The sequence below is a fragment of the Ictalurus furcatus genome, chromosome 7 (assembly GCF_023375685.1).
Source record: "Ictalurus furcatus strain D&B chromosome 7, Billie_1.0, whole genome shotgun sequence".
Classification (NCBI taxonomy): domain Eukaryota; kingdom Metazoa; phylum Chordata; class Actinopteri; order Siluriformes; family Ictaluridae; genus Ictalurus; species Ictalurus furcatus.
Window position 1 is genome coordinate 27364772 of NC_071261.1, and position 72089 is coordinate 27436860.

The 72089-nt window shown below is 37.4% G+C and overlaps 2 protein-coding genes across 2 annotated transcripts; both read left to right on the forward strand.

The window, feature by feature from the left end:
• Nucleotides 1–1351: 1351 nt before the first annotated feature.
• LOC128610338 (carcinoembryonic antigen-related cell adhesion molecule 5-like) lies at nucleotides 1352–43803 on the forward strand. Its single transcript, XM_053629585.1, has 20 exons — nucleotides 1352–1645; nucleotides 2960–2992; nucleotides 22466–22753; nucleotides 23623–23886; nucleotides 24557–24826; nucleotides 25002–25268; nucleotides 31943–32218; nucleotides 33813–34088; nucleotides 34192–34530; nucleotides 35130–35396; nucleotides 36668–36916; nucleotides 37017–37124; nucleotides 37249–37302; nucleotides 37394–37435; nucleotides 37523–37591; nucleotides 38533–38610; nucleotides 38860–38919; nucleotides 40554–40631; nucleotides 40885–40944; nucleotides 41638–43803. Exons 1-20 carry the CDS (start codon nucleotides 1615–1617, stop codon nucleotides 41643–41645), a joined length of 3117 nt encoding a protein of 1038 aa, XP_053485560.1. The 5' UTR covers nucleotides 1352–1614; the 3' UTR covers nucleotides 41646–43803.
• A 9359-nt stretch (nucleotides 43804–53162) lies between these two features.
• LOC128610358 (carcinoembryonic antigen-related cell adhesion molecule 5-like) lies at nucleotides 53163–63716 on the forward strand (the record flags this gene model as incomplete). Its single annotated transcript, XM_053629620.1, has 3 exons — nucleotides 53163–53442; nucleotides 61085–61363; nucleotides 63221–63716. Coding segments are annotated over 3 exons (861 nt in total), but the record flags the coding sequence as incomplete, so codon positions are not given.
• Between the last annotated feature and the right edge of the window lie 8373 nt (nucleotides 63717–72089).

The following is a 72089-nucleotide window of genomic DNA, read 5'->3' on the forward strand; positions in this document are numbered from 1 at the left end:
AGATCTATTTCCAACTTTAATGTTATACAGAAAGCAACAATATTAAAAAGAAAGTTGGATTTATAATAAAACTTGCGAGTGTTGTCACTGTTTGCAGGACTGCCAGACTGATAAAATGTAAAACTTTTTGGCTATCTAACACAAAACTAAGTTATTTTGGTGTCGCTAGACAAGCGGAGGCACAACTAAGCTGTCACCGTATGGGTTTAGCTGCTACAGAGCCATGCAAAGTACGTTATCTGTCCGTATGCTCTGCTCATATCATATTCACGTAACTTGGAACTCATATAGAGATTTACACACCTTGTTTTCCTTCTCAGCATGGGAGGATGTTAGTGTTTCAGTTTCAACCCCTTTACTGTTTAAAAAATAATCTGCGATATCCATTTTTCTCCTTCCAATAACTGAAACCTGGGCTGTAGCCCCGAAGATTTTTTCTTTAGCCTTGAAGAATTCTTCACATGGAGCAGTTTGTCACTACATCAAGACGGCAGTACTGTAATCTTCATTGAATGGAGGCAAGACCAATCAGTTTACAGGGAAATACATGGAAATACTTGTGTTTTATTTCCTGAAAGGCCTCAATAATTGCCAAATGCTAGCTCATACAGTCAGTGTGAGGGGAAAAACGGATATACACAGATTTATTTATTTATGCTTTGGGCCATTATCATACTGGAAGGTAATTTTTTTTCTTCATCTTCAGCTGTCTAACAGAGGCCTGCAAGTTTTGTGCCAAAATAGAGTTGGAGCTATCCATGATTCCCTCTATCTTAACTAGAGCCCCAGTCCCAGCTGATAGCATGATGCTGCCACCACCATGCTTCACCATGGGTATGGTGCTCTTTGGGTGATAGGCTGTCTTGTTTATGTGCCAAACATATCTTTTATGCCACAAAATTTCTACCTTGATCTTTCTCATCTGACCATAATACATTTTGCCCCATGGTTTGGGGTGTTTATTGCAGGACTTCCATCTGATTGGCCTTTCAGCAGTGAGATCCTGTACATGCTTTGTAAGCTCTTTGTGGACAATGGCATTAGCAATCAGATAAAACCAAGAACATGTCAAGAAAATTAAACAGAAACAGCTGATCTTTATTTGGGGTTAATCAGAATCACTTGATTGATGACAGGTGTATGATAATTACTTTTCAACATGAGCTTGACTGTGATTGGTTCATTCTGTGCACAGTCACATGCCCCATTATATAAGAGTGAGCACTGGTGTGTATCCAGGTTATTGTAAGCTGTGTGATTCCCCCCCCCCCCCCATAATATTTTAAATGTTTTTTTTTTCACTTTTATTGGTTGATAATTCATATTAAATACTGAAAAAGAACTGACTGGTGTGTAGATGTTTTATATCCATTGTATATTCAGTCATGTAGGGAGATACTTTTTACACCACAATTATAATGTGAAATGTGGAAAATGGTGAAAACACTTTTTGCTGGTTGTAATGAATTGTAATAAAAGGGTAATGTATGAATTTCCACCTGCATCACCACTTGCTCTCTCTCTCTCTCAAGTGTGATTGGTCTTTAGAAACACAGGAAGTGTTGAGGCTTTAACACAGACAATGCTCATTCAGTCAGACATCAGTGTGACAGGATGGAGCTCCGTCCACTCTGTGTGTTTCTCTGTGAGTAAATGTTCTCTGTTTATCTTCATTAAAGTGATTGGTAGTGAATAAAGTTTCTAATTAACAGGCTAAGAGTCCTGTCATCAGGTTCTGTGTGATTATTTATCTGTAGTTCAGGATGCTCAATTTAGTGTGAAAATTGAATTCTGCATTTTTGTGGTATGTTTACATTCCACCCATTTTATTTTATGAGTAAAATATTAAATAGTCACGGTATTAAATCACCAACTGCATGTTTATCCATTAGTACTCAGTATGCATTTAGAATTTTACAGTTTATAGTTTATTTAACATTTGTTTGGTGATATTCTCGGCGCTCTAACATTTGTAAAGTGAAGAAAGTTGCTCTTGCAGATATACTATAAAACTCTGCAGGTCTTAGCGTCTGGCGGGAGACTGTGCCAAGCAGACAGGAAATCCAGCGACATTTATATTGATCGAGACATGACACTGTGTTCATCAGATCAGAGCAGATGCTGCTTTGAATAAATTTATTTTAGATTAATATAGCATATAGAGTGTGATACCAGCTAACAGTTCATATTATACCACCATGCTGTTGAGTGCTGGTTGCAAGACAAAGCACATGTTTATATTAATGTTGTCACACTTTATCATGTCTTTATAAAGTGACTTGTACAGGGACTTGTACAGCGGACATAACCATGTCGTTTAACAGACAATTTCATAATGGTTGATATGGTGATGTTTTCTGTAAGGAGATGATTATTTAACATTGATGGAGTGTTTATGTATCGTTTATGGAACATTTATGGAGTCTTGAGTGTCACTGCTTTGTAATATTCAGTTTTCCATCATGGGAAAGCCTTTATTCCACGAGAAAGAAATGTAGAGTAATATAGATTGTCCTTTGAAGTTTCAATGTAACATGACAACAATGATTGAATGTATATTTTTGTAACCACAAGTGTGGAAAAACAGATCCTGATGAAGGGGAACAACTGCTATTAGTTGCCATAATGTTAGTGACAACAAGAAATGACTTGTGGTTTGTGCCTTGTGGCTGTCACACAATATTAAACATGACTATAAATGGTAAAAAGCATGGAATGTTCATTACTAAGATAAACATTGTAACTGTTGCCATATTGCTGTGGTATAAGAGGAATAAAACACTTCAGGACATGCTGTTATTGTAAAATAATCAACTTTGGAATGGTAACAGTAAATCCACTTCACATTGTGCCACATCACACCACCCTGTTGTTGGCTTATTTTCTTACAACAGCAAGCCACCCAAGCTTTATTGTATACTTCATCTGTCATTTCTTCTGTTTCTCTCCCCACGTTTAGTGCTGATGGGACTCATCCACTGCACAACAACAGGTGATTCTTGTAATTTATTTATTTATTAAATATTTCCTTAAATATACTGATATATATATTTTTCCATACAATATATGGCTGTAAAAAGTCTACAGACCCCTGCAGGTTTTTGTGATGTAAAAAAACATGAAACCATGATAAATCATGATGTCAGAACCTTTCTCCACATTTAGTGTGAAATTATGATGTTTAAGAATTAAGTGAAAAACAATCAGAAACATATTAGGGGGGAAAAGTAACCATAAAAAACTTGCAATAAACTAGCTGCATAAGTGTGCACACCCCTAAACTAATACATTGTTGAAGCACCTTTTGATTTTATTACACCACTCAGTCTTTTTGGCTAAGAGTCTATCAGCATGACACGTCTCCACTTACTTGACTTATATTTCCTCACTCTTTCTTGCAAAAACATTCTATATCCATCAAATTGTAAAGGCATCTCTGGTGCACAGCCTGCTTCAGGTCACCCCACAGATTTTTAGTTGGATTCAGATCTGGGTTCTGACTACATCATTCAAAAACTTTGATCTTCATTTGGTAAAGACATTCCTTTGTTGATTTGGATGTATGGATGTATGGTCATTGTCCTGCTGAAAGATGAAATTTCATTTCATCTTCAGTTTATTAGCAGACACCTGAACATTTTGCACTTAAATCGACTGGTATTTGCAGCTATTCATGATTTCCTCTGCCTTGATAAAAGCCCCAGTTCTGACTGAAGAAAAGCAGCCCTAAAGCATGATGCTGCCATCATCATGCTTCACTCTGTGTATGGTGTTGTTTTGGTGATGTGCTTTGTTTTTTTTCACCAGACATACCTTTTGGAATTGTCAGGTCTGGTCTGATTGGTCTCATCAGACACACATTTTTCCACATAGTTGGGCGTGATTTAGTCCAGCTTTGATGTTTTTTTTTGTGAAAAAGGGCATCCGTCTAGCCGCCCTACCCCATAGCTCAGACATGTGAAGAATATGAGAGATTGTCACATGCAGAGAGTAATCAGAACTGTTAAGAGGGATCTCCTGTTCATGGTAATGACAGCTGTATGATAATTACATTTGAACATGAGATTGAATGTGATTGGATCATTCTGAACATAGCCACATTCCCAATTATAAAAGGGTGTGTACACTTATGCCAGGTTATTGTAACTCTTTTATTTTTCATAGTTTTCCCTCAAATGTTTCTGATTGCTTTTCATTTATTTATTTTTTATATGTTGCAGTTTCACATTGAGGTTGGAAAAAGTACTGACATGATTTATCTTGGTTTAATTTTTATTTACATCACAAAAACCTATTTTAACAGGGGTGTGTAGATTTTTTATATCCACTGTATATGTAAATCTTGGTCTGTTCCATTAACGGATGTGAAGACAAGTGGCTCAAATTAGTAAAATCATATGAATAAATACATGTATTGTAAATTAGATAACTTTATGAATCTTTCTGCCTTAAGAACATTAAACTTTACTCAGTGTTTAGATCATCTTTACACATATAGCTTCAGTGAGAACTTAGACTATAAGAGCTTTTAATATAAATGCATACACACACAGGCAGGATCTGTAACACGTGGATTGTCTGTTGTGCTTCTTTGTCTCTAGCATTTTTACACATGTACATGGTTTCTTTGAAGAGATGTTGTAATAGGACTGGGTCTCCTTTACACTTTATGGCAGTGAACACAGAGTTCTGGTTCATGTCATGCATACAGCGATGTGCGTGTGTGTGTGTGTGTGTGGGTGTGCGCGTGCGTGTCCATGTGCATGCGTGTAACTGAGGTTTGTTTGGAAGTGTGCCCCCTGTGGTCAAAAGTGGAAAAGATGTGTGTAGTTTTTATTGGAGCGGGCATTATTTGCATATTTGCATATTCATATTCATATGCCATATGTTTTACAGATTTTATTGTTTATGTTACGGTCTTGTTATAAATATTCGTATTTGCAATGTTAATCATTTGGAAAGGCACAAAACACATATGAGCATAAAATATTTTATTATTATTATTTAAAATATTTTCAATATTTTAAAGTAATAAATACATGACTAAATAAGAACAGGGGATTAAAGTTGCTCCATATTTATTTATTTATTATTAATCTGATTTTGGCTACTAGTTTGTAATTTGTATGATTTACAAAGTTTGATATAATGCTGGTGCATCATGATAGAAAGACCACTTCCTTATTAGAAAGGACCATTTGGCTCAAAGAAAAAAAACAAACAAACATAGGAATTAAGACTTATAGCATATTTTAGCAATAAATCTATGTATATACTTCTTAAAAAGTCATGAATATGAAAATCATGAATACATCAAGAAACTTGACTGTATTATTTTTAAAGACTAATTAGACTTTGCCTATTTAGAAGATGTTATGTTGGTTAAATCCATTCCATTCTTGCTACCCACCAATTTATAGCAATATGCCTCTAGAGTTATAGATTTTCTCAGATTAGCATAAGAATATACATGCTCTGTTTGCCTACATAATTAAGAAGGAAGAAGTACGGAATAAAACATGCCCAAACAAAAAAGTCACAACCAGAATAGCTACAAGAACAGAGATAAAGGCAATGCATGCACTGAACGTTACATCGCAGTGAGTGAGTGTTTGAAGTCCTGTGACCATGTGACCACACAAACATACACACACACACACACACACACACACACACAAACACACACTAAAGCTCTCACTGCTTGGCTTATGTGCCACTCAGCACACTGGTGGTCTTTCTCTGATACGCTGTGAATAAAGTTACTAGCATGTGGTATAAGCATGTATAAGCCTGTGAAACCCAGCCCCCACTCTGACCACTCCTCCACCAACACCATTTTGTCTAACTGCGTGGGCTGTCTGTATCTAGGTAAAAGGGCAATAGCCACACTGTACAGCTATCTTCATGCTTAAAAGCAAAAAAGTGCACATGCATAACCAGAGATTCTATGAGTAGAGACAAGCCACTGCTTGAAATATGAATGGAACAGCACATAACATTAAACATGGTGGCTGTATTATGTAAGCACCACAGGAAATTGCTTTAAGAATACACAGAAAGCCCAGCTTCTCCTAAAATTTCATTAAAATTCAGCACAGAAATGTTTACCAAAATGTTTACATTATTCAATAATCTTGTTGGAATTCAATATTTTAGTGAATCAAATGATCAAATATCTCACTGCAATATTGTGTTTGTTCATTTAATTGTTTGTTTTTTCTGGTGGACAGTGCAGCATGTGTAAAAAAATCTCCTTTGAAGCCTGTGACACAGAGATAACAGACACTCAGTGAAACTCGTGCATCTCTTGATGTTTATTACAGATTTGTATACGAAAAATTTACATTTAACATATTTCTCTTCACTGTATATTAACAGGAAATAGAGATCTTTTGTAAAATGAATGGTTATAGAATGGGCTACACCTGGCTTTGACAGATCTGTAATGTAAATATAATGCGTCTTGCTGATCAGGGTTATCACATCATCACAATCTATGAACTCCATTTCCCAGAACTCAGCACAGCCTACAAACGTGACCGCTGTGACCTACAACATCCAGAACTTCTCACACTCTCCTGATTACTGATTACACACCTGGATTCAATCACCTGCACCACCACACTTACATTATATAAGGACTATCAGCACTCACATTCATTGTGAAGTATATAAACAGTTGTGTCCTAATACACCTGATGGGCCCAAGTGGTTTTCTAGTGTTTGCTAGTTTGGTTTTTGACCCAGTTTGTGTGGTATTGTTTTCTTGTCTCTGCCTTGCCTCTTACAGTCTGTTTGCACATTGCATGATCTTTGATTCTGCTACTGCCTATTGATTTGGATTTGTTTGCCTGTGTGATAAACTGCTTTATCTGCATTCGTGCTCGCCTCCATTACATGACAAGGGTAATTTAGGCTATACAGTGGCAAGAAATAGTATGTGCACCTTTTGGAATTTCATGGTTTTCTGCATAAATTTGTCATAAAATGTGATCTGATCTTCATCTAAGTCAGGGGTATTGGCAAATTTGCCTAAAAGAATAACACAAAAAAAAATTCTTATCTTTCATGTCTTTATTGAACACACCCATTCAACATTCAAAATGGCAGTGGAAAAAGTAAGTGAACCCTTAGAATTAATAACTGGTTGACCCCCCCTTGGCAACAATAACCTCAACCAGGCACTTCCTGTAGCTGTGGATCAGACCTACACATCGTTCAGGAGGAATTTTAGCCCATTCTTCCTGGCAGAACTGCTTTAGCTCGGTCATATTCTTTGGACGTCTCCTGTTTATGGCTTTCTTCAAGTCATTCCATAGCATCTCTATTGGGTTGAGGTCTGGGATCTGACTTGGCCACTCCAAAAGGTGGATTTTGCTTTTCTGAAGCCATTCTGTTGTGGACTTGCTCTGGTGTTTTGGGTCATTGTCCTGTTGCATCACCCAACTTCTACACAGTTTCAGCAGACGTACAGACATTCTCACATTATCCTGAAGAATTGTCTGATATACTTGGGAATTCATCTTCCCCTCAATGATTGCAAGCTGGCCAGGCCCTGATGCAGCAAAGCAGGCCCAAATCATGATGTTTCCTCCACCATACTGTACAGTTGGGACGATGTTTTCATGATGATATGCCGTGCCCTTTCTATGCCAGATGTAGTGCTGTGTGGTTTTTCCAAATAGTTCAATCTTAGTTTCATCAGTCCACAAAACATTTTGCCAATACCGCCGTGGAGTGTCAATGTGCTCTTTTGCAAACTTCAGGCGTGCAGCAATGTGGCTTCCTTGGCTTCCTTCGTGGTGTCCTGCCGTAGATACCCCTGCTTGTTCAATGTTTTGCGTATTGTAGACTCATGAACAGAGATGTTAGCCAGTTCCAATGATGCCTTCAAATCTTTGGCTGTCAGTCGGGGTTGTTTCTTTACCTCATTGATGAGTCTTCGATGTGCTCTTGGTGTCATTTTGACTAGGTGCCCACTTGGTAGAGTAGCAACAGTCCCAAAGTGTCTCCATTTGTAGAATGTTTGCCTAACTGTAGACTGGTGAATTTCTAAAGTCTTTGAAATCACTTTGTGACCCTTACCAGCTTTATGTAAATCAACAATTCTTGATCGTAGAGCCTCTGAAAGCTCTTTTTGGCAAGGCATGGCTCACATAAGCGTGTGTTTCTTGTGCAGTGCAAACTCCAAAAATTTGAGGGGTTTTTATCAGTCAAAGTAGCTGTAGTCCACACCTCCAAACTCATTTTCTTAACGAGACTCCAGGTGTGCAAAAAAAAAGCTTTTTTGAGGTCATTAACTCAAGGGTCCATCCATCCATCCATCTTCAACCGCTTACTCCTTTTCAGGGTCACAGGGAACCTGGAGCCTCTCCCAGGGAGCATCAGGCACAAGGCGGGTACACCCTGGACAGGGTGCCAGTACTAACTCAAGGGTTTACATACTTTTTCTACAAGCACTATGAGGTTTTTTTGGTTGTTCTCAATAAAGACATGAGGAATCAGAACTTTTTTTTTGTGTTATTATTTTAGACACATTATATTTGTCAATACCCTTGACGTAGATGAAGATCAGATCACATTTTATGACAAATTTATTCAGAAAACTATGAAATTCCAAAAGTTTCACATACTTTTTCTTGCCACTGTATAAGATCATTATATTTAATTCATTTGCAAGAAATATCAAAGTGACATTTTAACACTTTAAATTAGATTCTTGTACAGCTAGTAACACAAAAATATTTTATTTATTTATTTATTTATTTATTTATTTACTTATTATAACTGTGGTTGAACCTGGTGTGTGTCTGGGTGTGAAAGAGGACTCAGGAAGGAGACAAGTGAAGCTCCCAGCTCCCTTTATTCTCTCGGCCACACTTTGAGCACAATTCACAAAACCAGAACAACCAAAAATCCATTTTTATATTTCACGGCTTCTCCACTTCATTCAAGTTCAACTTAAACCAAATAATGTGCAGATGGGTGGTTGGGAACAAACTCTGGTAGCTGTAATGTTCCTCTATTACTGATGTTATTTTAACAGTGGAACTATCATAAAGGTAATTTATGGCAACATTATTAACATGGCAAGGTCATTTGAAGGTAGATTGTGCCTTAAAAGGATAAGACGATCATGATTTTATTTTGTATGCGTCCTCATGACACGGAAAGCAATTACTGTGTATGCCTCTGCATATCCAACATGTTTCTAAATTGTTTTATATGCATGTATGACTTGAATCAAACGCAGCAACCAGGCACTGATTTTAAGCAGTGTTATAGCACAGAGATGATCATGTGCTGTACAGTGATATTTGCAAACTATGGTGAGAATTCTAGATGATATACTGCGGGCCTCTTCAACATAATTTTTAAGTTCATGCGGGCCAAAGAAATGGAGGCAGCAGGTTTTATCTAGCTTGCAGACCTTGATACACCCTTAATTTCAAGATGTGGGGATCTATAAACTATTGACAGATATGTATTTGTTCCAGTTTCGGCCTGACACTAAATATTTAAAGGAGACAATCGACACACCACAGGAGCACAATGTAGATTAAGCTGGGATGCATAATATTTCACAGTACATAACACTTTAAAATGCAGCACTCTCAGCACCTCTAATGGCCCACACTACCCCGTAAAAATCAACTCTATGGTCAAGTGACAATGCAGTTGTATACTGGTCTGGAGGACCATGCTATTTGAGTTAGTGCAGGGTTTCTCAACCAGGGATCTGCTGACCCCTTGTGGTCCTTGGAATACATAACAGGGGGTCTGTTGGATTGTTTCTAAAATTATTGAAAATATGTGGTATGTTTGTTAAATATTTCAGAGTACATGCAGATTCAATACATATTTAGGCCCATTACATTTAAGAAAAGCCGCGGACTTACTGTTTTTTTAATCAAACCTTTGCTTGCTCATTCTTTAGTACCCTCGATCAATTTTCAGCATGTCATTATTAGTGCAAGGTTTATAATGAAAATCAAATGAAGCATAATGTTAGCAATTAAATGTGTGAATGTTTTATTATTCTATTCACCCCAAGCTGCAAAAACTTTTTGTTTTGAGTTAAGGAGTCCTAGACAAATCAGGTTGTGAAAAGTTTTGCAGGTTCTTGCAAGTTTGGAAGTGGTGTCCTTATGTATTTCGGTCTGAGCAACTCTGAGAGGCCCCTTAGAGGTTATAATTGAACTGTTGTATGTACTTTCTTTTTGGATTTCTCCATATTAATGCTCATGGTTTTGGAATGGGATGTCCTAAAGGCTCATATAGATGTGATGGTCAATGCTGGTAAATGTGCATGTTCTATGAGCATACATTCATAAACACTTTTGTCACTGGAGAAAGTGTACTGCATAGTTGCTGGCACACACCATCATAGTGTTTTGGATCATTGGTAGGACTATAGAACTGCGTCACATTCATATCGGCATATAAAGTTTATTGCTTTTATTCCTTTTATTCAAGGAATAAAGCTTTTTATGTATTACACTCTTTGTTTACCACAAATAACCATTTTTGTAATCTTTGGAGGTGACAAGAATCATGGGGTAGTAATGTGCAGTGCAGTATTCCCATGGTTCCACAGACCCCCTCCAAAACCTTGAGCATCTCTGTGCTTTCCGGTTTTCAAATATGCTTCCGAATATACTCAAATTTCTGATTGGCTAGGAGAAGATAAGGATTCTAGGTATTGTAATATTCATAATTGCAGCATAGAAGATTATTATCATTCTCCACCAAACTTTACTTTTGGACAATACATTCTGGTAGGTTGCATTTTCCTGGCATTCACCAAACCCAAATTCATCCATCAGACTTGAATATAATGAAGCATGATTCATCACTCGGGAGAATATGTCCAGTGGCAGTGCTTTACACCACTCCAGCTGACACCTGGCACTGAGCACAGTGACTTTAAGCTTGTGCGCCACTGCTCAGCCATGAAAGCCCATTTTATGAAGCTCCTGATGCACAGTTCTTGTGCTGATGTTCCAGAGTCATCATAGAACTCTGTAGTGAAGGATGAAACAGAAGATAGGCAATTTTTACACTCTACACACTTCTGTGAATTTGTGTGGTCTACCGCTTCATAGCTGAAATGTTGTTGCTCCTATATGCTACTATTTTACAACAATACCACTTACAGTTGACATTTCCACTGAGAAATTTCAGCTGACTTGTGGAAAAGGTGGCATCCTATGACAGTGCCATGTTTAAAGTCACTGAACTCTTCAGGATGAAGACTTCTCCCATTGTTTGTCTATGGAGTTTGCATGTCTGTTAGCATCTGTGTGCACCTGTTAGCAATGTGTGTGGCTAGAATTCCGAAATGCATTCATTAGAAGGGATATCCAAATACTTTTGGCCATAGTGTACATGCAGTTAATCATGCAGGATTAATATTTATAAAACATTATGTGGAAAAACATGAATTTCATCATGAAGTCACATGTTGCGAACAAACTGTGTAGGAAAAGGCATATAACTGTAGGTTATGCAATATGTGTTGAATGTAAATGCTTACTTAAACCCAACGTTCACAGAATTTCTGTGTGATAGTTTCTAATAAAGGAGAGACAGAGTACTTCTGTATAGCACCCACAGGAAACCATGACTCAGAGTTCAGTGATCCAGACACAGTTACAGTAGGAGGTGTGTTATGCTTTCTACTTTTGAACTACGTCTTTAAAGTTGAAGAAATTTTGATGTTTAGACATACTACATATATGTTGAGATAATCTGCATAAGCATTTTTATCTTTATTAGTGAGACAAACATCTGCGGTGAATGGCGCACAGTCATCAAAATACTCACAGAATAATGATGCTGTTACACCGACTATAGCAGGTTAGTGTATTTTAATCACATGGTGTCTATTCCATTAACAGTTAAAAGTGTAGACATGTATTTTGACTTTGTGACAGTGGACTCAGCTTAATGGTGAAACACATTGATGTCACTAGAGATTTATGAATATGGGGTTAAGCCTCTTTTAGTGGGGTCTGGGCATCCACCCCCAAATCTTTTTAAGCCACCAAACATCTTTCTAGTGATGTATATTATAGAGTAACAATGGGTTTAAAATCTATAGAAATAAAGTTATCTTTGGTCATGGTGTACCTGTTTCATAATTTGTGTTAGAGACTGATCTAATATGACTTACTTAAATTATATCAAAATAAAGAAATTAAAATCCACTTTGTCCCCATCTATCCAACACCAACAAAAGGCAAGAATGGCTGTACTATGTATCCAAAATACTTTTTGGATTTTATTTATTTATTTGTTTATTTATTTAGAGAGTGAGTGAGACGGCAATCAACACTACACTACTGCACAATGCTTTTCTTTCATATCAGTTTGTGTAGGGTTGAAATGCGTGTTAAAATGATGAGGTACCAACATATATTTTTATTTTCATTGCAAGATTATCCTAGCAGAGGCCGGTAAAATTTGCAAATAAATATCAATTTACCCTGTGTTTACTTTCTTTACTGATACAGACAAAAATGAAAAGACTGTGAGAGAAAAAAAAAAAGAAGAAGATGATGATGATGAGAGAGGAAGAGCAGGTACTACCCACTGTGCACAGAATATGATTAGCATTATATTACTGTGCTGTTTAACAAAAATCTGACCTGGACTCATTCAAACAATGTAGGCCTAATAACCACAGAGATATATGTATATTATATGTATAATACAGTATAGTACTATAGATATCACTTTGTATAAAACACATTTTCCTACGTTAATGTACTGCTTGAGACACATTTTTATAATTAAAATCCAAAATGATGCAAACTCAAACAGAAAGATTAAATACAGTGTTTTAATTTTACTAAATTATTTTTATTACACTTTGGCAGGAGACACAAATGAGGAGTCACAAAAAAGGGACAGGCAGTGAATTCAGAGGGAGAGAGAGAAGAAAGAGTAGCAGAAGATGGTGAGAGAAATGAACAGAAAGGTTGTAATGTTGAAGGCAGAGAGACAAGAAGAGATCAGAAACATGGAGCAGGTTATGGGGAGCAGAGAGATACAGAAAAAGAGGCTGAGAGAAAGAGCGCAGGAGACACAAAAGGAAACGACTCAGACAGACCACACATGCAGAGCAATCGTGGCGTAGACCAGGCTGAGATGAGAGGTGATAGAGCTGATGTCAGTCGAAGAGACACATTTCTACACTGACATGCCCACTGACATGGTTTTAAAGCTATTATTATCCAACGTCTTAAAATGCACATATGTTGATCAGGGAATTCAGTATTTTTTGCCCCCAACCCTTCTAGCAAACTTAGTTTTTGGACCTCTATTTTTAAACCCTGTATACGGCCATGCTAACGACGTCCCTGATGAAACATTTCATTACCCCACATACACTAAACCATACACAATTTGGGAGTCTACGAGCTGACTTTTAACCCTGAGGGATGCTGGAATGTACCAAATTATAATGTGTGAATTTTATGTGAATAGACTTTTAGAAAGAAGTGATTCAATATTGTGTTTTAATAAGCAATAATGTTATTACATTGTCATACTATTAATGTTAATTAATGGAGCATTGCTGAGGAAAAAACCTGATCAGGAAGTGTTGTTAAAACAATGTATTTGCACTTTTACTGACAAACCGTCACTTACAACACAAGAACACACTGTGTGGGTAGAACTGCTAGAGCAGTGAACAATATATGAATATAAATATGAATATTTGCTCGTGATATGAGTCAGGGAGCAGGACTTTGAGTAGTTAAGGTGTCTTTATGTGGAGTCTAACCTTGACCCCAGGGACGTCAGGTGTGGCTGTTGCAAATTTAGTTTTTTAAATTAAACTTTTTAAAGGTTTTTGTAAATTATACTGGGAACACCTTTTTGAACACCAGCTCTAATGCTGTCAGTCAGCTCCACTCATAAGCACTGGCTACATGACCTAAACAGTCCAGGATTTTGCAGGTTTGTTTGTGATTGTTGCAGCCAAAAATGCTCGTTTTTTTACTACAGCTTTTTTTTTTCTTTTCTTCAAAATTTATGATGCAATTTTGAGGTTTTTATTCTTTTATTTACTTGAATTGGTGAAATTGCAATTGCATGAAATTATTTTGTCTTTCACAGTGATGTTTGTTGGTAACAAACAAGTCTGGTAAAATAACTTATTGTAAGAAAGGAGTAAACCTTTTCTCTTGGTAACCTGATGTGATAGAGCTCTTTTTTAATAACTTTCTGAGACTGTAGATGTAATGCAGGACTCAGGGAGACAGAATAAAGGTCCATATTATAATAAAGGTTTATTAACACAAAACTTAGAGTCAGAACAGGCAGAATCATTACCAGAAAAAAAAAAAAAACCAAAACACTAGAAATGCAGACAAATCCAAAATGATATTAGTTTAGTTTCAAGGCTAGGCAGTAGTGATGTCACCATTGATACTGAAGTTCAGAAGCATGTGTCAAAAACATACAACACTTTGTTCTGCCAAAAACATGTGATCAATGACATCCGGAGCCTTGCTTCGGCACCAAACCAAAATAGTGCGTTGGAAAGTGATTCAGAAGAAGCGCAAACCCTGGTACATGTTTCAAAAGTGATTCAAGGAAATAGTGTTTAGAGTTATTTATAGTGATTAGTGATACAGAGATACAGTTATGCAAACTGCAAAGAAACAAGGGCATTCTGAAGTTCAGGGAAAAAAAATAACTCATATCAACAAATATGGGTGTATCTTTGTAAAAAGTTGTATTAATAATGTAAGAGCTTATGAATTAAAAAGACCCCCCCCCCCCATATACCCCATAAGGGATTTGTGTTTTGTTTATTAGGCCTAAATAATACACAGTATTACTTAATTTTACCACTTGACTTCATTTTGTGAAAAACAAAAATAATAAATAAATAAATAAGTAAACAAATAATTTCAAAGTATTGAAAATCCCAGATCCCAGCGACTCCTCTGAAGTGGTCATGTCTTTGGATGCAGAAAAGGCAGTTGATAGGATAGAATGGGAATATCTTTTTATAGTGCTAAAGAGGTTCAGCTTTGGGGATGGACTGATATCATGGATCTGTTTATTATATGTGGAACCGCAAGCTTCCATATATACCAACGATGCTAAATCTGACTATTTTACTTTGTCACGGGGTACACAGCAGGGATGTCCTCTGTCTCCCTTACTTTTTGCCATAGCGATTGAGCCTCTCTCGATAACGCTTAGAACTCTTCCTGTATTTCAGGGTATAATTCGCAAAGGAATTGAACATAAACTAGCCCTGTATGCTGACGATTACTACTTTATGTTACAGATCTGATTGCATCTATTCCAGAGATAATACGGGTATTAAATGACTTTGGGAAGTTTTCAGGGTATAAACTGAACCTACAAAAGAGTGAATGCTTACCCATAAACCAATCTGGCCAAAAGATAAAACAGCCTGAAATACCTTCTCATTTGGAGGATTCAAAATTCAAATATCTCGGAGTTAATGTCACCCGTTCTTATTCTGCATTAATGGCGGCGAATTTTACACCTTTAATTTCATACATGAAGTCAGTCTTTCAAAGATGGGCAGCTCTACCATTATCCCCTCTTGATAGAATAAACACGGTAAAAATAAAAATTCTTCCAAAATTCCTCTACCTTTTCCAGTCCATCCTTTTGTTTTTACCCAAATCTTTCTTCAAGAATATAGACCAATTAATCTCCACTTTCATATGGGCAGGAAAAACTCCCAGGGTTTCCAAATTTTCGCTTCAAAAGACTCGACTAAGTGGTGGCCTCTCCTTGCCCAATTTCGTGTATTATTATTGGGCGGCTAATATTCAGAAACTGGAGCTCTGGGTGCAGGCCCCCTCTCTTCCATGGTGCCACTTAGAAGCGAAGTCTTGTACTTCAACCTCCCTCCCTGCTATGTTGTTCTCCTCCCTTCCTATAGCCCTTTCACAACACATAGATGATCCAATAGTATGTACCTTTCTAAAAATTTTCTATCAGTTTCGCCGTCATTTTAAATTTTAAATCTATCTCGGCCTCAACCATGACACCAATATGTAATAACCACCTCTTTCCCCCCTCCTTTATAGATTCCACATTCTCTTTGTGGGAAAAGAAGGGTCTGAAATGCTTTGAGGATCTTTTCATTAATAATGTGTTTGCAAACTTTTCTGAGTTGTCCTCGTCATTCAGCCTGCCTCCGTCTCACCTATTCCGTTTCTTTCAAATTAGGCACTGTGTCTCCTCCCTATTCGCTGGTTTTCCCTCCTTACCTACAAAGTCTGCATGGGAAGAGGTGTTCAAGCTGAATCCTCATAAGGGTGGCATTATCTCACGGATATATGCAACGATCTGGTCACTTTTTTGATATATTTGGGAGGAAAGCTTTATTTTGCTATCATTACAAGGCAGGGTCAAAAATCAGATGTACATCAAAACAAAGGGGTGTGGCAAATGCAAAAAAAAGGGGTAAAAAACAAAAAACAAAAGTAAGGCATGGTCACACACTAATAATGTAGCTAAGAAAGAAGAACAGCATTTTACAATTTAAATATATGTTAAATGACAGGAAGAGTTTGCCTTGCTTTTAATGGATTAAAAAAAAAAAAAACATTATTCCACTTTCTTTTGTTATTTTGAATGATGTCCATGACTTTTCCATGAGCTGTAAGCCATAGTCATCAAGAATATAAAAAAATATATATAATAACAGATGTATAGGCCTAGTTATTGTTTAACAGAGGCACAGGTTTAAGGGTCAAAGGTACATGCAAAGTAAATAATAAAAAAAAATAATAAAAAAAATCTACAACCTTCACCACGTTTTATTCAAGCTGGAGAGAGACCGTGTGTAAGACTTAGCAGGACTGGGGTGAGCTGAGACAAAAGACAAAGAGGCTTGATACTAGCCATGATTAGGTGAAATTAAAGTATATACACCTCCTTTAACAAGCTGCTCAGGAGCTGTGAAAGGGGCTTGTGCATTTACCAGCAATGTCCCTTCCTGAGATGTTACATCACCTTAATACCCCTTGCTCTGCCATCCTGTACTTACCTCTTTTCCCACCTCACATCCATGTACAGTTTCAAGAAAACATTTGTGGTCCTTTAAAACTTACCTCGATTACTGCTGTGAAATATTAATGAAAGACTTAAACTAAGAGCTATTTGTATTATTAGTTTAGACAGAATGAGTGTATTATTATGATTTCAATAAAGATTTGAATAAAGATCTGATCACATTATATGAGAATCAAACTCATATAGAGTGGGATGGATATCAAACCATTTTGAAGTGGATGAAGGCTGTTGATTTAGTGAGGATGTAGTACATACACGTTTTCAAACATTTATTTCTTGTATTATTCCCAAAACAATGGCCACAAATATTACTAAGATGAGAAAATGAGTAAACATCCGTTTTACTGATATATGATGTGTGCATTTCAGAGCACTCTTGTTCCTGAATGTTTGGCAAATATGAAATGGTGAGCAACCTTACTGTGGTCACAAACTCTTCTTCTTGCTGACCAACCTCACTAATACTCCTGTGATCCAAAATACAGTATAATATTGAATTCAAAGCGATCAAAACATTTTGCAAATGTATGCCCCCATGACTATTTAAGTTAATAGACAGTTGTAGGCTTTCCTGCTCTAGTGGCCAGTGTGCTATTCTTTACAGGCAACAATATGTTTATTTTAATTTATGATATAGAAGTAAACTTTAGTGTCCAGTATGTTCTGCCAGACAAAAGTTTTGAAAAGGTCAGAGGCCACATTTATAAAGAGTGCTTACACTCAAAAATGGGTCTGGAATTTGTGGTTGAGGAATACATAAGCTCCCCTGCAAAAATCCAGATATATAATGAAATACTTGGCAGGAAATTGGGTGTATATTTATGGAAGCTTTGACTTATATGCAACAATTTAGAGACTGTGAAAACGGATGAGATCCTGTGGATATGTACGGATATTACACAGCTAAATGTGCAAATCACAGCTCTCAGGCGTAACACTACATATCAAATGATGCAGCTCATTCATAACTGCATACAGGCTACTTGGTCATAAGAAGCATTAAATCCTAACAATATTTGTTTGTTTGTTTGTTTGTTTGTTTATTTAGACTAGATAATTAGCTTGTGTAGACTGATGAATCAGCCTGTTTCTATGTATTGACATTTATTGTTCCAAATAACTATTTGCTGTTTACCGTTTGTATAATCCCCTCCCTAAATAAAATAGTAACTCATTATTTACATTTATTTACATTTATTCATTTAGCAGAAGCTTTTATCCAAAGCAACTTACAAATGAGGAAATACAAGCAAAGCGATATATCAAGAGCTGAACAATACAAGGAGTGCCACCATACAAGATTTATTAATTAAGTTCTAGAATCACAAAGTGCGCAGAGTCAAGGTGTAAGAGCCAGAATAAGTTTTTTTAAACAAAGAAAGGATAATGTGGGGTTGGTGTTTTAGGGGTTAGTTGCGTGCTCATGGAAGAGGTGGGTCTTTAGCAGTTTTTTGAAGATGGTGACAGATTCTGTGGTCCGGATTGAGGTTGGAAGTTCATTCCACCACTAAGGGACAGTTAGTGTAAAGGTTCTGGAAAGGGACCTTGAGCCATGCCGAGTAGGCACTACTAGGAGTCGGTCATTAACAGGTTGCAGATTGCGAGAGGGAACGTAAGCCTTCAGGAGAGAGTTGAGGTAGGATGGTGCTGCTCCAGACAAGGTCGTGAATGTGAGCATCAAGGCCTTGAATTTGATGTGGGCGGCATCAGGAAACCAGTGGAGGGAGATGAAGAGGGGTGTGGCATGGGTCCTTTTGGGCTGTTTGAAGATGAGGCATGCTGCTTCGTTCTGAATCATCTGAAGGGGTTTGATGGAGCTGGCTGGGAGCCCTGAGAGTAGTGCATTGCAGTAGTCCAGTTTTGATATGACAAGACCCTGTACTATCGATCAATTATTGATCGGTATTAATCATGGGTAATTACAGGCTGCAAACAGCTGTGAAGTAATTTCACACATTCACAGCTCCATTAATAGTCTACACATAATGATGTGCTTGTTATACCAAAATGGTTTAGTTGCCATTATTAGAAGACCACGACATCTAACGAGATCCAAAAAAAGATGAGAAAACAGATGAGTTTTTAGAGAACAGAAAGAAGATGTCCTTGCCAACCATGACTGACTAATGAGTTGATATAGATTTCCAAGAGTCATTCTCTTGCCATTCATTGTCTTGCCATAGGCATAATTAAATTGACAAGTCAAGATTTCTTTACACGTTGGGTCAACAGGCCAACATCAAAGTGCAATTTGCAGCAATATGCAGTTTCCTCAACTGTAATTGGTGCAATTGACTTGCATTCATGTTGCTATAAGGGCGCCTAGTGAGAATGAATCTGCTATTGTCACTGAAAATAAATTTTATTTTAACAGTAATTTTAATTCCCTAACCCACACAGCACAGAGGAGGGATGCTACAGTGAGGCTCTCACAGTCAGTTATGGAGCACACCTTTGGCTTTCTTAAACAGCAATGTTTTTCAATGACCTACACTGTAACTGAGTCTTATTACTAAAAAATTAACTAAAATGTGCACTCTAGCAAGAAAATCACAGTCTGAACCAAAAAGGAAGTTTTACTTATTGTTTAATCATTATTTAATCAAGTAAAGTAACATTGAGATTAAAAATCTCTTTTTCAAGAGAGACCTGGGAAAGAAGGCCGCATGCACAGCTTCAACATGCAAAACATACAAGCAATTACACAGCAGAGTTAGCATAGCATCATAGCATCCGAAAAACTGTTGACCTAAAAGTTTCTTGAGGTAGAAAATTACACACATTGTATAGTTTTTTTTAAAAAAAATAAGATTCTAAAATTGTTATTTAAGATGCATATCCACATGATAAACTGTAACAAAATAAGCATAGAGTTAGTGCAATTCATGTACAGATATTTATAATTTGATTATTTCCAAGGTTTTTGAACATGTGTAGGGATCTACAAGTATTTTTAAAGACTTTTATTTTGACACCGCATCTGCGCGTTCCCACAAGTGTAGTTGGTGTGTGATATGAGAGGAAGCTAAACTAAATAAAAAGCTGAGTATTACGAACACATGGGGTTGTGATAAAGTTATAAAAGTTAAGTTACACCTGTGGTCTACTCAAGAGGTACACTGTGTTACTGTGATTCAAAGTTGATGTTCTCCAGTACAGCCGAGACCCTGAGTGACAAACACAGTTATCTGCACATCATTGTGTTGGACTGACTGACGATCCTGAGAGCAGTTAGTGAGCGAGAGTATGACTGAAAAGTGTTAGCCAGTAGAGTGGCTTGGTTTGTTTTATTGCCAGAATTTATTTTACTCTTTCAATGATCAGTATGTGTTATTGGTGAATCAGGGAGACACAGCTGATGCGTTATTAATCACAGTGGAAGATTTTATTTTTGGATAATATGGGTTTTGTCAGCATTAAACATCATAGGCCTGTACTAGAATTGTAAACATGTCGGATCCCACCATAGCTGTCTGGGCTTCTCCAGGACAATTGCCAAAGGTGTTCATGCCTCAGTGAAGAGACATTACCCCGCCATCCTCTAGACCTCCTCCAGGGTCTCATCCCCACGTATCAGACGAGTAATATTAACTCTTGTTTTCTCAGCGTGTCTGCGTAGACATAGCGATGCGTGTCTGTGTAGATAACTCTGTTCTCTTTTTCCTTTTAAAGGAAGATCCAGGGTTCTGTTTAGAAGAACCAGGATTGATGGGTTTGGATCATACATCTAGAAATCAGGGATATCAAAATCTGAAAATGCATATAAAATATACTTAGAGCTGGACAGAACGCCACAGGGAGGATAGATAAGGAAAAGTTTGTACTTACCTATGGCTCATGGGGGGGTGGGGGCGGTGGGGGTTGGGGGGGGTGTACACGCTGGTGGGAGATAAGAGGAGGCCTCCCAAGTGTAATAAATAATAAAGAAAACAGATATTGGCTTTTTATTACTATGACGCTGTTAATGACGTCCGCTTGAATGAGAAGAGCAGATGCAGGCAAAAGTTTTCACTAAAAAAACTCAAGGGCCCGTCAGAAAAGACATAAAAGAAAAAGTGCGAGCTAAGATAAGGGCACATTCCTAAAGGTACATGGATGCTTTAATTGTATACAAGACACATTGTAAACGATTGTTTCTTGTTGCATGTTTCACTTTGAGTGAGGCGTGTAACCCTGGGCCCAGCTGGGTTCATTTTGCTGTCTTGCTGACTGCTGAATAAACCTGCTTCTTCTGAATCCAGTCTCCATGAGTTCTGCTATGTTATTTCTCTAAAAATACAAGTCAGATTAAGTTCATAGTTTAAATTTGTGAGCTAGCAGGGCCAGTGCAGGCTGAAGGGGCCCAAAATTTCCTGTATGGGAACTACAGAATGTTACTTAGACCTCCTACTGAGTATGCAGAGATTTCTACTTAGTGTACTGTGTTCATAGATGAGGTAGTGAGGGTGTGGTTAGTGTCTCTTTGTGCCTTCAGGAGTACCATAACCTGCGAGAGAGAAAAGTGAGTGTGAGACAGCTAGCAGAGCTTGCGAGACATACACAACACACACCCTGACATACACACAGGATGAATATAAACTTGACTGAGTGAAAGCTGTGAGTCCAGTACAGACCAGTTTCTGCTGAGTGTTTTAATTTTGTTGAAAGTGTTGAAAGTGTTTTGAAAAGTACAGACTGAATAAACACGAGCCTGGAGCTCCGGTTTCGGCACCACTGTAGAACCCCAGTGTGGGAGAGTGTAGAGGAAGACCCGGAAGACAGGCACAAAGAAACACACATAAGTAAACTTGGGCTAATCAGACACAGGTGAGAATCATCAACGTCAGTAAGCGTTACTTGCTGATTTGACCTGACTCCTCTCCGTCCACAGCCCAAGCTTAACCACGCCCCTGCTGACACAATATTATTTTAGCAATGTACATTTGTTTGTTTGTTTGTTTGTTGTGAGATGGCAACAATATCCACTTGTATTGATGTTTAGGCAAAACACAAAGTGTTAAAAAACAGGACCATTTCTAAACCTTCACAATGTGTCTTCCAGTAAAGATTTAATGTGTAGTTTGCATTTTGTGTACCACATTTATCAAAATAATCTTTACTCTATTCACCCATAAAAATAAATCGATGTAGAGTACAGAGAGATTAGAGACCTGCATCATCACACAGCAGTTATTTTCTGACCCTCACTTCAATCTCAGTGAAGCTTTACATTTAATATCCCTATTTTCATTCTCATCATTTTACTAACTGAAAATTGTAAAATAATTTGAAAGTAGTCATAAGATGTTTAGTGTCATCACAGAGAGAGTAATACTGTTTTACTGTAGAAGTGATTAGTGTAGTAAAGACTTCACATCCTGAACTTGTGTTTCATTTCTAACAGAAAAACCTAAACCTGAACTCACATCAAGCCTTAAAGGAGCTGCACTTACAGGAAACTCAGTGACTCTGTACTGTACACTGAAGCTGCAGTCTGATGGATGGAAGTTTTACTGGAGCAATCACACACAGAGCACTGAGACTGAGACTGAAGCTGAAACAGACTTCTACACTACTACTACATACAGCTCAGTTAGAGTCTCTGATGGAGGTCAGTACAAGTGCAGAGCTGGAAGAGGAAACCCAGTCTACTACACAGACTACAGTGATGCACTCTGGGTAAATGTTATTGGTGAGTAAGAGACTTTCTGTTAAGTGATTCTGCACAACACTGAACATATAAACAACATGTGAGCAGAGTCACAATATAGCAACATTTACACAGCTACATACAGAGAACTCTTTCAGCTAAATCATGTTATTAAAGTTAGAGAGAGACAGTGTGAGCACGGCTGAGCAGGGCTGGTGTGAGGTGAGCTGGAAAGCAAGTGGAACAACACTAGTTTAGCTTTGGTAGAAAATGTCACCAAAACCTGTAAAACTCTTTTAACAAGCTGCTCAGAGGCTGTAAAAGGGGCTTCATAAAGTTCCTGCTTCAGAAACATCAACATGCTCGAGTGGAGACCTGCCTGAGTGTGAATGAGTGAAGAGGACGAGGGTCGAACTTTTATACTGAACCACTGAGTGTAAGAGGCTGTAGAATCTGACAGAATGAGAGAGATTAGAGACTGAGTGTGTATGAGGAGTTATGAACTGATAATGGGTATGTGTGTGTGTGTGTGTGTGTGTGTGTGTGTGTGTGTGTGTGGGTGGGTGTGTGTGTGTTCCTAAAGATCTTATGAAAAGATAAACAGGATCGCCGACACACTGTAATTCAGACATGAATAAATAGTGTAGATGTTAATTGTCAGTACAGTGACCTGATTATTTTTAGGGCTGAGTCTGTATTTAAAATTGTGATCTACATTTACTTCATCAGTAGTGATTGTTGTCTGTCAGAGCTTAATCATTTACATGTGAGCAGATATACTGTATCTACACTCTAAAAATTTAATACAGAATGTAGGTAACTATTCAGAGTGTTAATACTTGTGTAAATAATAGTGATGGAAATGAATTCATTTATAGAAACAGTAGTGATTTTGTTTTTGTTTATTACAGAGAGTCCTAAACCTGTGGTGATTATAAAGCCTGATACACAGGTGTTCAGAGGAGAGAGAGTGACTTTCAGGTGTGAAATACAGGGAGGAGACACGGATTGGACGTACGACTGGTATAGGGACGATAACACATTCTACACATACCACACAACACTGGAGTTCATCATCAGTGATTATTACAGTGGTAAATACACCTGCAGAGGGAGGAGGAGAAGTGACTCTCAGATCTCAAAGACGAGTGATCCTGTTACACTCACTGTATCAGGTGTGTGTGTGTGTGTGTGTGTGTGTGTGTGTGTGTGTGTGTGTGAATGTATGCTATTACTTATATATGTAAAAGTTATCACTAGTGTCAGATTTTGTTCCAGATTTTATCATATGAATAACACTGTCTCATTATAATGATTTTAAAGCTCCCTTTTCTCTTTACTTTTGATTTTCACTTTCCTATTTTAAAGTAACTGATTCATTTGATTTGTAAAGAATCACTACAACTTATTAGTTATTCTGATTGGTGTGACATTTTTCCTCAGCTATTATTTAAATTGTTAGAAATAATTGATATTTAAGAGAAACACATTCTTCTTCACCTAATAGTCAAGCTGATTCTACTGCCAAAGTTTCACTGCTGTGCATTTACAGTAAAGAGTTAAATGATTTAATGACATTAAAAAAGACACTAATGTGTGCAGTGTGGTTCAGAATTTGAGAAACGATTTATAAAACATCATGTGGAAAAGCAAAGGGGCAATAAGAGTGTTTGCCAAATGCAATACAGTGATCTTTACACTTCAGTTCAAAAGAATGTACTGGATATAAACTTACTGTAAACTTTACAATAAACACTGTATATAATTGCTTAATTAGACACAAAGATAAAACTACTGCTTATGTTGTAAAGGTAAAAGTGGCTCTTCATCATTTCATATCAACAGAAAAACCCAAACCGACTGTGAGAGTAAATCCTCAGAACCCCGTCTACACTGGAGACAGAGTTACTCTGACCTGTAATCTGCTGTCTACTGGATGGACTTTTCTCTGGTACAAAGATTATCAGGAATCAAATCCCCTGTCTCCTGGAACCAGAAACACCAACACACTCAGTGTAACAGTCACTAATGAAGGAGAAACACAGTACTACTGTAAAGCACGCAGGGGAAACTACGACTCAGCGTACAGTGATCCAATCACAATTACAGTGAGAGGTACGTCATGTTTTCTACTTTTTCACTACTGATTTAAAGGAAGATGGTGAAAATGTAATTATTTTATTATTTTAGTAACTGTTTAAAGAAGTATTTTAAGTGTGTAATTATGTAACTATATTATATGTTTAATTGATTCTGTATGTGTTTAAAATGTTTTGCTATCTTTCTATAGCGAGACCAAAGCCTGTAGTGAAAGTACAGCCAGCTGAGCGTGTGTTCATTGGGGAAAACGTCACTCTCACATGTGAGATACAGACTGGAGAATCCTGGCGTTACCTCTGGTATAGAAATAATAAAGAACTCAGTGATGCTGCAGGAAAGAAAACACACACAATCACTGATATTGGAGAGTCTAATAAGGGTGATTATACATGTAAAGGAACACAGTCATCAGACAGATACACACAGACCAGTGATGCTGTTACACTGACTGTATCAGGTGAGTGTGTTTTATCTCACATATTGTTTATTCCATTAACAGTGAAAAGTGTAGAGGTGTATTTTGTATAGAACACAGTATGTCATATGATCTAATGCTGTCAGTGAGCTCGCTTTAATAAACACTGACTGCAAATCACAGTAACTTATTATAATAAAATTTATATTACGTGTGTGTGTGTGTGTGTGTGAGCAGTCTGGCTGTGCTGTTACACACCTACAGTATATAAAAATAATCGTAGGACATTATTTTTAAAGCACACACAGCTGATGATACATTTAATATCCCTATTTTCATTCTCATCATTTTACTAACTGAAAATTGTAAAATAATTAGAAAGTAGTCATAAGATGTTTAGTGTCATCACAGAGAGAGTAATACTGTTTTACTGTAGAAGTGATTAGTGTTTTTCATTTTGGTAAAAGGATCATCCATTTTTAAACCAGTCTGACTGTCTATAAAAAAGTTTGTTGGTGTGTGTTGGGGCAGTGTGAACATGACAGTCGTGTTTCCCAACAATCTAAATCCAACGGCCGACTTTTAAAAGATGGTGATTGTCGGCGTCTGTCTGTGCAGTGTGACCCACGCTTAAGAGGCTGCAGAACCTGAAAGAATGAGAGAGATTATGTGTGTGTGTGTGTGTGCGTGTGTGTGTGTGTGTGTGTGTGTGTGTGTGTGTGTGTGTGTGCAGACATGCTGTGATGAGTAAGGATGTGTACATCAGAATTATTGTTTTCTAGCACTATTTGTTCTTCTTTTTATTAAATAGACCTGTTAAAACTGTGATTAAATTATACTCAGTCAGTTATTTCTAACATTATTGTGTATCTTTTACCTTTAGTTTCTTGTTCCCTTGCTGTCACTCAGTGTTCCTAAAGATGAATATTCAGGAAAACAGGATAGAAAACACACTGTAACTCAGACATGAATCAGTAGTGAAAAAGATCTAAATCAGGGGTCTCAAACTAAATTGCCCTGGGGCCACTTTTGGTACTGTCATCTCATAGGTGGGCCGCAAGAGCATTAAAGTACTCCAAGAAAGTGCAACATTCTCAAAATGTACTTTTTTAAATTACCATTACCAACATATTTTATTAAACAAATTTAGTAGTCATAAACATAACCATAACAATACCATAACAATAACTTGGTACCAATTTCAACATAAATGTAATAGTTCACACACACACACACACACACACACACACACACACACACACACACAGATATTTTTGTTTTGTTTTAATTCTTGCCAGATGCCTGACAGCGCTTCTTCTCACACAATTGAGATACATTCGCCCAGATTGTAGAGGTTGTAGTCGAAACCCTAAGTACAGCTTCAAGATGGGCATCAGTAATCCTGGACCTGTACTTGCATTTATTAAAGTTCATTGTTGAGAAACGTTTTTCACACAGATATGTGCTTCCAAAAAGGCACATTAACCGACTGAACATTTTTAACAGTTCTGGGAAGGATGGAGGTAAGTCTCTCAGAAATTGTCCAATGAGATCTGCTTTTCCCTGTGCCTCCCTGAATTTAGTTTTTAGTCCACTGTTACACTGCAAGTCAATAACTTCCATTCGCAAGACACTTGGGACACTCTCCACATCAACTGAGAACGGGTCTGCAAACATCTGGAATGTGTCACGGTGTGCCTTGAAATCAGCAAAGTGCTCATCGAATTCCTGCAGTAGGTTGTCAATAGCAGATGTATATTTATCACCAGGGAATGATGTGTCCTCCTCCACAAGAGATCTGCATGATGGGAAATGGCTAAGGTTTTTTGCAGATACCTGACATTTCCACAATCTCAGTTTTATGGAGAAGGCTTTCACATTTTCATAAGCTGCTGTGATGAGCTGATCAGGGCCCTGGAGCTTCAGGTTAAGGATGTTTAGCTCATGTGTTATGTCCACTAGGAAGGCAAGATCCATCACCCATCTTGGATCATGAAATTCATGAACATCCATTCAGCCATCTTCCATGAATCTCTTCACCTCTGTTCTTAACTCAAAGAATCTCTTCAGGACATTTCCCCTGCTGAGCCAGCGCACCTCAGTAAAGTAAAGTACATCACCATATGCTGACTCAATTTCTTGCAAAAAGGCCCTGAACTGGCGGTGCTGCAGACCCCTGGATCTGATATAATTAATACATTTCAGGACAACAGACATGACATGTTCATATTTCAGGCACTTGCTGCACAGTGCCTGTTGGTGTATAATGCAGTGTAGAACAACTGCTGGACCTGCTTTTAACTCTTCTAATTATCTTTGTACCAGCGCAACCAGTCTGTTTTTTTCTGCCTGTCATAGATGGGACTCCGTCAGTTGTAATGCCTACCAGTCGGCTCCATGGTAAACGAGCACGCTCAAACGTGTCGCACAGCTCCTGAAAAATATCTTCGGATGTGGTGCGGCCTTGCATTAGACACAAACTTAGCAACTCTCCTGTCACTTCGAACTTCTCATTAATACCCCTTATGAAAATTACGAGCTGAGGATTGTCAGTTTCATCTGTGCTTTCATCAAGAGCCACAGAGTATGCAGAGAAAGCTTTAACTTTATCACATAAGTGATCATAAATGTCACTTGATAACTCGCTGATCCACTCCGCCACCGTGTTAGCCGATAGCGCTATATTGTTGAACAAGCTCTTTATTTCTGGACATAAAATAACCGCAACTTTCATCATGCAGTCCTTCAGAAACGGGCCTTCAGTGAAAGCTTTCCGGCTTTGGCGATTAATTCACTCACCACATAACTTGCCTCTACTGCAGTATCAGCTAGCTTTTTGGCTTTATGAAAAATACTTTGCTGAGATATAAATCCTCTCTGTAGCTGTGGCTCGTGTTGCCCTCTCATCTCCCCCATACTTCTCGTACTGCTCTCCATGTTTAGTCCAATAATGACGCTTGATATTATATTCCTTTAAAACTGCAACTTTTTTGTTGCATATCAGGCAGGCAGCATTTCTATTACACTAAACAAAAAAAAATACTGGGTAGTCCATCTTTCTTGAAACAGTCTGTGTTCATCATCCACCTTACGTTTTGATTTTGACAGGAACATCTTTGTTCTTCAGCACCTTGTGTGCATTTTGGCCAATTTTGACCTTTACCATAACAAATGAAATGCATTTAAAAAGAAAAACAGAATTGTGTTTTTATTTTAATTATTTCAAAAGGGTGGCTTGAATTGGCATGGAAGCGCTATAAAATATCATTAGATTTGGCGGGCCAGATTATATATTTTTTTTTACATCCCGTCACGGGCCGGACTGAGGGGGAAGCGGGCCTGAAGTGGCCCCCGGGCCGGGAGTTTGAGACCCCTGAAAATGATCAGAACAGTAACTTGATTAATTTTAGGTTTGAGTCAGTTTTCCTAACTGCGATCTACATTTACTTCATTAGTAGTGATTGTTAAAATGACTCAGTCCACCTCTGACAGAACTTAATCATTTACATGTGAGCAGATATACTGTATTCCATTTTAAAATCTTACCTATCATTTAAATCATGCTGTTGGGAATTAATCCATACATAAAGAAGTACTGATTTTCTTTCTTTTTTTTTTTAACACAGTGAGACCTAAACCTGTGGTGATTACTTCAAGGTCAAATATGTAAATAAAGTCAAGAGAAAAGCAATATGATCTAAAATACTTTTATTCATAACTTATTTTAGAGTTTAAAATCACGTCCAATGTTTGGATCTGTTTAAATAAAATAAATAAATAAATAAATGCATACATGAATAAATAAAAGATCACTGTCCCTGATGCAGGTAACATTACATCACAAACGTTAGGGTGACCATATTCTGGTTTTCTAAAAAGAGGACACCTTTTGTTTTAATTTTTTTACTACATTCTTTTGAATATCCATGGAATAAAATAAAACATTAGATGCCACGAGTGTACCTTCTGCCATTATTTACAAATTTTACTGGCCATGTATACGATAATGTAATGTTATGTAATATTTATGCAGAAATAGAAAATTCTAAATGGTTTACAAAAGTTCAAGCAGCACTGTAGGTACAAACATACCAGCTGACTAGGGCGTACAGAGGCTGAAAGCACTGTGTGGGGACTCGGGACTTCTACACTTGAAAATACAGGTTCATTTCTTCCACCAGCGTCATCTGCAAATTTAACAAATATATATATTTATATTTTCTTAAAAAGGCAACTGAAGTAAGATTTAGATCAGAACTAGATGAACAATTAAATAAATAAATAAACTTTACTATACAGGCCTTTAATATCATGAAGTCTGTGCACGGCTGTGTCTAGTGATCTGATGTTACAGACAACACCAAAAAAAAAAATCTAAATCTTCTTAAAAATATAAATTAACGTGAAAAGAAGACATGAATTGGATTTTAAAACTTATTTTGTGTATTTTGTCATAAATCTTCTTAATGAAAAATAAAATACACTTAATTGTCTGCAGTTTGGTTCTCAGATTAATTTATTCATTTTTAAAAATGTTTATATATTTATACTGAGCAACGAGACAAATTCACTGATTATAGCTCAAGTGCAGCGTCGTGATATGAAGTGATTTTGATAAAGTGACTCATCAAAAGATCGTCACTGATTAACTTTAGCACTTTGCTCTGTTCCATTCATGTCAGCGTTGAAGTCTCTGTGCACTTCCCAGCTGCCACTTATACGGGACACAACATTAATTTTATTTACAACAGTTAATGACTATGGCTGTGTGGCATGACCAAACATTACAGTTTTATTTGTCAGCCTCTATACTTTACTTCCCTGAACTGTGAACTAATTTTTGAAACCTAACCAATTAGCCAGCTAGCTAGCTACCATCCAACATTGCTTAGCCTAGGTAACTATCTAATAAACTATCTAGTGTGCTGTTGTAGCTAACTAGCTTCCTAATGTTAGACAAAGAGAAGTTAAGTGACAGTGATACTAATGTCCTTTGAGATGTTAGTTAAAGTGTTGAATAGGTATCTACCATCGAAGCTTAAGTGGACGAGGACGGTAAACCGCACTGTCTATACACCTGCCATTTGGAGATAGAAAGAAACGGTTACGCGAGTTGAATTTAAAACAAACCGACTCGGCTGATGGAGCGCTCTGACGTAGATCAGAGATGATTGACAGGATGGGGAACTTCAAGGGGCCAATCAGATTTCATCTGGGGCTGGCCAGTGCTCATCTGGCCCCACCCCTGGATCTGCCAGTGCTTGAAGGAAATGTCAATTTTCTAAACTGATCTAAAAATAACAATTAGAGGATTTTCTGTTTAGGTTCTCTTTAGGTTGTTACAAAAAAACCTGCAACGTTCTGGGAAGGCTAGTTTTTGTTTACATAAAAAATAACCTACAGAAAATGTAGAACATTATTTGGTTTCCAAAAAACGGGAACCATATGCTAATGTGAGGGGAACGTTCTGTGTTTGCTGGGTATAAGCTGGAATATCCAATCAAATCCAATCACATCCAATCACATCAGCCAATTATTCAATCCCATGATATGTTGAGAAAAAGTTACATGAATTTTTGATGCGCATCGAGGAATTTATTCAGTAAATGTGTTTCCATCGTAGTTTATGCGCACGTTTTATCAAATAAAAATATTATCTGCCTCAATTGAACACAATTTTTTTACTGCGCATTTTGGTGATTTTATTTGTATCTGGTGTTTCCATCCAGCATTATGAGATATCCCAAAATTTGCATAAAAATACGTTGAGTGACATATGGTTACTGACTTCGATCTGTGTGTGTGTGTGTGTGTGTGTGTGTGTGAGAGAGAGAGAGAGAGAGAGCGAGAGAGCTGTCTGGCTGCACTGTAACACACCTACAGTATATGTTAATAATCATAGCTCACACAGCTGATGTTATTTTTCATTTACGTAAACAATAAGCTAATATTATGTGACTTACATTTTAGACTCAATATTGTCTGTTTTTGCTCTATTTCACCAGCAAAAATAGTTCCAAACAAATCCACAGCAGGTCCTGCTCCTTTTTTCCTCTTAATTTATTTTGTTCAAATGGGAGATGTCTTATTATTTAATTTATTTTCACAAGGGATTTGTTTTATTTATTTATTTACACATAATGGTTTCAAGTTTCAATTATAATAGTGTTTGTTCAAACAAAACTCTTCTGTTTTTATTCCTTCAAGGGTCACTGTAAATAATAATAATAATAATAATAATAATAATGATAATAATAATAATAATAATACCAGTAGTAGTAGTAGTAGTAATAATAATAATAATGATAATAATAATAATAATAATAATTATTATTATTATTATTATTATTATTATTATTGTGTAATACCGTGAAACGGTGATATTTTCTGAGATGGTTATCGTACCGTTCAAATCTCATACCGCTGCAACCCTACTCTACTCACCCATAAAAATAAATTGATGTAGAGTAGAGAGAGATTAGAGACCTGCATCATCACACAGCAGTTATTTTCTGACCCTCACTTCAATCTTAGTGAAGCTTTACATTTAATATCCCTATTTTCATTCTCATCATTTTACTAACTGAAAATTGTAAAATAATTTGAAAGTAGTCATAAGATGTTTAGTGACATCACAGAGAGAGTAATACTGTTTTACTGTAGAAGTGATTAGTGTAGTAAAGACTTCACATCCTGAACTTGTGTTTCATTTCTAGTAGAAAAACCTAAACCTCAACTCACATCAAGCCTTAAAGGAGCTGCACTGACAGGAAACTCAGTGATTCTGTCCTGTACACTGAAGCCGCAGTCTGCTGGATGGAAGTTTTACTGGATCAAACCCACACAGAGCCGTCAGACTGAGACTGAAACACACTCCTACACCATCAGCTCAGTTAGTGTCTCTGATGGAGGTCAGTACAGGTGCAGAGCTGGAAGAGGAAACCCAGTCTACTACACACACTACAGTAATGAACTCCAACTAAAAGTTATTGGTGAGTAAGAGACTTTCTGTTAAGTGATTCTGCACAACACTGAACATATAAACAACATGTGAGCAGAGTCACAATATAGCAACATTTACACAGCTACATACAGAGAACTCTTTCAGCTAAATCATGTTATTAAAGTTAGAGAGAGACAGTGTGAGCACAGCTGAGCAGGGCACTAGTTTAGCTTTGGTAGAAAATGTTCTGGGTGGTTGCTTGGCTTTCGCTAGGTGGTTGCTAGGGTGTTGCTAATTGGTTGCTATGGTGTTCTGGGTGGTTGATAGGCGGGTGCAAGTGTGTTCTGGGTGGTTGCTATACGGTTGCTAGGGTGATGCTAGGCAGTTGCTAGGGTGTTCTAGGCGGTTATTAGGGTGATGCTAGGCAGTTGCTAGGGTGTTCTAGGCGGTTATTAGGGTGTTGCTAGGCAGTTGCTTGGGTGTTGCTATGCAGATGCTAGGATGTTCTGGATGGTTGCTTGGGTGTTGCTAGGTGGTTGCTAGAGTGTTCTGGGTGGTTGTTAGGCGATTGCTAGCATGATGCTAGGCAATTGCTAGGGTGTTCTGGGTGCTTGCTAGATGGTTGCTAGGGTGTTCTGGGTGGTTGCTATGGTCAATTAGTATTAGTACACTGCTAACATGAATTAGCATGTTGCTAGCATTAATTAGCTTGCTGCTAGCATGACTTAGCATGTTGTTAGCATGTTTTACCATGCTGCTAGCATGAATAAGCATTTTGCTAGCAAGAATGAGCATGCTGCAAGCATGTTAACGTTCCAATACTTTTAGGCTTCAGGCCGTGTGTACTCAGGTGTGTGTGAGTTTTGACAGTTGGAGCCAGGCTCTGAACCTTCCCTCAATGTAAGAGACAGGGTTTTTTGGGGAATTTTCATCGCCCGTAACGGGAATACCGGGAGTCCATTCACTTCGGAAAAATAGAGCCTGACCAGTCTGATCAGCCTGAGGCACTGTGCCTAGTTTCTTGGAAGTAGCTTGAAAGCTCAACGAGTTATAACAGTCAGAATTTTGTAATGCAAGTCAATGGGAATTTTGGTCACTTTGAGCTTCCGTGCTGGGAATACCGGAATTCCGATCACTTTGAAAAGTCGCAGCACACCTCTCCTTAATAAGCCGATCGATTTGTGTGGAAGAATAAATAAATATATAAATAAACTTTTAGTTTAATCTCTTATTTTGCTGACTTCACACTGAAAACTGTCACTTAAAAATATATATATATTTTTATACTTAACAAAAATAAATATTATATTATTATTAACAAAAATGCTAATATGATAATTTAATTATTGAAATACATTGAAATATCATAATTATACTAAAATACTTTATTAGATCTGAATTTTGCAATGACTTTATTTAGTTTAAATAAGAAATTTGAGTATTTTGGAGGAAGTGAAAAAGGTTATTTGCGCATCATTATTTCAGTTGTTCAGTTGTAATTAAATGATGGTTTGATAATGTACAGATGATTTATGTGCACTGAATGTGGTTATCTTCAGAATTCCATCTGCAAATGTTCTTTCTGATTTAATAATACTGCTGAGATCTAATCTGTGTATTATATCAGTGTAATTTTCTTACAGAGAGTCCTAAAGCTGTGGTGACCATAAAGCCTGATAAACATGTGTTCAGAGGAGAGACTGTGACTCTCAGATGTGAAATACAGGGAGGAGGAGACACTGAGTGGACATACAGCTGGTATAAGAAAGATTACACTCTCCACCCATCCCGCACAACACAGGAGTTCAGCTTCAGCTCAGTTATAACTGATAACAGTGGTGAATACACCTGCAGAGGGAGGAGAAGCAGTGACTCTCAGAGATCAGAGATCAGTGATGCTGTTACACTCACTGTATCAGGTGAGTGTGTGAGTTTGTTTTATCTTGTCATTAATTATATGTAACAGGATTATCACTCTGTATGATTTTACTTTATTTTATTTTTACATTTGTTGTAAATCAGATGCAGCAGAGGCAGTAGTGAGTGTGTCTCCACTGCGCTGGCTGACTGAAGGAGACTCAGTGACTCTAAGCTGTGAGGTTAAACACTCCTCTACAGGCTGGACATTCAGCTGGTACACTGCTGTTCCCTACAGAAACGGCTTAATTGAAGTAACAGGCAGTCGTGGCAATGTCTTGTATGGTTTAGAGCTTCTCTCAGACAGCAGCAGAGGATCTGGAGGCTCCTACACTCTCACTAATGTTACTGTGAATCACACAGGAGTTTATATGTGCAGAGCAGAGAGAGGACAAAAAGTCTTTCACACACGGTACATCAACCCACAGCCACTGTGCATCACTGGTGAGTAAATAAATCAACAACAATGGTGTGTGTGTGTGTGTGTGTGTGTGTGTGTGTGTGTGTGTGTGTGTGTAGGGGGGATGGAAGGACAGCAGATAAATAAATTGGGAAACTGAAACTTTTACTGAAACAAACTGAAGCAAAAATCAGAAACTTTTACAGTTGTGTAATCATTATTATCTGATAATGTTTCATGAGCATTTTATAAACTCCAGTAATGACCAGTGAATTACTAAAATCTGATTACTTGATGATTTATAAACATGTCTCAACATAATGTATATTGTTAATAAATAGTGAGCATTAAACTTTAAACTGACAGTTTATTATTCAGTTACTCATCCTACACCGTGTTCAGTAACTACTAGGAAAGGTGTGTAGTTACTAAATCTGAACTCACTGCTGTTTTCTCAGACTTTAAAGGATTAACACTGTATGACACTCGTGTATTTTTTTGTTTTAAATTTTTTTTACATTAAATTTCTTTGAAGATAAGACAAGTACATACTTCCTAAGCATTCTTATATATTGCTTTATTTGCCATGCTCATGTTTAATCTGTTCCGTTCACAACCATAATATATAACGTGTGTGTTTCAGGTGAATCTCCTCCAGTGTCTCTGATCATCACTCCCAGCAGAACTCAACACTTTACTGCTGACTCTCTCTCACTGAGCTGTGAGGACCAGAGTGACTCTACTGGATGGACAGTGAGAGGATACACACACAGTGAGGAACTCTTTGATTGTTCATCAGTTTCAGGATCTACATGTAACATCAGCCCCCTCTCTACATCACACACTGGAGTTTACTGGTGTCAGTCTGAATCTGGAGGACGCAGTAATCCTGTCAACATCACAGTGCACAGTGAGTCTTCAATGTTCTCATCAGTAATATATTAATATACATACCTGGACCTAACATTTACAAAAAATCAAGTATTGTAAAGAAATGAAGTGATATTCTCTCTGCATCACTCTGCCTTGGTTAACATAACTGCATAGTTGTACATTTACATAACCTTAATACATGATGAAAACGTTAATGTATAAACTACATTCATAGTTAGTTCTTAAGTTACTTCCATGTTCTTTAAGATTTATGATGTTACTTGTGTTGCAGGCAGGAGAGCACTATTAGCTACAAAACCTAGACATGTTCTATATATCTAACTGGTTTAATGTGAATGTTACTATTCATAATATTCAATCTATAACTTAACTCCAGTTAATTTATTAATTCAACATGAGCTTTGAGTGACTTATAATTGTAAAATAAATAAATAAATAAATCAGCATTGAACCACAAGCAAAATAGAATAATAGAAAAATGTAGATAAGTGTAGTAGGAGCCTGGGGGTCATATTAATGCTACATTGCATATTAAACAAAAAGTTACATGGATTTGCCAACCATATAACAGGTGATTCCTTACAATGCAGTTTTTTGTAGATTTCTAGGCCTATTGATCAGTTTGTCATGTAAGCTCTTTCTTGTAGCTGCCATAATTATGACCATAATTTATGATCCATACCAAGTCCCAGGGAAAATATATACAGATCTGGAGTCAGAACAGACGTTTCCACATCTACCATTCACAGACATTTACATATATATCTAACACACGGTCCATCTCTGTACACGGGCAAGAGTCTGAGGGCTTTAGTGTACAGAAACCTAGCAGTATGAAGTAAACTGCAGTATCACTTTATCTAGCTTTATAAATTAATAAGCTAAAGCTAGCCAGTGAACTGTGTATCCTAGGTAGATATGTAGATATGGCCAGCAGATATTTATTATTCATAAAACCAAAGAGTAAAGCAACAAACAACAACACTGAACATAAAACCTCTGCACAGCTGTCTCAGACTACTGCTCAGATATTTTATTTAGCTTAGCACATATTGCTACAGCCAACATCTCACCTGATTTAAAGTGTTCATTACAGACAATGGAGTGTTTTGGAATATTATTTTTTCATGCTATTGTCACATCTTCCACAATCTTTTGGTCATAAATATAGCAGTGTGGTCATACAGCAATGCCACATGAAACAGCTAGATAGGGGTCTGAATGTTAGAATTATACCTGTATTTTAGACACTGTGTGTTTTCAGTGTTGTCTTTCTCTTTCCTACAGATGGTGATGTGATCCTGGAGAGTCCTGTCCATCCTGTAACTGAGGGACATCCTCTGACTTTACGCTGTTTACATCGCAACTCAAAGATCTCAGACTCTGGTGTTGATTTCTATAAAAATGATTCAGTTCTCCAGTCCCAGACTACAGGAGAGATGACCATCAGTACTGTCTCAATGTCAGATGAAGGTTTCTACCACTGTAAACACCCAGAGAGTGGAGAGTCACCGAAAAGCTGGATTTCAGTCAGAAGTGAGGAAACCATGTCTTCTTACTTGAATTAGAGTTGTAATAATATAAAATTTCAGTATTCAGTGTTTAAATGAATATTTGGGTTCCCTTCTTTCTCTAGCTTCAGCTTCTGGATCTTCTGGTGTAATTATAGGACTGAGTTTGGCCTTCGCGTTTGTCATCTTAATGATCGTACTGATCCTGCTGCTGCACTTCAAGAAGAAAAAAGGTTTGATGATCAGCTTTTTATGTCCATAGAACAAGGAGGAAAAATTAATTTCATGTTTCACCAAATATACTTATGTGTAAGAGCAATGTTTTAACCTGTATCACTGCTTTACTCTGTTGAGAAGGTGTAGAATATCAGACTCCTTCTACAGTACATCAGGACACCAATCAGCCTGCAGGTCCGTCTGCAGTAACAATAAACACACCAGATTTTGTTTTTGACATTAGTTAACCTTTTCCTCTAAAGTCTTTATTGTTTCTGTTTAAAAGATGGTGATAACATCTACGAAAATGCTGATATCAGGACCACAGGTAAAGTATATCTAAATTTTTGCTCCTAAATGTGAGATAGATTTGGCAACAGTCTGTTTCTGTAACGACTATTTTATTCTCTTCTAGATGATTCTGCAGCTGGAACCAGCAATATGATCCACTCACAGGATGTCCACAGAAACAAGACACAAAATGGTAAGATACTTCATGAAACTAATGTCAGATCTTTTTAATTGCCTTTGTTGTTTGATGAGAATGTAAAATAACTTCTGAATCATTTTCCTCAATAAATAAATGACCAAGTATAATATTTATGTCTCATTTGTTTAATGGGGTTCTCTTTATCTATCTCTTATTTAGGACTTTTGTGAAAATCTGATGATATTTATGCAGAAATATATAAAAAAAAAATTCTAAAGCTTTCACAAACTTTCAATCAACACAGTATATAAACACTTTTACTTTCAAAACAACAATGTCTTTCCCTTGCTCAAGGGCCCAACAGTGGCAGCTTGGCAGTGCTTGAACTCATAATCTTCTGATCAGTAGCCCAGTGAACCACTGAGCTACCACTGCACTAATTGGTTATACATAGTTTATTAATGAGCAGTGCATTTGAAGATGAAAAGTAGAATAAACAATTAATGTATTGCCTCACAATCACACTAAATCAACTGGAAACAGATTTAGTTCATGTGTGTGCGTGTGTGTATGTTTGTGTGTGTGTGTGTGTGTGTGTGTGTGTGTGTGTGTGTGTGTGTGTGTGTGTTTTAAAGGAAAATTCAGTAACTAGTTTAGCAATATTAGATAATCCAGTACCACCAGCATTAGGATTTCTGCAAGGTACAATCTACTGGAATAGAAACCAGAGGTTATGCTTTGCTCAAATGTTTATTAACAAGCCTGCAAAGTTCTGGGAAAAATCTTATTAATAGATAGATTAAAGATTAACACAGAGTGCATCATAGTGAATCATAGAGGTAGTGCCATGGAGAACGCCTGTGTGGTAGCTAGTGGAATTGGATTTTTATTTTATTTTATTGTTATACAGCATCATATATTATAGAGTTTGCTTAGTGATTCTGATACAAACATAAAGAATGGGAAAATAAATCTGTGTTTATAATCTTTTATAGATGCTGCTGCTGGACTGAGTGATGTGACTTATGCTGATATTGAACTGAAAAACATAAAGAAGCCAAAGAGAAAACAAGGTGGGACTAAATTCTTTCAAAATATGTATGACCACTGTTTTAGATTTTATTTTACCCTTACACCCTTTAATTATTTGCCAGTTATTCATCTTAAAGCATCGTATTCAATAACTGCTACGAATCATTCAGTAACTAAAATGAAAATAACAGAAGGTAATAGAGTGTAATGTAGTTATGGAAGTTTAAGGGGTTAATGGAATGGTATGTTTTATCTTAGCGAATGCTAAATCAGTGACTGTTTCCCATTAGGAAAGAGCAGTGAGGGAGCTGACACTGTTTACTCAGAACTGAAGCAGAACACAGATAAAGGTAAGATGAGCTTAAAGCGTATACACAATCTCTCCAGATAACAGTACTGCTTCAGCAAACGAGATATTTCTACTACATTTACACTCTTAAAATAACTCTAATAACTCTTAATGCTCTTGTAGAGATTTACAAATGTGCAAACAGATGAAGGCACAGCAATAGAAATCACCCAGAGAATAGGCAAGGATTAATAGCCTGGAAGTCAGAACAAGGACATAATTTAACACATTATTTGGCAGTATTTCAATAATCTTTTCACTATTATCACCATTTTTGTATCACTCAAATCAAAGACTGTAGATATGCGTGGACATTGTAACAGGGGTTAAGCAGCTGGTTGCAGCTAAATTTTTAACCGTGGTGATTTTCCATTCACTGTACATTTTAGATACATCTCCATAAATTCATTTAGGGAACAGTGTTCTGTTAATTTTACAACTTCACTTGGCCTCGATATCTCCCCAGTATTTTTCCTTCACAATAAATGCATTTTAATAAAATTTCATAAAGGGCATTGTTGATGAGGCCATGGACAGTTTCGGGATGAGCTGATCATCAGCTAGACTATAGCACAGAAAACTTCATCTGACATCTTTCAAAATTTGTACCAAAGATTCACTTTGTTGATAAATTTGACAGTTCTGTAGTAAAGCAATGTCTTCTTCTGTAACCTGTTCTAACAGTCCCTCTGGGTGATCTTTGTAGTTTTTCTGGTATGTGGCTCATTTTGATGCCTAAACTAGCTCATTAACTAGCTAGCTAGCTGCTTCATAACATTAGCAAACTGAAACACCTTGAAGGGGGGGATGATGAACAGTCTAGCTAAATTAGCTCACTAGTGAGATGTCGTAATAATCCAGTTCAGATATTAAAATTGCCAAGTCATGTCAGATTTAAATTATTAATTATTAATAGTATTATTATATTATTACATTTAGGTGGCTAGGTTAACCAGTCACTCCTCATATAGTGTGTGTGTGTGTGTATATATATATATATATATATATATATATATATATATATATATATATATATATATATATATATATATATATATATATACAGGCAGTGCCATGGTGTGGGCCTGTGTGGTTGCTAGAAATGGATTTTTAATTTATTATACTTTGAAGAAATGGTAACAGCAGCATGATATACCAATATACTGCTAAGGCAACTATGGGGAGCTACAGGGCCAAGACGTGAAATGTCCTTAAATGACCAAACTAATTACCTAAAGTGAATCCCACACAGCTGCAATTCACTCCACGCAAAAATAAGCACTGACTTAAAATAGCAGCATTATGGGGATAATATATCTGTGTGACACGAGATTAAAGATTAGACTTGACTGATCTGCTAACTAAGTGTACTTGTTTGTATGCAAAGTTTTGTTTTTTTTTGTTTTTTTTTTTCTGCATCATCCAGTGGATAATTTTGACCATTTAATCTTATGAATATAACATTTGTGGGAAACATTTGATTGTGTTATATTCAGAATCTGGGACAGTTGGACAGGTAACTGTAATTGGTTCAGGACTGTGTTGTAGCGTGTGATTTGTAGAAGTTTTCTACAGGACTGTGACACAAACATGAAAAGTGGGAAAACAAAGCTGTGTCTGTTGTCTGTTTTATAGATGCTGCTGCTGGACCAAGTGATGTGACTTATGCTAATATTGAACTGAAAAACCAAAAGAAGCCAAAGAGAAAACAAGGTGGGACTAAATTCTTTCAATTTATGTATGGCCACTGTTTTAGATTTTATTTTACCTTTACACCCTTTAATTATTTGTCAGTTATTCAACCTAAAGCATCGTATTCAGTAACTGCTACGAATCATTCAGTAACTAAAATGAAAATAATGGAAGGTAATAGAGGTAAGTGTAATGTAGTTATGGAAGTTTAAGGGGTTAATAGAATGTGTGTTTTATCTTAGCGGATGCTAAATCAGTGACTGTTTCCCATTAGGAAAGAGCAGTGAGGGAGCTGACACTGTTTACTCAGAACTGAAGCAGAACACAGGTAAAGGTAAGATGAGCTTAAAGCATATACACAATCTCTCCAGATAACAGTATTGCTTCAGCAAACAGATATTGTTACACTGCTTTTACTACATTTACACTACATTAAGTAATATGGCAGATGTTCTTATAGAGATTTAGAAATGTGCAAACAGATGAAGGCACAGCAATACGAATCACCCAGAGAATAGGCAAGGATTAATAGCCTGAAAGTCAGAACTGGGACATAAGTACCATAACGACACGGATTTAAGAAATTACTTGGTAGTATTTCAATAATTCGATGACTGTATTTGGCTGGGCATCATAACAGGGGTTTCAAAATGAAGCGAAAAAGTCCTGTGAGGCCCTTTAGTGGCTGGTTGCAGTGCAATTTAGACCAGTTCTATATTTCTTTAACTTTCAGTTTAATTCTGGTCTAAAAAACTATTTTAGTTTTAAACACATAATCAAAATTGATTTACTGGGCTGGATTACAACCTTGCACTTGAATGTAGTTGGTAATTAATGGGGCAATTATCAACGTATGCACATGAGTACAAAGAAAATCAGTATTAATGAGAAAAATTGGCAGGAATTTTTAGTTCAGTTTGGCCTTCAGAAATATTTACACATAACCATAGTAAATGTCTGATAAATGGCACCCAATAATAGTTATATCATTAATAACTAAATGATATAAAATGTCCTTTGTGCGTAGGTCCATGAAGAAAGTCTAGAGTCTCCAATCAAGAATTGTTGAAACAGCTGAAGAACATATTTACATATTTATACACATATTTTAGGGGGCACATTGTAGTGTCTGGAAAGCTTGTTTTTTGCTTAATACAAAACTAAGCATTGTACCAACTCCTGATATGAATGTTAAAGGAGGAATAGGGAGCAATTTTAAAATTATATTTCCTTTTGTTCACAGTGGGTCAGAATTGGCTTTATCCAGGTTAAATTAAGCTTCCAGTATTCAGTCACTGGATCAGAATAATTTATAAGCTGGCAGTGTGGATTACTAAGTGTTCACTCGTATATTGTAATACTGATCTTAATGACAAATAAAACATGAATAAAAAGTATATATTGTTTCACAGTAAAAACTAGATTTTTCTTACATATTTGTCAACATTTAATTTCTTACTGTATGTGAATTATTTTATTGAAGTTAAGATTCATTCATGTTTTTTTTGTTTATTTACTTATTTATGCTATTTACCTATTAGTGGAATAATCAGATATTTTGTCTTCACTGCTTTAAACAGTCAATGATGCAGTATTGTCTTTGAGTGAGCGGCTCATGGTCTTTTGGCACATGGACTGATATTGTGTCTAATTTTATACCTTTAATATTTTTTTTAGTTTAGTGCCTCTATAATATGTAAAATCATATATATTTTTAAATAATTATGTAATACTATATATATTTCATCCTAAAAAATGTAAAGTAATAGATGTAAACATTTTGTGTAAGATAATGCACTTTCTTTTGTTTTTCTCTGGTTTATTGATTTCATCCAGCAGGATGTGTTAAATTTTACAGGAACAAAAGAAATATAAGTCTGTATACATGCTATGTGAAGAGCTTTGAATAAAAATTACTTTTAGCAAAATCTTATTATGGAATTTGTATGATTGTGTTTTGCATCTTTCATTATTCTGTTCTCATGTATTATTATTATTATTATTATTATTATTATTATTATTATTAAGTATTATATTCCAAACTATATATTTAGTATATATTAGTGGTGAATATTATAATATTTTGTCTGGCCTCCATGATTTTTAAGAACAGCACCAACTCTTCTGGACATGGAGTGAACAAGTTGGTGACATACTGCCACGTCTATCTTTCTCCATTCTTGGAGAATGAGCTCTTTCAGAGCCTGGATGCTGGACGGAGAATGATGCTCGACCTGTCTTTTCAGAACTCCTCATAGGTGTTCTACTGGGTTGAGGTCTGGTGAAAAACTTGGCCACTGAATCACTTTCACCCTGTTCTTCCTCAGAAATACAGCACTGACCTTGGCTGTATGTTTTGGGTCATTATCATGTTGAAAGAGTGCACGGTGACCCAGAGTGCAGAGAGATGGTAGCATCTTCTCTTTCAGTATTTTGCAGTATATCTGTGAATTCATGATGCCATCAATGAAGTGCAATTCCCCGACACCTGCAGCACTCATACAACCCCACAGAAGAACACTGTCACTGCCATGCATTACTGTGGGTACCATGCATTTTTCATTGCACTCTTCCCCCTTGCGACGCCATACAGTTTGGATGCCATCAGTTCCAAAAAGATTTACCTTTGTCTCATCAGACTAAAGTACGGAGTCCCAATATTCTTCACCTTTGTCAACATGGGCCCTAGCAAATGCTAAATGGGCTTTTGTACGCAGGGGCTTTAGCAGTGGCTTCCTTTGTGGACAACATCCTTGCATGCCACTCCTGTGCAGCATACGTCGTATCGTTTCACATGAAACAGTCACCCCAGTTTGGCTTTCTGCAGCTTTAGCTAACTGTGATGAACTTGCATGGTGATTTGCCTCAACTCTTCTTAGGACAAAACGCTCATCTCGAGGTGTTAATTTCCATGGACGGCCTGGAAGTCTCAGAATGCTTGCCACAAGTCCATATTTTTTAAATTTTTGAATAACTTCCACTACTGTATTCCAACTAATGAACAATGTTTTACTAATTTTATTGTAGCCCTGACCTTTTTTGTGTAAAGAAATTACTCCAGACTCGTGACATTTCTCTTTCATGTGGTGCCATAATTGTCAGGTTTGAATGGGAGGAGATTTTATAGGTTAAATACCACCCTTAATTGTCAGTTATCTTGCAGCCACCTGTGTAATGATTGATTTGACTCATCTGTTATTTCATTGGGGTGTACTTATTTTCGCACCATGTTCTTAAATCACTTTGTTAAAAAATATTCAGTTTTGTTTGTTTGTACTGACAAATCTCATTTACAACTAATAAACTAGAGTTGCTGGAATATTTTATTGTATAGAGTCCCATAGAAAGTATTAATTATAAAGAGAGACAGATGATTTTCTGAGACATCTGTTGGGGTGTACTTATTTATACAGAGCACTGTATGCGTGTATGAGGATAAAGCAGTAGCACAGTCCCAAGTGTACACCCGAGGAAAAGGCTACCAACTGTGTGTGTGTGTGTGCGCATGGTATTATGTAGCTGTGCTGTCCCGGCCGGTGGCAGAGTGCTCTGTCACACTGAGGTTTAATCAGTGCTGGTTGGCTGTATGTAAAATGTGTGTTTACTTTAAATGAAGGTCTGGAAGTCAAAAGGTCTGTTTTGTATCAAGTGGACATTTTACACAATGGGGCAAAAAGAGACAGTGAAAAGTGATAAATAATAATAATGATAATGAACATTCTCAAAGTTTTATTTTACCTTCAGCTTCTAATGTTCCCATTACAAATATTGCAATACCCAATATCCATGTCTTCAAAAGCCAATCAGAAATTCGGGTAAGCTTTGAAATGTTTGAAATGCAGAAAGCACAGAGATGGACACTTATGGCCAAAGTTTTTGGGACGGTCTCTGGAGGCAATGGAACACTGTGCTCTCACATAAATACAATACCCAATCAGAAAAGCAGGAGTTTGTGCTAAACAAATCAAGCAATATTTAAGTAGCTACCTAATATAGAAGTATAAGTATACAACTAGGCTAAAGATATTCAGTCTCAGATTTTCACAACTCCACACTTTTCAAGGTAACATACATTTTGTATAGTAACTTGAAACCTACATTGATTTTGCCCAATCAATTATTGTATCTAATTCTGTTTACATGAGATGTAATATAAAAACAACTGATAAAGGACAGATTTATTCCAGCTTTAATTCAACAATGAATTTGAGAAGCTTCTGTTTGGCCAATTATCATAATTAGGGGTTAATGGAAATGTGCTTGAGCCTGGGCCTACCTTTAGAGCCAATGCTTTTTTGCCTTTGAAACCATGGAAAATACTGTATAACTCAACCAAAACCCCAGAAAAAAACAGTGGACAAGTCTGGTCCCTACTCAGGAGTCATTTCTAAACAACAGTACAATACAGTAAGTCTTGGGACCACACAGACACTGTGTCATTCAGGAAAGATGCAAAAATTAACTCCAAGGGATGAACACACTTTGGCCCAAAATGTTTAATTGAACCCCAAGACAACAACAAAGGAACTGGAAAAGGAATTCCAGATGCTAAGTATCAAATTGTATACAGCCATCATCACATACAGCCATGTTACATCGTCATGACCTGAAAGGGTGTTGCACAAGGAAGAAGCCCATACTCTAACACCGTCAGAAAAAGCCAGAGTGTATTTTTTTTATATAGCTTTTTAAGAAGTGTTCTCTGGTAAGATTAAACCAAAAAAATTTCAATGTTTGGCCATAATGATCAAATGTTATGCATGTAAAGCTTTTAATTCAAAGAACATCATCCCAAGTGTGAAGCGTGGGGCGGCAGCATCATGTTGTAGGAGTGTTTAGCTGGAAATGGGACTGGTGCACTTAGAAAATAGATGGCATCATGAGGAAGGAGAATTATCTAGATAAACTAAAGCAACACCCCTAGACATCATCAAAAATGTTAAAGCCTGGTCATTTTCTAGCAGGACAATGATCCTAAGCAAACCTCCAAAGATTTAACAAAATGGCTTACAGACACCAAAGTGAAAGTAATGGAGTGACCATCACAAAGCCCTGACCTGAATTCCACAGAAAACGTGTGGACTGAACTGAAAAAGTGCATCCAAATGAGAAGACCCACAAACCTTTGTCTCTTATTTTGAAATGACCTCTTATAGAAATAGATGATGACCCTGATGAACTTAATACAGGAAATGTATGGTAATAAAAAATAAATCTGTGAAGATATTTTTGTAAAATGGAGGAAGAAAAGCTTGATGACAAAATAAGTGAACTCACACTGTAAGCCACACAGTAAGCCATCCTGACAACATTACTGTCACCTGTTTAGACTTACTGCTAACTTTGAAAGTCTTCCTTTCATTACTTAGAAGATCCCTATGTGTCTGGTCACATCAGGAAATTAGGCCTGTTGTCTCACATCAGTCATTTTGGATCTCATTTACATAAAATAAAATACCCAGGAGTTCATATCTAGTAATGAATGTTGTGATTAATTACCATTATTGCACAGAGTGTTTACTCTTATTTGTTTTTCAGCAAATATGTGACTTTCACGTTAAATTAACAGCAGTTAAGACATGAAACATTATTGTGGTTTGGTTTCTATTGTAGTTGAGCTGTGTGGCCTTAACCAGTGAGAAATGAGGAAATGCTGCCATTCACATTCTCAGAAAAGCCAAAATTAAAATAGTCCCACATGCATGTTCTCACTACTGCTATTTTGTTGAAAATTGTTAACAGTAATCAGTAACTCAGTGGAGGTTCAGTGCCACTGCGGCCTTCAGCAGCACCAGGAATCTGTGGAACTGTCACAAATTCCCCCTCAGTGCACAGCATGTGTCCTGCAGTGAGTGCTGCTGTGCTTTTGTTTATGATTTACTCTTGTTTTGTGCCTGCTTTTTTATTTGGATTGTTATTATTATTATTATTATTATTATTATTATTATTATTATTATTGATCTGCTTACTGTGATGTTGCCTTCCTGTATGTTGACCTCTGCTCGGAATTATGAAAAATATTATCCTTTAACAAAGGACACACTGAGTTTAGTCTCTTGTGTCCTGTTTCATCAGAAACAGACAGATAACACACACAGACAGCAACATTCAGACCATCAGACTGTGACTGAAACAATATATTTGCTCCCTTAGAGAAGTGTAAAAATTCATATGTCCCATTCAAGGCATTTTTCTATCAGCTCTAACAGTAAAACTGATGATCTACTCAAACCTTCGGCTAAAAATAAAAAACATAACAGCACACCAAGAGTTTCCTGACTGCTTACAGTATGCTGATCAGTTGCTGTTATTCGTGTCAGCAAAATGAAGACATAAAGACTTTTTAGCCTCATTTACAGAAACAACATCATCTCTCTCTCGCTCTCTCTCTCTCTCTCTCTCTCTCTCTGAAGTCTGATTGGTGTTTAAGAACACAGGGAGTGTCGAGGCTTTAACACAGACACTTCTCATTCAGTCAGTCATCAGTGTGACAGGATGGAGCTCCGTCCACTCTGTGTGTTTCTCTGTGAGTATTAGTCTGTAGTTAAGGTTTGATACTGAATTTAGCATGAACTGTGCATTCTGCTTTGTTGTGGTGTGTTTACATTCGACCCAATTTATTTTATGAGTAAAATATTAAATAGTCATTAAACAAACACTGTTTTTAGCAATTGCATGCTGGTGTCTCTCACGTGTGCAGAACATTAAAGCTGCTGTTATGCATTGGCAGTCGGTATTTCTTTAATATTTTACCTTTTAAATTTGTTTGGAGATAGTTTTTGCACTCTGTCATCTGCAAAAGTGAAGAAATTGCTCATGTAGATATACTATAAAATGCTGCAGGGCGTAGCATTTAGCAGGAGACTGTGCCAAGCAGTCAGAAAATTACGTGACAGTTTCTAAATGAGAGACATTTATATTAATAGAGACATGGCACTGTGTTCAACAACAGAACAGAACAGAAGCTGCTTTGAATAAATCTATTTGTGGATTTAATATCATTATAACATATAGAGTGTGAAATTAATATAGTATAAGTTTTTTGGCAACATGACAACATTTTTTGCCTCTACATTTCTTGTAACTTTAAGTGTGAAAAAAAAATAACAGACACTTGTAAAGTGGAACAGCTGTTTATAGCAGCTATAACACAAGTAATAACAAGAACTAACTTGTGTTTTGCATCCTGTGTTTATCACACAGCACTGAACATGACTATAAATGGTTGAGAAGTACAGAATATACAGTCTCCTCCCAAACTATTGGAACAAAAAGGCCAATTCATTTGTTTGCACTATACACCAAAGGCATTTGGGTTTGAGATCAAAAGATGGATATGAGATGAGAGTTTAGGATTTCAGCTTTTATTTCCATCTATCTAGATGTCTTAAACACATAAAACAAACCTTTTCTATCAGACCACTCAATATTTACTCATAGGTGAGCAAGAGTGTGTACTCTTGCTCACCTATGAGTAAATACTAAATATTTGGTTGCATATCCCTTGCTTTCAATAACTGCATCAAGCCTGTGAGTCAGTGACATCAAATAGTTGGTTTCTTCTTTTGTGATGCTTTCCAGGCTTTTACTACAGCTTCTTTCAGTTGTTTGTTTCGGGGGGTTTTCCCTTCAGTCTCCTCGTCAGGATGTGAAATGTCTGGTGATTGACTTGGCCAGTATAAAACCTTCCACTTTCCCCCCGATAAAGTCCTTTGTTGAGTTGGCAGTGTGTTTTAGATCATTGTCTTGCGCATGATAAAGTTCTTCCTGAATAATTCAGATGCATTTCTCTGTAGATTGGAAGTCAAAATGTTCCTGTAAACTTCCTGTAATTCATTTTGCTTCTACCATCATGAGTTCCATCATCAATAAAGATTAGTGAGCCTGTTCCAGAAGGAGCCATGAAAGCCCAAGCCATGACACTACCTCCACCATGTTCCACAGATGAGCATGTTTTGGATCATGAGCAGGTCCTTTCTTTCTCCACACTTCAGCCTTTCCATCAGTTTGGTAGAGGTTAATCTTGGTTCAAGAAATTTTGTGGCCCATCTCTGTATTTCTTTGCGAATTCCAATGTGGCTTTTTGATTCTTAATGTTCACGAGTGGTTTGCATCTTGTGGTATGGCTGCTATATTTCTGCTTTTGAAGTCTTCATCGAACAGTGGTTGTGATACTTTCACCCCTGCCCTGTAGAGATTGTTGGTGATGTCCCTGACTGTTGTATGAAGTCAGCATTCGAGTCAGCATTTTTATTTATATGACAGAACATTTTCTGTGAACACTGGAAACTATCCTTCTTTTAAGTTTAGGTTATCCTAAAACATGGTCTCCCTCTGGGTTCTATTCTGGGTCCTATTCTGTTTTTGCTATACATGCATGCTTTTGCTATATTTGCTCTGACTGACAGAGACACGCTGGAGCTCTGTCAGAGTGACCATCGGGTTTTTGGTCACCTCCCAGACTAAGGCCCTTCTCCCCTTATTGCTCAGTTTGGCCGGGCGGCCAGCTCTAGGAAGAGTCCTGCTTTCTTAATCTAAATGAAAGAAAGTCGGAGATTATTATATTTGGTCCACCAAAACACACAGAGAAGATAACCAGTATTCTTGCTCTTTTAGCAATAGCTGAGAAAGTGAGAAATATTGGTGTCATAACTGATTCAACCCTTAGCTTTGATAAACAGATCAGTTCTGTTGTTAAAGGCAGCTTTCTTCAGCTTAGGATGATTTCAAAGCTAAACCTTTTCTTAGTTTTTAAAAATGTAGAGATAATTATGCATGATTTTATTACATCTAGATTGGACTACTGCAACTCACTCTATGCATGTCTCTGTCAGTGGAAACTGTCCCGCCTACAACTTGTGCAGAAATCTGCAGCCAAATCTGGCAACAACAAAAAAAAGGGGAGCATATTTCTCCTGTGTTATCATCTCTTCACTGGCTGCCTTTTCAGTTCAGGATTGATTTTAAGATTTTATTATTTGTTTTGAAAGCAGTACATAACTTGGCTCTACATTATATTACATATCTCCAAATGCCCCTAAGTCTAAGCAAAAGTCAAAGGGCATTCTCTGTACTTGCTCCTAAATTATGGAATAATTACCCACTTTATATTCGCTTGGCCCCATCAGTGGAGATTTTTAAGTCTAAGCTGAAAACACATCTTTATTCATTGGCATTTGAATTGGGGGAACTCTGAGTACTTGAGATATTTGTTCTGATATTGATCACACTTTGTATATGCAGTTCTTGTTGGAGTTTGTATTGCTGTTGATGTGTGTGTGTGTGTGTGTGTGTGTGTGTGTGTGTGTGTGTTTGTCATTTTACTGTTTTTCAATTTCCTGGTTGTGAAGCACTTCGGTCAACTCTGTTGTTTTCAAATGTGCTATATAAATCAGTTGACTTGAGTTGTTTTTTGGGTTTCTCACAATATTTCTATCAGCTGTTGTTTTTTTTGTTTTTTTTTCCTTCTCTGACCCATTTGGTGTCTGTTGTTCAGTACACCAGGGGTTTCTTTGTTTTCTATTCAATTTCAATTTCATTTGTTCTATTGGCTATGCCCAGTGTTTGTGCAGTGCCTCTGGTTGATTTTCCCTCTTTTCTCAGCTTCAAAATGGCTTGCATTTCTCCCATAGACAGCTCTCTGATCTTCATGATGGCCTATCCTTTTTAACAACAAATGCAGTCTTCACAGGTGAAATTGAAGGCTAAAACCATAGTAAATGTTCAGAGCTACAGGATTTATTGTTTAAACAATCAGCCAAACAAGACACAACTGGGAAACAAGAAACACCTGTCAGTCACGTGTTCCAATATTTTTTTGCTTGCCTACAAATTAGGTGGCCTGATACAAAATGTGCTGTGTTCTGTGTTGTTTTATAAATACCAGGAAATAAAAGCTTAAATTTTGAACACTCTTCTTATATTCCTCTTTTGATCTCAAACCCAAATGTCTTCAGTCTACAGCAAAAACAATTGAATTGGCCTTGCTGTTCCAATAGTTTCAGAGGGGAATGTAGTTCATTTATAAACTGAAACTTTGTAATTGGTGGTAAATTACTGTGGTATAAAAGTATTCAAACACTCCAGAACAGGAAGTAATTGGAAAATCATCTACTTTGGGATGGTAAGAGTAAACCTGTTCTCACTGGGCCACATCACACCACCCTGTTGTTCATTAATTTCCTATAACAGCACACCCCCAAGTGTTTTATCTTTTAATTAACCTGTCATTTCTGTTTCCCTCTGAACCTTTAGTGCTGGCTGGACTCATCCACTGTACACAAACAGGTGATTTATGTACATTTCATTTATTGGAGTTTTTATTTGTTTTTTTATTTGCTTTAATATGCATGTAAAAGGCACTCTGCTTATTTTATAGATGACTGAGTCAAGTGGTTGAAATTTGTAAATAAACCCTCCACCAAGAATGTCTTTCATACTTTCTCTTCATGCTTTCTACCTCTGTCAAACTCTGTAATTAAAACAAAAATGCTCAGAAACATCAACATGCTCGAGTGGAGACCTGCCTGAGTGTGAATGAGTGAAGACGAGGGTCGAACTTTTATACTGAACCAATGAGTGTAAAGCCCGGTTCACACTGCACAGACAGACGCCTGTGTGTTAACTCTGTCAGCAGTGGTGGCTCAACGATTAAGTCTCTGGGTTATTGATCAGAAGGTTTGGGGTTCAAGTCCCAGCATTGCAAAGCTGCTACTGTTGGGCCCTTGAACAAGCCCTTTAACCCTTTCTGCTCCAGGAGTGCCGTATCATGGTTGACCCTGCTAGCTGACCCCAACCTCCTAACAAGCTGGTGAAAAAATAATTTCACTTTGTTGTAATGTATATGTGACAAATAATGAGTTTGTCGGTTATTTAAAGTCTGAGCATTCTGGAATGATTTTCCAACAAACTCTGACGTAATCTGGCCTGGGCACGAACCATTGCCATGACGATACGGGAAGTGTCCCTGCAAACACCATAGAAACAAAAGCCTGCGTGATAGGTGCACATACTTCTAAATAAACTGTTTCCTTGCATTTGTTCTTGCATGTGAGAGTTAGTTGCTTAAATTTTAAAAAAATTCGACAAAAAAGCTGGATTTATCATAAAACTTGCCTCGGGTGTTATCACTGTTTGCAGGACTACCAGACTGATAAAGTATAAAACTGGCTATCTAACAGGAGACTAGGCTAGTTTGGTGTCATTAGCCAAGCTCAGCTAACTAAGCTATCAGTGTATGGGTTTAGCTGCTACAGTGCCATGCAAAATATGTTATCTGTCCTTATGCTCTGCTCATATCATGTTCATGTAACTTGGAACTCATATAGACATTTACACACCTTGTTTTCCTGCTCAGCATCAGAGGATGTATTGGTGTATATCCATTTTTCCCCTCACACTGACTGTGAGCTAGTGTTTGGCAGAATTGAGAGCTGTCAGCCAATAAGACATGAGTATTTCCACATATTCTTGTTTTGCCCTCATTCACTGAAAATAAAATCCAACACTTCCTTCACTGAAGATATAAAATTACAACGCTGCCGTCTTCTTTTACTGACATTCACTTACCTAGTGACAAACTGCCCCAAGTGGAGAATTATTTGCGGCTAAAGAAAAAGTCTCCGGGTCTACAGCAGTCCTGAACAAACTAAGCAAAATTTTGAAAGCTTTGCACATTCTCTATCTGCTGTTCTCTGTATAAATGTGAATAAGCACCCTGTCTCTCACATCACAACCAAGTCTTCACCCACAATCTCTTTCATTTCACTCTTCATCTTTTCAGGTGAAAGAACAACAGGTAAAGACATGAGAAATGGTAACATTTAGATTTTGGCAGAAGGATCATCCATTTTTAAACCAGTCTGACTGTCCATAAAAAAGTTTGTTGGTGTGTGTTGGGGCAGTGTGAACATGACAGTCGTGTTTCCCAACATTCTAAATCCAACGGCCGACTTTTAAAAGATGGTGATTGTCGGCGTCTGTCTGTGCAGTGTGACCCACGCTTAAGAGACTGTAGAATCTGAAAGAATGAGAGAGATTAATAACAGGTGTGTGTGTGTGTGTGTAGACATGCAGTGATGAGTAAGGATGTGTAAATCAGAATTATTGTATTCTAGCATTCTTTTTTCTTTCTTTTTTTTTTTATTAAATAGACCTGTTAAAACTGTGATTAAATTATACTCAGTCAGTTATTTCTAGCATTATTGTGTATCTTTTACCTTTAGTTTCTTGTTCCCTTGCTGTCACTCAGTGTTCCTAAAGATGAATATTCAGGAAAACAGGACAGCAAACACACTGTAACTCTGACATGAATCAGTAGTGAAAAAGATCTAAATGATCAGAACAGTAACTTGATTAATTTTAGGTTTGAGTCAGTTTTCCTAACTGTGATCTACATTTACTTCATTAGTAGTGATTGTTAAAATGACTCAGTCCACCTCTGACAGAACTTAATCATTTACATGTGAGCAGATATACTGTATTCCTTTTTAAAATCTTACTACTCATTTAAATAATGCTGTTGGGAATTAATTCATACATTTAAAAAATCTTGTTTTTTTCACAGAGAGTCCTAAACCTGTGGTGATTATAAAGCCTGATAAACAGGTGTACAGAGGAGAGAAAGTGACTTTCAGGTGTAACATACACGGAGGAGGAGACACTGAGTGGACATACAGCTGGTATAAGAAAGATTCCACACTCTACCCCACAACACAGGAGTTCACCATCAGTTCAGTTACAGACTCTGACAGTGGTAAATACACCTGCAGAGGGAGGAGAAGTGACTCTCAGAGCTCAGAGATCAGTGCTCCTGTTACACTCACTGTATCAGGTTAGTGTGTGAGTTTATGTTATTACTTTTTGTTATAATATGCTATTACTTTTGCTTTTATTAAATGTAAAGTATATCAATAATTTCAGTTTGCAGATTTGTTCCAGATTATTTTCAATGAGCTACACTGTAACTGAGTCTTATTACAACTACTTTACAGCTTCCTTCCGTCTGTTTACTCTTAATTTTCATTTTTCGATTTTAAAGACTAATCCACTTGATTACTGGTTAAGACAGGAATCATCAATTATTAGTCAGTTTGACTGATGGAACATCATTTCACCTTTGAATTTAATTTAAATTGTTAGGAAATAATTGATATGTATAAGAAACCTGTTCTTCGCCTAATAGTCAAGCTGATGCTGCTGTCATGATTCTACACGGCTTGATAAGTGAACATAAAATAGGTTACTGAGGCCTTGCAGTGGATGTGCTTGATAGAAATTATATGACTTCATTCATGTGACATCAGTGTGTGGTCAGAAACAAACAGGAAGTTTTATATATTGTTTAATTTAACCTTTATTTAACCAGGTAAAGTCTTATAGGATATAGGTGTACGGTATGGTATGGGCTTCTACAGTATAGGATTATACATTATTGTATGCCGTATGAGAGTACAGGCTTCTACAGTATAGGATTATATGTTATTGAATGCTTTATGAGGGTACGGGCTTCTACAGTATAGGATTATACGTTACTGTGGCGGCTGTAGCTCACATGGTAGAGCGGGTTGTCCACTAATCGTAGGGTTAGCGGTCCGATTCCTGGCCCGCATGACTCCACATGCTGAAGAGTCCTTGGGCAAGACACTGAACCCCAAGGTGCTCCCGATGGCAAGTTATCACCTTGCATGGCAGCTCTGCTACCATTGGTGTGTGAATGGGTGAATGAGACACAGTGTAAAGCGCTTTGGATAAAAGTGTTATATAAGTGCGCCATTTACCATTTACTGTGCCGTATGATGGTACGGGCTTCTACTGTATAGGATTATACGTTATCGCATGCCGTATGAGGGTACGGGCTTCTACATTACAGGATTATACGTTACTGTATGCCGTATGAGGGTACGGGCTTCTACAGTATAGGATTATACGTTATCGCATGCCGTATGAGGGTACAAGCTTCAACATTATAGGATTATAAGATCATTAGTGATTTTTCCCTTACTGAAGGTTGTTCCCTTGGTGATATTAGTGACAGCACTTTTTCAATCTGTACAACATACCGCAAAACATTTATTACTAGTAGATTATTACCAGTTGTCCAATAGTTAAAGCAGAGGGTCTCAAATGTTTTGCAGAAAGCGACCCCTTTAACTGTTAAAATAAACTAAACAAACCCCCTCAGCAGACATTTATTTATTTCAAATATTATACTCATTATTCCTATGTGTACAATAATTAATTAATATGGCTATTAATTGGAGCCATAAAGATTTTATTCTTGAACTTTCCTTTCACAATGCACGTTAGATGCCAGATGATGTTATTCATTTACATTTACATTTATGTCATTTTTCAGACATCCCACAACCTTCTGATCCGTAGTTCACTGTCTTACCCACTGAGATGCCACTGAGCTTTATTCATAAGGCTACATGTTTTTGAGTTGTTTGGATTAAACCCATTCCAGTGAGCTGTTAACCAGGATGACCTGGTTATGGCTTACAGATCCCAGTTTTAAAATCACTGAGGTAACATCACCTGGCATCTATGGGTTTAGACCTATTATAAATAATGACGTTAATAAATCATTTTGATAAACATGTGATTTTAAAATGGGAGGATGAGAGAGATGCAGTATAAGGATCAGATCAGATCACTGTCTATACAAGAGCAGTCATCCTTTAAATAAATTGAAATATCTTCATATTTAAATCTCAACTCTTTTAAGACTGAAGTTTGTGACACTAATAAATTTATACTTACTAATAGGCAAACACTGCAATTGCTTGTCCTAGTGTTTTCAACTACTGTTTTTAATTACAAGCTTAAGTAAAACATTTCCACACCTCATTTCTGTTTTATTTATCATCATTCATGCTGCCGTATAATTCTGTACTGTAGAAGCCCGTACCCCGTTATTATGAGTGTCTGATATAGAAGACTTTTTGTCATGAATATACAGCATGAAGCACAGATAATTTTATACAGTATAGTTATATAGTTTTATAGATTGTAATTTCTCAAGATTTCAGTAATGATGTATACAATTACTGACTGCTACCAATATGTAGCTCTACACAATTTACCCCCTTCTACTCCATCCATTAATGGACACATCATGTTCATCAAGAAACACGCGTCAGTGACTACGTTTACATGGACAGCAGTAATCTAATTAGTGACCTTAATCTGAGTAAGATAATAATGTGATTAAGGTGTTTACATGAGTCGCTTTTAGAATACTCCTGTCATGTTCCCGTTTTACATGTTATAGAGCATAATTAGATTAATAGCCCGCGTCATTACATCAACGCGCCACGCCGTCCGACGTCCCTCCAGAATTTAACGTATCAACATACAGTTCGTCTTCGTTATGGTACCGTATACAGTTTTGGGTGTTTTTATTTAACTTTTTATGAACGCTTTAAGTGCAGTTAATTTTTTGTCATGCTATACGTGCTAATAGACGACTGCTTGAAGCCGTGGACTGCATCTCAAACCGTGTACTTACTGTCTATATAGTAGCCGAAATACATGTATTTTTCCCCACTACAGGCCTATAGTAGGAAGGTATTCGGTTTGGGATGCACCTGAACTCTCTTGTTCGCCGTAAAACATAAAACTGCCGTGTGTGATCGTGTCCTGTCGCAAAATGCGGTGAAAACTCTCACACGACGTTCATAATGTGATTAAGGTGTTTACATGTCTGTAATACACATTCATAATGCGACTAAAACAGGAATACTCCACCTGTCTTAATTCGGTTAGAGCTTAATTTGATTATGACCTTAATTAGATTAAGGTGAGTAAAAATTGCTGTTTACATGGTGGTTTCTTAATCGGGTTAAGAGTGGATTATTGTTGTCCATGTAAACGCAGCTAGTTTCACTGTCCTCTAACTAAGATCTGCTTAGTGGTGTTCCTGAAAAGAGATGTGATCCCTGAAGGTTTCACTCGCCTTCTAATCAGGATGTAAAGCTAGTCTTGGAAATCAGGTGATACACAAGGAGTTGATCATTTACATACAGATCACTGTGAGGAGGAAAACACCCAAATATGTACATATGAGCACATTTATAATGACCTTATAATGCAATATAAATATAGATATAATCCAAATGAATGTACTATTAAAAACTGTGTGTAAGCATATTGTCATGAAACGGGACTGGACGCGGGAGCAGGTACAGATCGAAGTCTTTATTATACATGTTAATCAAATCAACATGGAAAACGCGATCTCCACAGGAAAATGAGCGGTTTACCCCCCTCCATCGGCGGTCCGGGGCCCCTGTGTGAGCTGTCTCTCGCTGCAACGGAAAACAAGACAGCTTCCGCCGGGCAACTAACAGGCGGAGCACCACCCCCAGTGGGGTTGAAAGTCAGGGCGCCGTCTTAGGTGGGACTGAAACGCTGGACGACGCCCCCACCAGCACTTGAAAGCAGGACAGCCTCCTCGGCTGGGCAGGGCAGCAGGACAGCCTCCTCAGCTGGGCTGGACAACGGGACAGCTTCCTCAGCTGGGCTGGACAGCGGGACAGCTTCCTCGGCTGGGCAGGGCAGCAGGACAGCCTCCTCAGATGGGCTGGACAGTGGGACAGCTACCTCAACAGATGAGACCTCCCCACAGGTCTCTGGCTGGAGCTCCGAGGGTGCGGTTGCCCCCCCAAAAAAAGTTCTGGGCCAGCCTTCGGTTCCGGACTGGGCAGCGTGGTGTAATTCCCCTGCAGTGGGCAGCCCCAGGAGTTCGAGTAGCTCTGCTGAATGTATGGCGTTGTGTAATTCCCCTGCAGTGGGAAGCCCCAGGAATTCGGGTAGCTCTGCTGCCCGCGTAGTGCGGCGTAGCTCTCCGGCAGCGGGGGCGTGGGAACTTGCGCGGGTGGCGACGTGGCGCATGGGCCGGCTTGCTGCAGCAGCTCTCGTTGCATTAGAAGGCAATCGAGCTGAGCAAGTTTTTTGTCTATCCACTTACTCTCTTCCCAGTACACCTCCCACTCAGCACGAAAGGCGGCGCTCATGCTGATCTGCTGCTTCCACATATTCTGCACAGTATTCTGTCACAAAACGGGACTGGAAGCGGGAGCAGGTGCAGATCAAAGTCTTTATTATACACGTTAATCAAATCAACACGGAAAACGCGGTCTCCACAGGAAAACGAGAAACTGGATGCGAGGCAGGAAACTGAACAGGACATTTGTGTGTACATTTGTACATTATACATTTGTAGCAGTGCAGGTCTTGGCGAGGAGGTGTCAGGGCAAAGGGGGCTCTACTAAAAGAAACAGACCCTAATGCAGCATGTAGCTCATGGGCGGTCAGAAGTAGCCCTGTTAAAGTTGTAGGTGCGGCAGCATGAAGGGCTAGTATATACTGATCACAGACATGCCGGCAGATTACTTCAATCTGTTCTCGCTCAGAGGGCGGTTGCTTTAGTCGTTTGAACTCAGTCACTAGGTGAGCTACAAAAGTGGGGAGTGGCTCATTTGAAGTCTGAACTCTGTCCAAAATCCCTCTCCAGATTTTCTCTACATTGTCTGTAGGCACGAAGAGATCTGAGAAATGCTCCCATGAGAGTAGGTGAGGCTGCATGGCAGAATACCACTTCCGGGGCTCCTTTCCAAATAACCTTGTCAACTCAAGGAAGAACTGAGTGTCAGATAAACCAAGCGTTGTCTTGTACAAAAAACAGACTGAAGCCATTCTTCTGGGTCAAGAGATTTACCCCCATCAAACATGGGTGGCATAAGTCCAGGGAGATGGGATGAATGAACAGCAGGTGTCCGTGGATGTAACTGCTCACTGTGGCTAGTGAGAGTGTGTGTAACCGGGGTTGAGCTAATTACAGGGTAGGCATTAGAGGCTTGTCCCCGTGTCTGTTGGGAAGTCTAATGATCTTGGTTGGTGTGGCTAGCGAGTGTGCACGTTGCAGGGGTTGAGGTAAGTATAGGGTGTGCCTTTGTGTCCTGTCTAAGTGAATGCTGAGAGGTCTGATCTAACTGCTGCAGCAAGCTGCTTTGTAAGTCAACAGACATACTAAATGCCGAGGTCAGCGTGTCTACCAGTCGTTGCAACTTATCTACCTGAGCAGCAAGATGCTGAACTATGAAAGACCCACCATCCAAAATTTCAGGCAAAACCAAACTACCCTCATGATTACCCCCATATGTGAATATATCAAAACGCTTAGCCATTGCAAAAGTTGAGTAAGAATCTAGGGAGAAATGTGGTTATACTATTGCAGAACACCCTATCAATAATTAAATGAGAAGGGGAAAAAAATGCTTAACATTAGTTACATTAACATCAGTAAGACAATGTATCTCAACGGACAGCAGTGATGATACTAAGACACATATATAGAAGAAAAGATATATGCATGTATATATACATGTATCCCAGATTACCCAGTCACTGCATGTACTCCCAATAGCAACAGATAACCTTAAATCCAACAGTAACAGTTTAAATGAATGGGTGTTTACTTTTTTTTTCTTTGAAATCACCCGATCACATAGAAGTATTAAACACAAGGTGCGTTTTTCTCTGTTCACGAAGTGCTACTTAGCTCGTTTGTCCATAGAATCCAGACACAAAAGTCCTGCCTTGTCCTCTCCTCCACTATGCAGGCCAGTAGTAGCCGGAGCTCGCCGAGGTGTGTTGTCGAATCAATCAATCAAAAACGTGCCTTTCCTTTTCCAAAGTCCTTGCCTTGCATGCACGGGTCTCTGATGATGCCGCTGCACACAATTTCCTACAGCAAATCCACACAAACAAAAGCCACAAAATCCTGTCTCTTCTTCTCCCTTTAAGAAAAAAAAGTTCAATCTCGGAAACACGCAGAAAAACAGCGAGGGGAATTCCCCTCGAAAAGTGTAGACGGCAACACTTAGAAAACCTATAGTGGCAAAAAAAAAGAAAGAAAATTATCCCACGGTGGCTTATCTCCTCCAACGCAGTAGTGAGACTTCGGTGGTTGCTGGTTTATCCCTCTAGCATGCATGCCAGCTAACTAAAAGTCCAGTATGAATGAAACTTCGCTTACAGTTCACTTGCCTTATGAGCATCGAGTACGAAAGCCACATTTAAAGTTCACTCACTCTCTGGTGTCCAAACTTTTCTTTCCGAGGATGTTCATTCACAGTTCGGGTGGCAATTGTAAGGATCTGGCTAGATCCTCACGGGTTTCTCAGATAAGTTAATTTAACTCAGCCGGACACAAAGTGAAAGTGCTGTTCTTCTTTTATTACATTGAAGGATACCATAGACTTATGCATGGTTACAGGTCGGTCATTAGAAGAGGATTAACTGAGTAAAACATCCCAAAAATACCGTAACATGAGACCATGTGTTAGCACACAATGTGGAGTTCACAGAGAGAGAGCAGGGGCGGCGACATTTATTCAGTAAATGTGTTCCATCATAGTTTATGCGCATGTTTTCTAATCAAATAAAAATATTATCTGCCTCAATTGAGTGCACAAGTTTTCTAATGCGCATTTTGGAGATTTTATTCGTATCTGGTGTTTCCATCCAGCATTTTTTATGAGATATCCCAAAATTCGCATAAAAATATGTTGATTGAAAAAAGGTTTCTGACACCTGTGTGTGTGTGTGTGTCTGTGTGTGTGTGTGGCTGCACTGTTACACACCTACAGTATATGTTAATGATAATATAATAGTAAAATAATAATATATTAATAATCATAAGACATTATTTTAAAAGCTCACACAGCTGATGTTATTTTTCATTTAGTAGTTAATTTAACATGCTATGCTAACGTAAACAATAAGCTAATATTAAGTGCCTTACATTTTAGACTCAATATTGTCTGTTTTTGTTTTTTTTTCACTAGCGAAAGTAATTCCAAACAAAGCCACAGCAGGTCCCCTTTTTCCTCCTAATTTCTTATTTATTTTATTTATTTTCACAAGGGATTTGTTTTATTTATTTATTTATTTATTACTAAAAAAATTATCAAGTTTCAATTATAATAAAGTGTTTGTTCAAACAAAAAACTCTTCTGTTTTCATTCCTTTAAGGATCACTGTAAATAATAATAATAATAGTAGTAGTAGTAATAATAATAATAATAATAATAATAATAATAATAATAGTGTAATACCGTGAAACGGTGATATTTTCTGAGACGGTTATCGTACCATTCAAATCCCATACCGCTGCAACCCTACTCTATTCACCCATAAAAATAAATTGATGTAGAGTAGAGAGAGATTAGAGACCTGCATCATCACACAGCAGTTATTTTCTGACCCTCACTTCAATCTCAGTGAAGCTTTACATTTAATATCCCTATTTTCATTCTCATCATTTTACTAACTGAAAATTGTAAAATAATTTGAAAGTAGCCATAAGATGTTTAGTGACATCACAGAGAGAGTAATACTGTTTTACTGTAGAAGTGATTAGTGTAGTAAAGACTTCATATCCTGAACTTGTGTTTCATTTCTAACAGAAAAACCTAAACCTGAACTCACATCAAGTCGTGAAGTAGCTGCACTGACAGGAAACTCAGTGACTCTGTCCTGTACACTGAAGTCGCAGTCTGCTGGATGGAAGTTTTACTGGAGCAAACACACACAGAGCACTGAGACTGAGACTGAGACTAAAACACACCACTACACCATCAGATCAGTTAGAGTCTCTGATGGAGGTCAGTACAGGTGCAGAGCTGGAAGAGGAAACCCAGTCTACTACACAGACTACAGTGATGCACTCAGGGTAGACGTTACTGGTGAGTAAGAGACTTTCTGTTAAGTGATTCTGCACAACACTGAACATATAAACAGCATGTGAGCAGAGTCACAATATAGCAACATTTACACAGCTACATACAGAGAGCTCTTTCAGCTAAATCATGTTATTAAAGTTAGCGAGAGACAGTGTGAGCACGGCTGAGCAGGGCTGGTGTGAGGTGAGCTGGAAAGCAAGTGGAACAGCACTAGTTTAGCTTTGGTAGAAAATGTTCTAGGTGGTTGCTAGGGTGTTGCTAGGTGGTTGCTATGGTGTTCTGGGTGGTTGCTTGGGTGTTACTAGGCGGTTGCTAGGGTATTCTGGGTGGTTGCTAGGCGGTTACTAGTGTGTTCTGGGCGGTTGCTAGACAGTTGCTAGGGTGATGCTAGGCAGTTGCTAGGGTGTTCTAGGCGGTTGCTAGGGTGTTGCTAGATGGTTGCTAGAGTGTTGCTAGGTGGTTGCAAGGGGGTTCTGGGTTGTTGCTAGGCGGTTGCTAGGGTGTTCAGGGTGGTTGCTAGGGTGGTTACTAAGCGGTTGCTACGGTATTCTGGGTGGTTGCTAGGGTGGTTACTAAGCGGTTGCTAGGGTATTCTACGTGGTTGCTAGGGGGTTGCTAGGGTGTTCTGGGTGGTTGATAGGTGGATGTTAGGGTGTTCTGGGTGGTTGCTAGAGTGTTGCTAGGTGGTTGCTAAGGTGCTCAGGGTGGTTGTTAGGCAGTTGCTAGGCGGTTGCTATGGTGCTCTGGGTGCTTTCTAGGTGGTTGCTAGGGTGGTTGCTAGGCGGTTGCTAGGGTGTTCTGGGTGGTTGCTATGGTCACTTAGCATGTTTAACACACTGCTAACGTGAATTAGCATGTTGCTAGCATGTTTTAGCACATTCCTAACATGAATGAATGTTCTAGTATGTTTTAGCGCATTGATAACATTAATTAGCATATTACTAGCAATAATTAGTATGATTTAGCATGTTGCTAGAATGTTTTAGCACACTGCTAGCATGGATTAGCACTTTGCTAGGATTTATTAGCATGTATCTAGCATTGATTTAATATGTTGCTAGCATGTTTTAGCACACTGCAAGCATGAATTAGCATGTTGCTAGCATTAATTAGTTTGTTGCTATTATGATTTAGCATGTCGTTAGCATGTTTCTAGAATGAATCAGCATGTTGCTAGCGTTAATTGTCTTGTTGCTAGCATGATTTAGCATACTGTTAACATGTTTTATCATGCTGCTAGCATGAATTAACGTGTTGCTAGCATAGCTTAGTAGAATGAACTAGCATTTTGCTAACATGAATGAGCACGTTGCTAGCATGTTTCCCTCAATGTAAGTGAATGGGAGTTTGGGGGAATTAGGAAGATCATTTTTACTCTGTAAATTACTGTCACTGATAGCATATGACATTATCCTTAATGTGCTACTTTTTGTTTAATCTCTTATTTTGCTGACTTCACAATGAAAGCTGTCACTTTTAAAAAATATATATATATAATTTTCATACTTATCAAAACTAAATATTATATTATTATTAACAAAAACACAATATGATAATATAATTATTAAAATAAATTGAAATATCAACAAATCCTTTATTAGTTCTGAATTTTGCAATGGATTTAATTAATTTAAAAAAAATCAATTTGAGTATTTTTGAAGGAACTGAATCAGTTTATTTGTGCATCATCATTTCAGTTGTTATTAAATGATGGTTCAATATAGCTTGATAATGTACAGATGATTATGTTCACTGAATGTGATTATCTTAAATCAGAATTCCATCTACAAATGTTCTTTCTGATTAAATAATAGTGCTGAGATCTAATCTGTGTATTATAGCAGTGTAATTTTCTTACAGAGAGGCCTAAAGCTGTGGTGACCATAAAGCCTGATAAACATGTGTTCAGTGGAGAGACTGTGACTCTCAGATGTGAAATACAGAGAGGAAGAGACACTGAGTGGACATACGACTGGTATAAGAAAGATAACACACTCTACCCATACCGCACAACACAGGAGTTCAGCTTCAGCTCAGTTAGAAATGATGACAGTGGTGAATACACTTGCAGAGGGAGGAGAAGCAGTGACTATCAGAGATCAGAGATCAGTGATGCTGTTACACTCACTGTATCAGGTGAGTATGTTTTATCCTGTCATTAATTATATGTAACAAGATTACCACTCTTTATTTATGTATGTATGTATGTATGTATGTATGTATGTATGTATGTATGTATTTATTTATTTATTTACATTTGTTGTCCATCAGATGCAGCAGAGGCAGTAGTGAGTGTCTCTCCACTGCGCTGGCTGACTGAAGGAGACTCAGTGACTCTAAGCTGTGAGGTTAAACACTCCTCCACAGGCTGGACGTTCAGCTGGTACACAGAGGTTCCCTCCAGAGACAGTCAGGGTTCCCTCAGGTACGGTACAGAGCTCCTCTCAGACAGCAGCAGAGGATCTGGAGGCTCCTACACTCTCAGTCCTGTTACTGTGACGCACACAGGAGTTTATATGTCCAGAGCAGAGAGTGTCTTTCACACACGGTTCAGCAACCTACAGCCACTGTGCATCACTGGTGAGTAAATAAATCAACAACAATGGTGTGTGTGTGTGTGCGTGCGTGTAGGGGGGATGGAGGGACAGCAGATAAATAAATTGGTGGCACAAAAATCAGAAACTTTTACAGTTGTGTAATCATTATTATTTGATAATGTTTCATGAGCATTTTATAGATTCCAGTAATTACCAGTGAATTACTAAAATCTAATTATTTGATGATTTATAAACATGTCTCAACATAATGTATATTGTTCATAAATAGTGAGCATTAACTCTTTAAACTGACAGCTTATTATTCAGTTACTCATCCTACACCCTATTCAGTAACTACTAGGAAAGGTGTGCAGTTACCAAATCTGAACTCACTGCTGTTTTCTCAGACGTTAAAGGATTAACACTGTATGACACTCGTGTATTTTTTTGTTTTTGACATTTTTTATTTGAAAATGTCTTTGAAGATAAGACAAGTACATACTATCTAAGGATTTTTTTTTCATATTGCTTTATTTTACATGCTCAGTGATGACATTTTAATTGTTCATGATGTTTATCTATCCCAAATATCTATTCCAAATCTACCATTCACATTTAAATATATATTTAACACATGGTCCATCTCTGTACACTGGTAAGAGTCTGAGTGTTTTAGTGTAAAGAAACCTAGCAGTATGAAGTAAATGCAGTATCACTTTATGTAACTTTATAAATAGAAATAAAAGTTTGTGGTGACATTATTTGTGAGCTAAAGCTAGCCAGTGAACTGTGTATTCTAGGTAGATATGTAGATATGGCCTGCAGATACATACAAGAAGATATTTTTTTTATTCATAAAACCCATGAGTAAAACAACAAACAACAACATTAAACATACAACCCTCTGCTCATTAGATAATTAATTTAGCTCATACATAGCTATAGCCAACAACTTACCTGATAGAAAGTGCTCCTTATAGAGAATGGAGTGTGTTAGAAATCGAATGCCATTATTTTTTGCCTGCTATTGTCACATCTTCCACAATCATTTGGTCATAAATATAGTAGTGTGGTCATATAGTAATGCTACATGAAACAGATAGAGGTCTGAATGTTAGAATTATACTTGTATTTTAGACACTGTGTGTTTTCAGTGTCTTCTTTCTCTTTTCCACAGATGGTGATGTGATCCTGGAGAGTCCTGTCCATCCTGTGACTGAGGGACATCCTCTGACTTTACGCTGTTTACATCGCAACTCAAAGATCTCAGACTCTGGTGTTGATTTCTATAAAGATGATTCGGTTCTCCAGTCCCAGACTACAGGAGAAATGACCATCAGTACTGTCTCAAAGTCAGATGAAGGTTTCTACCACTGTAAACACCCAGAGAGAGGAGAGTCACCGAAAAGCTGGGTTTCAGTCAGAGGTGAGAAATAATTCGTATATTACTTTAAATAAAATTTTTGCTGTGTTGGAGTCAGTTTTCCATTCTTAAAGCATTTTCACAATATTTATTATGATTTATTGCTTCTTTACACTTTCTAAGCAACTCTATATTTATTACTGTTTAGAATTTATAGTGTAGAAATCTCATTAAACCTCCTTGAAATAACACCACTTTTACAGCATTTTCGAGTAAAATAAGAACAAGTTATGTTGTATTTGAAGTACTGTAGACCAGAGAAACCTTTGTTATTATCAAAGGCCGGCAGGCTAGACTCTGTGTTAATGTTTAGACAAGATACTTGCATTTTAAGCATTAACAATTTATTTATTAAAGCCCACTTTAGACACTTTACAGTCAACAAACCATCTATAGGCTGTGACTAACCTGCCAGGTGACTGTCATCAACCAGCCTCTCAGCTCATGCTCAACAATACAGGACTGTCCAAAATCCAGCCTGATTTTTATTTACATTTTGTTTTAGATGTTTATTTTATGTCTTCTACATTATCAGTAGGAAAGAGCAAATATAACTGTCCTAATGTTCAATTAAATGTTCCAGAGAAATGCCTGTATGTTATTAAATAAAGCAACATATTAAGACATCTGTTCAGATTTAATAGAGGAATATTAGACTCATATTTTGGCATGAAGCGTAAATGTATAACCAGTAAATTAATGCTTTATATATGATTAATTATAGTTTATTATTTTGTAAATTATATTATTATTATTTTATTATCCATGGTATTTTTCCCTCCAGTTCTATCAGATGTAAAAGCTCCACTGTCGGTACTGAAGCTCTTCAGCAGTGCAGTAGCGGCCTCTCCGTATGTGCTGGTGACCATCATTCTGGCAGTGAAATGTTACAGAGCTCGAAGTAAGAACTCACAGTGTTCTTCATTAGACATAAAATTAAACCCTAACATTTAATAAGAGGCTAATTTGAAGTGTTCATGATTGTGTATTTTACAGCTGACCCTGATGAGGACAACAGACAGTACAGAGTGATAGAAGCTGAAGCGTCTGTCTGAGTCTCAGGTTTTCACATTATTTTTATCATCTAGCTTTTAAATAACAGCAGCTCCCCATGCAACAGAGAACACATTCGTGTATGTGCTCTGTCAGTAAGTACAGTTTTAGTGATAAGTGGCTGTGACGCTGTTTCTGAGATTTTGGATGAAAGCTTTAATTCTCATCATGTGATTTATTTTATTTTTATTATTGGATCGATTTATTTTCCTAATGTATTGTAATACTCATATGCATTCATTTTTACTATTTAAGCTTTACTTTGTGTTATTGTTGCTGTTTTTAGCTATATGACTTTTACTTTGTTTAAACTGAATATGAACTTTTAAATTATTTTTTAAAATTAATTTCACATTTACTTAATTTAGCATTTACTCAGGGAAAATATGCATTGTGGTTTGATACAGTATAATATTTGTATTTAAATGGAGTAATTCTTATTTTGTAATATTTTATGAAGTAAATACCTGTGCAGATAAGTTTTGGAGTGAAGTGTGCTTTTGTTCTGATACATTTTAATATTTTAATAAAAACAGTAAGTCTGTAAAAAAAGAAAGAAAAAAGATTTCAGTTTTTACTAAATATCCAGTGGAAATTATCTAGCAAAAGATCAGGAAACCCTTACACATACTATCTCCCAGTTAGGCATTAAGGAAAACCCTTTTTTTTAGTTTTTATTTAGGTTTTACCACTGTGACAATAGCTGAGAAAATCTCAAGATGTGTAGATCATTTAATTCCTAGTCATCATTCATAAGGCCTAATGACTTAAAATCATTACTAACAATATTACATCAAAATATTACACTTCATGAGACTTAGGATATAGTTTCAGAAATCCTAAAGGCCTTTCAGAAACATTTACTACTATTCTTACAGTCAGCCACTTCACATTAATATACAGATTATGTAACTTATTTTTAAAATGAGTAAAACATGCTCAATCATATTGACATCATTGACAGCATGTCAGATCAGCTTAGTTCAGCACTTTTGGTACAGAACTACGTTTCCCATGAGCCTTAGTGAACATTTCCCACTCTGTTCATCACTGGGCTTTAAAATGGCTGTTGTGTTTTTGCTTTTCTCAGCAGTGTGAGTTAAACAGAAAGAGAGAGGAGGTGCTAAACTGTTTTTGCACTGTTGATCACATTTCACATTCTCAGGCTAAAGGCTAAAAGATGCACATGCATATATTGATGCTACTTAACACTTCTATGGGAGGTCCAGATGCCTTGTAATGAATAATGAAATAAAAACAGAGAATATAATATTATTGTGAATGAAGCAGCTCCACACAGATATAAACCAGTCAAGTTCATTTCACCAAATACTGTAATAAATAAAATAAAAAGTTTATATCATTAGATAATATATACATTTATCCTGACTTCATGAGTATACAGTATATTTACTCATTTGTTTTTCAGCAAATATGTGACGTTCACTTTAATATAGCAGTAAAGACATGAAATATTATTGTGGGTAGGTTTCTATTCCTGAAAATCCTGCGATTCAGTGGAGGTTCAATGCCACTGCGACCTTCAGCAGCACCAGGAACCTGTGGAACTGTCACAAATTCCCCCTCAGTGCACAGCGTGTGTCCTGCAGTGAGTGCTGCTATGCTTTTGTTTATGATTTGCTTTTGGTTCAGTCTCCACACTTTTCTCATTGTTGGTCTTTTCCCTAATGTGTGCACCTGATCTAAGTTTATCCCATGATTTGTTTGTCTTTTTATACCCTGATGATTCTCACCTTCCGTGAAATCTTGTAGAGTTTACTAGTGCAGTAGTGAACCTTAGTTTCCTGTTCCTATGTAAATCTGTTTTTTTGTCTTGTGCATGCTTTTTTATTTGGATTATGGATCTGCTTACTGTGATGTTGCCTTCCTGTACTTTGACCTCTGTTTGGCATTATCATGAAGATTATTGGTTCTGCCTTAACATAGAACACGCCAAGTTTACTCTCGTGTCCTGTCTCATCAGAAACAGACAGATAACACACACAGACAGCAACATTCAGACCATCAGACCAAATGAAATGACCGAATGACCGAACATCAGAATGAAACAATATATTTGCTCCCTTAACGGCTCGAACAGTAAAACTGATGATCTGTCATGATGGAGTCCATGGATGCGGATGCAAATGTGAACAGGAACAAAGACTCAGAGAAACAGACATGACGACAGAAAAAAATTGAATACCAGGACAACCAGAAACTAGGCAAATTAAATAAACAAGGCTAGAAATACTTAAAAGATCAAAAAGACTATGCATAGTACAAACAACCTAAATGAAAACAAAGAAATAAACACAATGCTCCAGCTACAAAGGAACAAAAACGGGGAACTAAACAGGATAACTAATCAAAAAAACAACAAACAGGTGAGCATGGTAAAGCAGGAAATGGAGAAGAACAACAGAAGCAGAAGTTCTGCACAGACAGTCAGGGTGCTCTCTAGTGGCCCTCGATGGAACTGCCCCTGCAGACCATGACATGATCTCCTTAACCTTAAGACTTGTTACTGAAAACAACCAAAGCATGTATAATATAGTCACTCTCCATTGCATTCAAAACACTTAGGCCATCTCCAGTAGCTGTTAATCAGTCCCGCACATCGGTTTGGAGGAATTTTAGCCCATTCTTCAGTACAGAACAGCTTCAACTCTGGGATGTTGGTGGGTTTCCTCACATGAACTGCTTGCTTCAGGTCCTTCCACAACATTTCTATTGGATCAAGGTCAGGACTTTCACTTGGCCATTCCAAAACATTAACTTTAGTCTTCTTTAACAATTCTATGGTAGAACGGCTTGTGTGTTTAGGGTCGTTGTCTTGTTGCATGGCCCACTTTCTCTTGAGATTCAATTCACAGACAGACATCCTGAGATTTTCCTTTAGAATTCGCTGGTATAATTCACAATTCATTTTTCCATCAATGACTCTGGCCCAGATGCAGAAACATAGGCCCAAATCATGATACTACCACCACCATGTTTCACAGATGGCATAAACTTCTTATGCTATGTCACGATTTCCCCTCGAGCAGCGCTGCAGTATTGCAGCATGCTTGGAAACCCAATGCGCGAGCTCTTAGTGAACGCATGCTTTTGGGTCTTCAGTGACATTGACTTTGTTTACTTTGGAAACGCACTTTTGTTGTGGTTATTGTCCTGTCACCTCCCCTGTACTGTCATTGGTTGTTTCCTGTATGTGTGCCATCATTGTTTTCAGCTGTCCTGTGTTTCACCACTGATTACGTTTGTCATTTAAACCCCTCGTGTCTCTTTGCACATCGCATAGTATCGAGTGTATTCATGCTACCAAGCAGTTGTTCCTTGTATCTCGTTTTGATTCATGTTTATTGACTTTGTTTCTCATTTCTCGTTCTGGATTCTAGCCTTGCCCAGTTTATGTCTGTTTGTAGATCACTTCTCCCATTGCCTGTTTTGACCACGCTCTTGTATCATGATTTGGATTTGTCTGCCTATCTCTCTCAAATAAAAGTCTTTAACTGCACTTGCATCCGTTCTAACCTCCATTACAAGGATTACGTGACATGCTGGAATGCAGTGTTTTCCTTTGCCAAATATAATGCTTCTCATTCAAACCAAAGGGTTCTATTTTGGTCTCATGAATTCACAAAACTTTTTTTTCCATTAGGCTTCTGGCTTCTCCACATGATCTTTAACAAACTGCAGTTGGGCAGCAGGGTTCTTTTTTGGAGAGCAGTGTCTTTCTCCTTGCAACCCTGCTATGCACAACATTGTTGTTCTGTGTTATGTACTCATGAACATTAACATTAGCCAGTGTGATAGAGGCCTTTGTTGGTCTCCACTCCTGGGGAGGGTAACAATGGTTTTGAATTTCCTCCATTTGTACACAATTTGTCTGACTGTGGATTGGTGGAGACCAAACTCTTTAGAGATGGTTTTGTAACCTTTTCCGGCCTGATGAGCATCAGTAACTCTTTTTCTGAGATCCTCAAAAATCTCCTTTGTTCATACCATGATACACTTCCACAAACATGTGTCGTGAAGATCAATCCCTGATATATCCCTGTCTTTAAATAAAGCAGGGCACTCACCATCACCTGATTGTCATCCCATTGATTGAAATCACCTGACTCTAATTTCACCTTCAAATTAACTGCTAATCGTAGAGGTTCACATACTTTTGCCACTCACAGATATGTAATATTAGATAATTTCCCTGAATAAATAAATGACATAGTATATAGTAATATATAGTATAGTAATATTTACATAGTACATAGTACATAGTGATATTTTTGTTTCATTTTTTTAATTGCATTCGCTTTGTCTACTTTTAGGACTTGTCTGAAGATCTGATGATGTTTTAGATCATATTTATGCAGAAATTCTAAGGGGTTCACAAACCTTCAAGCACCACTTTATAAGCAATGCACAATTACACTGGGCTTTAAAATGGCTGTTGTGTTTTTGCTTTTCTCGGCAGTGTGAGTTCAACAGTGTTAGAGAGGAGGTGCTAAACTGTTTTTACACTGCTGATCACATTTCACATTCTAAGGCTGAAAGATGCACATGCATGTATTGATGCTACTTAACACTTCTATGCAAGGTCCTATGACTTGTAATGAATAATGAAATAAGACAAAGAGAATATATTGTTATTGTGAATGAAGCTGATCCACACAGATATAAACCAGTCAAGTCTATGTCACCATATACTGTAATAATAAAAAAAAAACTTATATCATTAGATAATATACATTTACCCTGACTTCATGAGTATACAGTGTATTAAATATAAAACATGACGATAACTATTCATATGTGAAGCTCAGTACCTCAGTAAAGCAACATTCCTTGCCGTTATATAATCTTTTTACTTGCAGTACCTTGTACAGCCAGTAGATTCACACAACACAGCCGAGCTCCCTGTAAACAAAAACAGTTTATGTCCACAGCTCAGCTTCCTGCTACATTGTGTAGTCTTATCTGAAAACTGTAAACAACTGCAAATTAGCTCATGTCAGTCATTTCAGATCTGATTTACATTAAAATAATAACCATTCATATCTAGCAACGAATGTTCTGATTAATTGGCATTATTACACAAAGAGTTTACTCTTCTTTGTTCTACAGCAAATAAGTGAATTTAACTTTTAATTGACATAGCATTTGAGACATTAAATATTATTGTGGATTGGTTTCTATTCTAATTGAACTGTGTGGCTTTAACCAGTGAGAAACGAGGAAATGCTGTCATTCACATTCTCAGTGAAGCCAAATTTAAAACAGCCACACCTGCATGTTCTCACTGCTGCTGGTTTCTGTGGCATGTGCCATGGTTTTCAGCACAAACACTACCAGCACTCAATGAGACGACCTAATAACTAAAGAAGAACATACAGTAGTGAGCTTTAGTTCCGTCTTCCTGTGAAAATCTGTTTTTTGTCTTGTGACTGCTTTTTAATTTGGATTATGGATCTGTTTACTGTGATGTTGCCTTCCTGTACTTTGACCTCTGCTTTGAATTATGACAGATATTATTGGTTGTCTCTTAACAAGGAACACTGAGTTTACTCACTTGTGTCCTGTCTCATCAGAAACAGACAGATAACACACACAGACAGCAACATTCACACCATCAGACTGTGAATGAAACAATATATTTGCTCCCTTGGAGAAAGTGTAATTTAATTCAATTCATGTCTCATTTCAGGCCTTT

Excerpts from the sequence above, each read along its gene's own strand:
- LOC128610338 (XM_053629585.1), top strand. The coding sequence starts at position 1,615 with ATGGAGCTCCGTCCACTCTGTGTGTTTCTCT. Across the intron at positions 1,646-2,959 it reads TCCACTCTGTGTGTTTCTCT|TGCTGATGGGACTCATCCAC; the intron begins GTGAGTAAATGT and ends CCCCACGTTTAG. Across the intron at positions 2,993-22,465 it reads CATCCACTGCACAACAACAG|AAAAACCTAAACCTGAACTC; the intron begins GTGATTCTTGTA and ends CATTTCTAACAG.